At 33.1% G+C, this 72,089-nt stretch overlaps 1 protein-coding gene across 1 annotated transcript; it reads right to left on the bottom strand.

The window, feature by feature from the left end:
* Window positions 1-18,848: 18,848 nt before the first annotated feature.
* LOC132557357 (homeobox protein Hox-A7-like) lies at window positions 18,849-43,357 on the bottom strand. The gene is made up of 2 exons (XM_060221848.1): window positions 42,721-43,357; window positions 18,849-19,405 (listed from the first exon to the last, which is right to left on the bottom strand). The coding sequence occupies exons 1-2, from the start codon at window positions 43,355-43,357 to the stop codon at window positions 19,095-19,097; spliced, it is 948 nt and encodes a 315-aa protein (XP_060077831.1). The 3' UTR covers window positions 18,849-19,094.
* Window positions 43,358-72,089: the final 28,732 nt, after the last annotated feature.

Below are 72,089 nucleotides of genomic sequence, written 5' to 3'. Positions count from 1 at the left end.
GCTGGGGCCGATATTGTCCAAAAATATGTACTAGAAGCCACTTTTATTTGGTTTTCAAAATGCAGTTGTGAGAACACGTATGAGCACATATTCTCGAATTTACTAATTGTGTAAAAGCACGTTAATTAGGCAATGATTTAATAAGAACTGATAACATCACAAGAAAGATGTATTTTATTTACAAACGTTAAATGTAGGATTCTATTTATACACAGTCATAACGCCCAATCTGTCTTTGTTTGCCTCAGGCAGCAAGCAGAGTTACTTGGCACCCAATAAATAAAGCGAAGCCAAGAACTATGATGAGGTATTCAGAGAGAGAAAGAGTGAGAGAGAGGGAAGTATGTCTGATCGTAGGTATATCACACACTGGTATCTGTGTCATAACGTTACATAATAATTATAAACGAGATGCACAGAAGTATAATTAACCTCGCGTTCAGCAGTTGTAACTTGCAATTTGCTCGTGAAGCAAGTATAGACAATTTGGCTGTAGGTCTATATCACCTCAATTTCGTATATTTAACTTAGTTACATGGCAGACAGTATTTTGGCTATGGCCTTGTTAGGAGGGTAGTGTTACACAAAGAAAGACGCTACATGTGGGCTATATGATAGGTATCCGGGTGAACACGCGCTGTGTTCCACGGAATTCATTTACTGACGCCTATCAGATAGAATACAGCCCTCTATTTGGCCCCTTGGTCCGATTCCGGCCCTGCGTGACAAAGGTTCTGACATATCCTATCAGGTCACGTTTTTACTGGCGCTTGAGTCTGTTAAACTTGTGTCATTGATACAGGCGAGTGTCCAAACGCAAACCCAACCTCGTGACACAGACCACGATTTTATACCCCGAATTAGAAAACAACAAAATAACCTTTTATGCCAGCAGTTTTTCTGGGTCATTTATCGTCGTAATTAGCAGGTTCAAGTCCACTGGGTATGTTATGTGATCTTTCAGACATTGTGTTGATGGCATTTCTCAAGCCGGACAATTGGTTGAAGCCTACTTCCGGTTCAGGACATGCACGGACTACAGTTTCCTGTTTATATTGACCACCGCCCCCACACGTTATGTATAGGCGTGATTTGGAATATTAATAATCTCTGCTGTCAAAAGACGAAAGGTGCTACAGTTCAATGTCGTCAACATAGGTACAATTCTGGGCTTGGCTCGCATCACGGGGGCAAGAAAATGACAATTCTTTATAGAAAAATTCAATCTATACTTTAAAGTTGACATTCCAATAATATTTATCTTACCAAAATGATACACATAAAATCTTAGGGTTTGTGTGGATTTATGAAATGATAACCCCGCGTATCGAGGCGTGAATTACAGTTGGATCAAATCATTATGAAACGGACTAGTTAGTATTTCCCTCTTAGTGACGATCAATCTCAGCATATATACAATTTGAATTCTAACTTCATAAGTATCTTTCCTTTAGATCACCACTATATCGGTTTCAGTTAAAAAGTATAACTTTTTCTTTTAGAGTAATTCGTCATCAGGATTGATATTAAACCACAAAGCATGTTGTTAACATAAATAAAGAATCCTATTAAACACAGAATATGTACAGGCCTTATAGATATTGATCTATCAAAACATTTAATAAGCTATAAAATATTTATCATTGCGAAAATTGACACCGATTCTTGCATCAAGCCCCTTTCAGTTACTAGCGATAGTCTTAGAAGAATAATCTCCCTTGAAGAGTGATTCTTGCCTACCTGTTGAGGGTTGCCAGGAGATAACATCTCACTAGTCATTAAAGACTCTAATGAGGTCGGGTATAAACTTTCTTTGAAGGCCGGATAAAAAAGTAGACCGACACGCGATAGTCTTCGACTCCGTGTGATATTTTCCCTATGTCGAGTAGTCCAGACTTAAACTGTCGGGAGGGGCGCTTGAGTCATTGACGCTGAAAATTCATTCTGTGTATTTACACATAATCGTCGGCGGTAATCTGTCCCTTTTTTCTCCATCCGATGTATTAAGAGCTCTTTAGAACTGGAGATAGCATTGTGTTAGCCGTCTTTGCAGTTGACAATGTTGTAAGCGATCTTGGTAACAAATGGCTACCAAGAATGGCTTAACCACTCTGGATTTTCTTTGAACTTCTGAAAAATATGTTAGGTGGTCTAAAATATTTGTGGTTGGATTACGACGTATCCGCCGTTCGGCCCACAATACAAATCCAATAGGTGTTATTTGTACGCGGAAGACAGCTTTTGAATAAGGTACATGTAGACCATGGGAGATCAATCGACAATTGTCCTGGAAACGACTACGAGCTATATCTCTCCTCAAGGTTTCTTTGTATGTTCGAGACGGGAGGAATTTGATAAAAAAATATCACCCATCATGTATCATGATGTGTATTAAATTTACAGAAGAACCGGATGTTTCATTCTTTCAGTTAGAATCTCCAACAGTCATATTTGGATTTTTTCATGATGATTTATATTTTAACATTTTTGTATACATATCTTTGTATACATAGTGCATGTAATCACGGATTATCATTTTCCCCGGGTTTTGTTTTAAATAGTTTAAATAACAAATATATTATCGACTCATCAAAATATGCTAGATGACCAAGTTTATCTGCATCTCATACCATCTGCTGGCGGATTAATTAGATATGTCTAATAAAATCCACATTATCGGACAATAAACTGCCATGTTTTGAATAAATATTACCTTCAAATCGCATCACAGCGTTATACAATAGTGCATACGCTTTGCTTTTCTAAAAAAAAATTAATTTTTTTTTAAACTGATTACCTGTTCATGCTAAGTATACACAGGTGAAGACGACGTGTTTGATGTTGGATGTTTCACCAGTGTATAATTTGTTAGATACTGAAAACTCCAGACAGAAATATCAGAGGGAGGTATCGCCTCAATAAGATCAAATTTTATACACGTGTTTTATATTCCTAAACATTATACATCAAACCCCTAAAAATATGTTGCAGACATTCCTAACTTCCTCTAACGAAGAGGTAAAGTTGTACATCTGATGTAACTATCCGGTAAGAAATGTTAATTATCATTGTAACGTACGCTGTTTTGGTAGAAGACGCGACTAAATGCTGTATTTTATGTAGATGAACACAATAGTATCGTGCTTTCCAAACCTCAAGAACAATCTTCAATGTTTACCAGGAAAGTGATTAATCTTGGTATCTTCTAGATGAATAGCATTTGCAGATTCGGAAGTTTAGGGAAACTATCAAGAGAATTGTGATGCATTACGATAAGGATAACTTGATAATGTATTAGTATTTATCTACTTAAGCTAACTAATTACCAGTGTGGTGTAAGACTGGCGTGCACTTGTGTATGTTTAACACGTCCGCCGTGTACCACACCCAGTGTTAGACTCCGGCGACTGTCATACTTGACTTGGATGACGTCACCATGCACACATTTTTGTACCTGATGTATTAATCTTACTTGAACAAAATCCTGTCTCATTACCCTTGTGAGATATTAAGCTAAGGGCCATGTTTATCTTTTAGTCCCCAATATGAATTCACTTTCCAAAAAGTTGACCCAATACACCTTTCAACAATCAGCATATGAGATAACAATACGAGTTTTACACATTGTATAAACCATAGTGTTTGTGGATTCGGCAAATTTCCCCAATTTTTTGTCCACTTGCGCATTCGCAACTACCAGCTCTTCGGTAAGTTTTCAAAACTACTCCGATCTTAATTTTAAAAACAGGATATTGTTTCAATGAATATAATTTACGACATCCTCGCTCGCTATCGCGAATACTTGTTGGCCCTGATTGCATTGCATAGTTATCGAGTGTGTCACTTATACCACTTCTTGTGAGAGTCTTTGTTTTCTTAGGCTTGGCTCGTTGCATTTATTCTGAAAAAGAGAAATTAAAATCTATCAGCATCATTTCTGATGATGTTTATTGTTATTCGGCTACATACAATCGCTCTGATACACAAACATAGATAGGTAAGATATATTTTACAGTGTCTTCGTTCACCTTATACACCTTTGTGAAATTGCCAACAAGCATCTTATACTTACTTACAACAGCTTTTGTGTGAGTCCTCACATCAGTAACGTGGTGGAGTAAATCTCATTTACAATTGAATGACTTTTCGTTTCTACAATTTAATGTTTTCTATGATTATCAACACTGAACACCGTATTTGATGCAGTTTGGAAGATTTTGACAAAATATTGCTGCTTAATTTAGCAATTATTTTTGAAAGAAAAAATCATGTTGATAAGAACAAAGACATTAAAACAAATAATAAAATGATCGTAAATATTGTCTATTTACTTTACACACCACTCATCATTGAAGCTTCTGATTTGCCTATGGGGTTTTATGTATTTTTTTGTTGAAGTTGAAATGACATTATTAATAAATGTATTAGGCGAATATGTATACATATGTTAAATATCAAACATCAGACAATTAATTGTGATGAAATGCAATAAGTTAAACAAAACAGATTGTTTGAAGCTTTTGCACGTGTGTCGTACTGAACCATATATAGCAAGTCTAGAATTCTTGGATTTACAAACTATCTGTAAGGTAATGTTGTTCATTAACTAGCTAAATGTTTAATTGTTATTCCTGATGAAGCATTCACTACAATATATCACTTCGACACACTGAAATATGATTTAGATGTTTCGTTAGGCAGTTATCCCATAATAAAAACTGTACAAAATTGTTGTAGATATTTGCTCATTGTTATGAAATGACTATATTAGATATAAAATATGATGTAATATGAAAAAAAACGCATACAAGCACGTGTCAAACAAAACAGTTGTCGCTAACAGTGTTCATTAACCCCCAAAACAGCAAACTCATAGTACATATACATGTTTAAGATCTAGCGATATTCCGGGAGTGGGTCACTATGTCGATGTTCTGTCTGCAAAAAGGTAAATTGCTATCCATCACAAACTGTGCACTTAACATTAAAGTGCAGTGTCTATTATGGAAGGACCAAAATGAAACAGACTAGCTTTGTTTTGTTGCTATTTCGTGTCTGTTCAGGTCTTTTTAGTTAAGTACGACTAACAGTGACGGCGTAGCAAATGTTTTTAGGATTGTGTGCTTTCAAGAGAGGGTCCAGGGGCAAATCCCCTTTGAGGAGTGTGTGTGTGTGTGGGGGGGGGGTATTTTTGTGAACAATAACCGCTGTTTCGACCGTATGCTTAAGGATACAAACATACATTAATGCTACGTCGCTGACTAGTACATGAAACACTTTATAATAATAATAATATACAATAGTTTCTGTCAGAAATATTCTGAACATACATTTCCCTGTCGTGAGTGATTTTATCAACGTAAACTTCAGTTAAATGGTTCTTTTGGTTGTCGGATGTCGTTAACAGCAAAGAAGCATTTTTTAATATTACCACACAAATAATCGAATTAAGTTGTCATTTGACGTCGTCATTCGAATGGGCAAATTGTTATCATTTGATTGCATTATTTGAATGGAAAGTTGAATTCCTGTCAAAGACTACATTAATCTATAATACACGTCTCTAATGTTGACAATGCTTCAGCAACCTATCCGTATTTGTCGGATCTAAAAGTTATTTTGACGTCATCGGAAACATTTCTAATGTCAGAATGTTTGGAAAGATATTTTGCGAATCAATGAAATATCGTCTATTTTATCTCGTATTTCATTGTTTTACTTTGGCTTTTAACTCGATGTACAACTGAAATATTATCTCGACAACATTTAATTTATCTGATACTTTGAAACTCGCTGAGCAATTATGTGCTTTCTGAAACACGTATTTATACTATAAATGATAAATGCTTTCGGAACACGTATGAAAAGGGAAAAATAGTAAAATTCATGTCCGCTCATAACTTTTTTGCTGATAGAATCTGTTTCGAGGAAGGCAGAAAAGCATATGTGTGCATCAATTTACTTTGCAATAGAGACTTCTAAATGAAAACAGAAATACAAGTGCATTTATTAATTTCAGAAAAGAAATTTGAACAGCGAATGATATCTTACTCAAACTCCCGAAGACAAGCTCCAACAGTACAAAACGAAGCGGTTGCCCATCACTTTGTTTAAAACACATTTATAACATTCACCCAGACGTACGAAAGAACTAGAGTATAATCAGACATCTGAGCAGTTGGCATACTTCCTGAGGAAAGTTTCCCAGTTATACACTTACATCGCATGTGCATATCTTAGTAGGTTTGCTTTTCTTTGATTAAATTTACATATTATGCGCTATCGTTGTACATGAAACCATACCCTTTATATTATATACGCATTATACATCAAACGCAAAAACCCGCGCAAGAAAACTGCATATGATTGTTATCATTTGTAATGTTTAATAAATATCATCTTCATTCATACTAGCCTAGGGCTCTTTCCGATTAAACGAAAGAGTGATAAATTTTAGTGAGATACAATTGTAGTCATGATGCTTAAAAATGCATCGAACTAAAAAATCTTCTGTAGCCTAAACGAGTCTGAAATATTCGTACATAATGACGCGCCAAGCTAAAACATCGTCACACTAATGGTAGAGGGACTAGCAAAACACGTTCATTTGTAGCTCTTTGGAAATAAATGTCTTTTATAAATGGAACGTCCTTCTTTGACTCCGTGTGCCAGGTTCTGGCGAGACAGTCCAATTTCATGCAGTTTTGCCAATGATATGTGAGATATATGGGAACGGCGTTCTACCGTACTTCGGAGAGCACTGAGGGCAATGTTTATAGCTTTCCTTGTTGTATTTGTCACAAAATGCGTGTCAGCTCTATGGCTACGATCTGTCCAATATAGCGCTAAGAAACTGTCTGTTTCACGTAGCATTAGTATAAATCTTCCTACCGGCACCGTGGTCAAAGAAATAGTTAGATGTTTCTTATATAGGCAGACCATGTCGGGCAATTCAGTCTATCGCAATTCCAAAGTTGGTAGCTTCAGGTCATGAGCGTCTCGTATAAACTTGAATGTCTCAAGGATTTTCTTAGGGTGTTAAGTATCAAAATTAATGATTATATTCATCTTGATATACAATAAAGTGTTAGAACTTGTACAAAAGGCACGTGACCTCGACACGTCGCAATTTGTTTGCTTCGGGTTATTTAGCGCCCTCTAGCGGTGAAACGGCATTATACGACTATTGTGTCGCAACCGGTAGTGAATTATGGGATTCGGATCACCATTAATAGATATTGTATCAAGTAATATGCTAATCGTTGACATTGTTGATTGAATTTCGCCCAAGTAAATCATCAGTCTTATTGGCAATAAAATGGGCAGTTATGATTCTTATTTGAAGCTGTGTATATAAATATATACGCCTCGGGAAGCAAGTGCAAACGAGGTATCTAAAAACAGAACAAATCACAATTGTATTCGGACGTATGGCACACGTTTGCTGACAAATATTGATAAAATGATGTCATGCAATTCTGAATATTGCCGCGTCATCAGTTGCACATGTTACTGAAGAGGAAATATTTATACATGCATCAAAGAAAAAAAACTTCCCTTTGACTAGTAATTGTATAGTTAGAAACTCAGTCAAATTGGAGATTGAAATGATTACTTCTTCTTCCGGGTGTGATCCATTTAGTGATAGTATCGTACAGTTTCAAAGTCAAAATATGATTTTGAATATACTGTATCTGATAAGAAAATTCGATTCAAATGTCCGTACATTAGAAATGAAATGTAGCTAGTCTCCCAATTAGGTGGAATTGAATGACGATATGTTAATATGGAAGTATGCATAAGTATATATCAGTTTAATGTTGGTTACTACAAACGTCATGACAGATAGACATCGTGTGTAATCTACTTATCACATCTAGAAAAGACCTTTAAACAACAACTAATGAGTAAAGAGTAGGAGACGGGTTCAGTGCTAAGGGTACACATGACACCACTATACAACAGGTGCATGCACACTTAAAGGGAAAAAACATGTGAACACTTTGTTTCACGTATTCGCTGGTTTTATGCACGTGCTTTACATGTTATCGTCCTACTAACATAACTTGTGTAGATTAATGGCACAGGAATAATGTTCTTATGTTAATGACGACAATTATGATTAATTGGTGTTCGTTTGTCGCTGACGTCATATCTGTAATTATTATATGATATCTATTCGGACTGTGCATATCTGTTCTGTAATTACTTGCAACTGCAAGTAGGTATTTTGCATCATTTTTCTCGTGTATGTCTCACAATGATTGTGAGATGCATATTTTTGTCATATTGGTTGATATGAATTGGTGGAACATGTGGCATTATGATGTCAGAGCGACGACAATAGACTTCAAAAGAACGCTTTCTAAACATGGCAACTTTGATCAATCGATATGGTTATTATGGTGAGGATGTATCCATATCTTATTGTGTTACCAAAAATAATTCAATTTCGCCTTCATATATATACATATATAAAACGAATTTCATTACTTCCTTATTAGATCTGACAAGCTTTGATTTATCATATATATATATATATTTGTTTTCTTAAATGAATCGAACATTCGGTAGCATCAGTCTAGAACGATATTATCGATAAATTCATGTTTAATATCAATGTATTTTTTCAAATGAATAATGCTGATCAATTTTCTCTGGTAACCGTCATTCTAAGATACACTAATGCTTAAAAAATGGATAGATTTTTGTTACATTCTTTAAACGAAGTGAATCGATTGAATTAGGATTTTCGGAATGTGAAAATAAAATACGAAAAAAAAATTCCTGAAAAAATAATATATCGTAAAAGTACAATTAAATATATATGTGTATATATATATATATATTGGGTTAAGGAATGAACAAGAAGATGAACAGATAGGTTAAAAACTTTTTGAAAAATATCTGAAATGTCTGCCAGAAAGATAAAAAAACTGTATGCTACAGATCATCGTAATGGAGATAATTCCTTTACTTAAAAGTGAGCGACTTTTCACTAGCGGCATATCATGTTGTACTTCAGTCTTGGTGCATGGAAAAGTTCCTCGGGTGTAAACAGATCAAGATTAACCATAAAAAATATTTGTTTGCTTCACACCTTCAATATCACGAGTCCAGAGTTATCTCCATTTTATGAAGACACCATCCTACATAGATGCGGTGCACGCATCCCACGAAGCACGGCCTTCATTGAAAGAAAAAAGGACATACAAACTGCGAATATTCGGTCTGAAGAATTTTCTGAATCTCCTTCAAGATTTTTGTAAAAAGATAAAATTAGTTTTGAATTCGAAAAGAAAAGACGTTCTAAGCTTCAATGTGTTTGGGAACCCTCCTTTTTTTTTTTTTTTTTTTTGATGTATAGCAGCTCCCCGCGGTGAACACTCCAGACGCTGTACCCCACGAAAGATCAGGGGAGGTAACTGTAATACATTTAACGTCGAGGGCACGAACATTAGTCCTTAGTCTCCTGTTGTGTTGGAGCTCTGAAAATACAACAAAGGGGCGAGTCATGGGTAAGGATAGATTTGGATCATATAATGAATTTACTTGGAAACTGCTAGATACCATAGCTAGAGTGTTATGTATATAACATCTTGCAAATTTGTATTTAATTGGGCAGGATCCATTTATACACTTGATACTGAAATAATTTCTTTTCCAATGAACACATATTGACTTTCTATGTCAAACATGTGTAATTGATATCTGAACCCCTGAGTGCATGTTTCTTAAAAAACCTGCAAGCGTTGTTACCCTACAGAGCACTGTACATTTCTACATTTCTCTGTCTTAGCAGAAAGCCAAATGCACACATCGGAAAAAAATAAATTCAACGTTCTCAGCAAGACTTATTTTAAAATTAAAATACGCAAAAGAAATTATTCTTTGGGCATCTTTTAAATTCATTCAAGTGCATGTAGGTATTTTTATCATTTATCGCACGGTACCTGGAAAGGAAATATATTTACCTCCGATTCTGTGGAGTGTATATGCACTCTTCTCATGGGTTGAATTGCATGCTATATTTACATATTTCATTTATTTTCAGTTTGATGTAGGTCGAATGGATACACAACAAAATTACACAGAAACAACAGTACCGGAGTTTACTACAATCCGTTCCTACATAAAGTCGCTAGTACAGAAACGCGAGCTCACGTGACTGGCGGACATCAACCATTTCCTAGAATAAAATGCCACAGGTTGTATTGGTCGTCAGAGCTAGCGGTTGATATCAATATTTGATATAAATTTGACTTTTTTCTACAGGCATGGATCATAACATAATTAGACCATGTTGGTGACTGAAATCATTCATGTCAATATATATCCAAAGCTTACAAGAGCCTATGAGACCTAGACGATGTCCTTGATCAACATCCGATAGGCCCACGCAACGTCTAGTAAACAGTGTAGATGTTGTACGTAATCAAACACACATACAAGGCGCATACAATCACAGAATAAAGTTCACCATTGCAGATTCTGAACAAATTAAGGACGACGTCAGGACGATTTGCAGGAGTCTTCTTGGTTGTTTGTTTGTTTATTTATACTGCGTGGTCTCGTCTTTGAAGACAATCTTTACCGTTTAAACATTTTGTTTATATAGTGTTTATAAATAAAGATATCTATGCGATTAGGTAGTATTTGGGCGTTAACATAATAATGCATAGCTGCAAGACAACGTAATTGATCAAGCACCGCTGGAATTTAATTGTAAATTATATGACAATCGTTGAACACAGCTAACTCAAGTCTGCAAAATCACTTAATCATACTCATGTTTCTTCATCCTCATCACACTAACTTGTTGATGGACCAGCGCGCCTTCTACGTATCTGTGGGTAAGTAGTACAGCTGTTCATCACTGTTTTCCTCTGAAAATGAGATACCTCTTTGGTAAGGATAATGAGTGGATACTAGCAGTTAGATTACAAAAGACATATAATTTACGAAATGACTGATTATTAGACACGTGGAGTGTTAAGAAACCACTCATATTTGATTTTTGGTTTGTTTGTTTGTTTATTTTGAATTTTACGTCCTCTTAACAACTAAGGTGATATGATGATGGCGCTTACGGACGGATTTCAGGAACTCAGCTGTCATCGCTATATCATACAAGAAGAGATATGCATAGATAAAAATGTTCTCTTTAAATTTCTAAGTGTTCCTGCAGTTGTACATTGCCGCTCCATTGAGATAATATGCAAATTGCATTATGATAAGTGCGGAGAAAATGGGAAAAAAACAAAAAACAAAAACAAAACACAGCTTTTAAATAAAAGACACTGATTTTTTTACCAATGGTGTTTTAGACGTTGCTTGTTTCTCGTACATCTCAGTCACACTACAAAATGTACGTACATATATTTAAAGACTAAAAAAGTATTAAGTGGTGTAAATTTTGGGGGAGACGTGTGTTTCGGGGCGGGGTGGGTGGTAGGGGGGATTAATGTTTGATCTTTACATGAAAAGGGTGTTAGTATTCTTCACATTTTAGTGGGAATAGTAAATATAATTGAAACAGAACTAAGCTTTTGTCTGTTTACCATTGAGAAAAAAAGTTTTTTTCAGTCGATAGTCTTGCGATCAATCGTATGTATGTGTACTTTTTGAAGTTTCAAAAATCCATATATATATATTAGCTTAAAGTAGAACATTCTACAAAACATAATATACTTTTTATGCTAAAGGCAAAAACGTAGCTTGTACATTATCAAATTACACACTTTGTACCCCTAGTCAATTTCTTTGATGAGAATCACAAAATAGAACAAGGCCATTAGGCATAACATTTCTCTATTGAAAAATCAGTTATCAAATACGTATATGTTATAGCAGGGTGTTTACATGATAGACGAGGTGCATCATTATGATTTGATTGATGTTAAAAATCAACAATGGATCAAAACATCTGTTTACAATTTATTTATATACTGTTTACACGTAAATTATCGTTAATCACAATAACATGATGACAATGAAATAGAAAGATATTATAAAGATCGAACATCGATAGTCAGATTACATGATTGACAACCTATTAATACTTGTTTATCAACTAACAACAGAAAATGATGACTACAATCTTGATAAATTATATAATATGTATAAGATAAAGAGATATATACATGTTGACCGGGTATTTCGTCTAAGGTGCCTGCCCTGCAGCTGTCGGCCGGCCAGTCATGATAAACTAATGTCCTTATAGTATTGATAACATTCACTACATTTAAATTCACCACAATACCATCAAACGATTTAAAATACAATAGTAGAGCGCTGACTTTTCAACTATAAGCTATTACCCTGTGTTAATGGCTATTTACACTGTTTGTATACCAATCGTTGGAAATGAGAGTTTCTGTATCCGATGCTCTATTAAGACACGTAAACGTTCCGCCCGTCTCAAAACCTGCAGAATACATTGAATAATTGTTTTGATTTGAAAGGTGTGAACATGACAGTGAATTTGTCAACATAAAACAGACGACTCGTGTTAGATTCAAGCTGAAGGACCCGGCGGTCAGAGCTAACAACACATTTAAGACAGTGAGGCCGGTTACTCGTATATTTGATATGTGTAAAAACACGAAACTCGCGGCTGGGAACTAGAATTTTATGTATTTCGTTGCTGTTTTTAGTCAGTGTTAAGTGTAGAGTAATATTAATGAGAGCACGTCGACAGCTGACAGTTTAAACAATAAAATACGTATTTAGATTCCATTGTACAAATGACATACGTAAATTTACAAGCACATTTACATATATTATGTAATACTTTAGGTCTGTAAAGAAATGGAGCAGCGGTTCACCATCAGAAAAAAATAATCCCACTTATATTATAAAATGATGAATGCAGTTTTGTGTGTCCAAAATGACAGAGTATCGTATGACATGTGCTCGGTAAACCGGATGCTTTGATATAGCCTTTGGTTTAAAGACGTGGAAGTGTTGAATTACTAACCTGGCTGTGCAAGTGCGGACGATACACGTGTATGCAGCGTATATCCTGAAGCGAAATTTGGCTCAAACCCTGTATATATACAACGAAATGTTACAAAACTGGCAAAGACGATATCATGTTTAATGATACAGATCTAAAGTACATTGCAAGCTAAGTCGCCTTAAACTACGTGTTTTAAAGGAATGTTGAAGAATATGATGATTTAACATTTAATAGACATGAGTGTTTAAATTTCATTATGAAATGCACATCTTTTTAAGTTTTCATTGTCCCGCTTACTCTGTCGTTAGATGAGTTCATATTGATAAACATAGGCAATGACACTTGCATTTTAAATGTACGCGTATAACTTTGCGATACATAACCACTCGATTTGCTTTTTAAACAATGACATAGTTAAAAGTTTCAACCAACCAGTTTGTAGGAAATCAATACCTGTATTATTACTAAAGCGTGCTTGACAACGAGTATACAGTATTATGGAGCCATGATACAAAAGGTCATATTTGGAATCATTAACTTAAAAAATAAAACACCCACGTGCCCATCCTTGAGACAACGGATCATATTGGATATTAAATATCGAATGAGATCGTCAGTGTGTATACATTTTTTCATGGAACCGTCATTAGTCTGCTTTATTTTAGAATACTTCTTCGGAGCTAATGTCCCATGGTTATGGAAAGGCGCCTTTCTTCTTTTCGATAATCTGTAACGAACTGGTAAAAATCTATTAAAGAAAGACCACAAGAGAGTATAAGACAACCCAGGTGACATAGATACCCAGAAGCGAGCGGTAAGGACCTCTTACGATGAAGTTATTTAATTACCAGGCTGTGTGAAATTCCCTGAGGTTTTTATGGGTTATATGAATCATATAGCGTAGATTAACCCAAGAAGAACATGCCTCTTTCAATAAAATAGAGCTTAACACAATTAAAATACCGTTACCTCTTCTAGGAGATTAGTCTAATGGTCCCTGTCACAGACAACTTGGATGTTTCCTGGCCCTCGAATCGGTCCATATGCTGGCTGGCTCTTTCCAGAGACCCGTTTCGTCGGAGATGTAATTTAGTATCATTCCGACAGGAAAATTAAACACAGAATGAGGAATGAAATTTGTATCGCTGGGAGCGTTATTGCAGGTGTATCAATCAAAGGAACAATGTCGCCCATAATACTGCATGAAAAATGCATTATAGAATAGATGTTTAAGTCAACTCGTCCCTTACTGCATGGTAATTGTTTATGTATAATTGATATGGAGCATTCATTGATGATATGTATGCTAAAGGAAAATTTCAAGGTTTATCGAGCGTGCGTTTTAATACCTACTAAAAATAACAGTATTTACATATAGCGCCAATTCACTTCAAGGGATAGATTTTTTTCCCTATTGATATTCGTGTTAACCTTTAATGCATTTGAGCCAATGTTATGCATTGTTATGTAATTATAACGTGAAATGGCCTATGGCATTTGTAACGGAAATGAATATCTTCTGATGTTATATATGTATTAGCAACATAGTGACAAATGTCTTTATTAGAAGAATAAACAAAGTTTCTCTTTTTTTCTTTTTCAGTGTAGAATGACATTTTCTGTAGTACTTGTGTCAGGTCAGTTTATTGTGGTGTAAAAATAAAGTCTTGTTACTAATACTGTTGATGTTTTTTATGTGACAATGTCATACATTTCATCTATACAAGCGACATGTAGATTTGCCTAAGCTAGGTTACGCGGATTTATCACATAATGGAGTTCTATGAAAAAAAAGAGATGGTGACGACATGTTACCTTGGCCTGCCTACATAACTGATAAAGTTTTGTTCTTTAACGCTGTAATCTTTAAGAATGTCTCAGAGGTAGAAGGATAGGCACGTTGATTCCAATGTTATGGTACAACCAGGTATGAAAACGTCGGATCGCATTAATCTCAAATCGATATATGTACTTACTACGCCATAGGGATTTTTCTCCGGAGTGTGTGAATTTATTGATAAACCACAGTATTAATACATCTCTTTTATAATAAAAACAGTTATAAATGTTTGAAACCCGTTTTTTTCTTATACATGTTTTACCTTTATCATTCATGTATTACAACTAACAACCAGCATGGAGTATCTATGTATATGGAAACAGTTCCATAAGTATATATGAAAGTGAGCTTTGGAGGTGAGGCTACATCCGCCAGCATCCGAACAAATACGAACAAAACACTAAATTAACAAACTGTAAACGAAACCTTTATACCCAAAATCGCTGAAATACTGACAAAATATGAACAAAGCTTGGTGTACACAGACACCCTTGCAAAAGCACAAGAAGAATATACCCAGGTGTTCTGGAAGCATCAACATTCTTCGGCATCCCCTGCTTCAATGATGTCATCTGCTCCGTTAATCTTGGTCAATTCATATAAGTAATGTCATGTTCTCAAATGATGTGAACAGCAATAATAATTGTATGGAACAAAGAATATTTCCATTTTCCCAGCAATAATCATGGGTTGCTCTACGGAGCTAACATCTAGCTGTTTATGCCATTGAAGTAACTTTTCATGTGAATGACTTCAAAACATGTTGATACAGATTTCGATAGAGTATTTTTGATTTTCTAAAAAAACATTTCCTTTCTTGTTTGCCAGAAATTTTTTTTTTAAGTTTTTAACTAACCGATCACTGACATTTTACCACAATAAGGTTGACACCAAAGTAACGCAGATGTTTTCAGACGCTACTATTGCTGAACTCGGATCGCAGAGCTCGCAGTACTCCTCCTATACAAGCTGAAATTGAACAAAAGGACTGTGAATTGACCCAGTTTGTAAAATATCAATTAACAATTCTACTGTACTACGTAGCATCTCTACCTTTTGTTTTAATCTATTTTCCTGTTTCTATACCCGAAAAGGTCCATATCAATGGTGTAACCAAAATAAAGGGATTTCTACTTTTTAAAAAACAAATGTTATCATAAAATAAGTTTGAGTAACAAAGTTTGTTTGATGTAAGCGTTTCCCAAACACAGCAAAATGCAAGTTAATCATATCTCAAGCGTAAAGTACAAGGACAGATTTTCTTTTCCTTTCTATCAATTACATAATTGCGCTATATAAGTGATACCCTTAAGTCTATGTGATCAATTCCATCAGAGATAGTCGGTAAAAGACAGGTCCATAATAATCTGTCAGTAAATGTCGAAATCTTTTTACTTTAAGTAGTAGTAATATGGATTTGTTGAATTACCTTCAACAACAATGGTCCATGTTTTGTTTGTGCTGCAAGACAATACTGTATTTTATGTTTTCATACATGTTTATTTGACATGGAAATAATAATAAAACTCATCATAGGAAGTATTTGTCATTTTATTTCATACAGCAAATTATAGTCAACAAGGAAAATAGATTCTAATTAAATCGTTTCTCTTTTAAATGCACCTATCAATACGGCAGTTGATCTTTAAATATCTTTAAACTTGTTTCTTGTATTTCAACAAACAAAATACACGTGTACTATATCTCGTTTTTGGTATTCATGTAACTGAGGATTCATTCATAGTGTTATGAACATGTAACTTCATTCGAAATGGTATCGATGACATCATATATGACGTCACTACAATATTACAAATCTATAAGACAATATGACACCGTGACGTACACTCAACAACCACAGCCAAAGCGAAAAGGAGGAAGACAAACCATGAAATACAACTTGTCATGAGACAAAAAGGGGAGATTGCTAGATTTGAATATTCAGAATTCAATATTACACAAAAAGTGATTTTATTTTCTCTAACGACAAACTAATTACATAGATTACTTATATATTTATATATGTATATATAGTACATATCATGGATAATTTCGACTTTATAAACATACCTTCCACTAGTAATATCTATGGTTTATTTAATATTTTGTACTCACTCAAATATCACTCACACACAATACGTAACTAATACACATTTCAGCACTTACGAGACGTATATAAACGTGTATTCTAGGAATACACAAAGCTTATAATCAATAAGTAGAAAATAAAATTTCTCATATACATAGATGATATTTGAGTTTTATAAAACAAGAAAGATTTGAATGCAAAATCACTATAAAATCCACAGAGAAGGAGATATACGTAGATCCAGTCTTTGCTATCATTGGAGCACAGAATGCATGTGTAATTGTGAAATGGCAGTTTTAATAGAGTAGGGATTATGCTATAGGAATGTCAAAGGTGTTTTTTTTTCTCATGGATCATTTGAAATGGTAAAACATGATGAAATCCGAAAAAAAGCTACATAACTGTCAATCTATCTACCTTATTTCCATTGTGAAATAACAAAAAATCAAAATATGTCATGTTGTTTTAACTGAAGTAAGACCTATTTATTCATTAATTGAAAAAAGCAAGGTAGAAGGTAAGGTGATAATATCAATTATGCTCACAATGCCAGTAAGTGATAACAATAGAAAGTATGTAAAATTATATTTTTAAAACATAGTAACAAATTTATATAGCATTTACAGATGATGAAACATGAATTTAAAAACCTGTCAAAATGCTATCATTACCCTTCATTCGTTATAATACACATAATATATATATACATACATATTATCTATGGCCGATTTACAAATAGAAAAAAGAAACATACACAGTTTACCCTTTATATCGAGAACTCAACACGATTGACGAACGACACCATCAGAAAAAAAAAAAAAAAAAAGAAAGAAAAAACACTCGTGTGTAGCAAAAGGGCATTTCAGGGTCAAATTCTATTCTAGATTGTCTCGGTTTGCATGTTCAAAATGGATCTTACATTAGAAGATCCCTGTGAATAATACTTACATCTTCATCGCGTTATTTTTATAACCACGTCGATATGATATTAATATAGATTCATTAATAGAAGCGATAAATATATTCAATGCTCTAAAAACCACATTATGCTTTTTTTCAGTTTTCATCTCCAAAAGAATATTTTTTCAAATTATTAACATATATACAAGATGAACTTTATTGTGATAAACTTTTTTTTCATTTAATTTCAAATTGTTTTGCACGTAAGTTTTTTCTGTGTTATTATGTAAGAAAGGAATAAACCTCTATTTGATGACCTCTTCCATTTTTACTACTCATTTTCACAAAACCTTTATGAATCCTTCCTGCAACGAGGTACAGCAAAATCTGCTGAATACAATGTCGGATGCACAAAGTGTCATCGAAGTCATTTTGAAGCAAATTTTACAGTTATCTTTGCCGAGGAATTTGACATATTTATAGCCACTGCCATGAGTTCGTGGACCAATTATCCAAGACACACCCTAAGATTCCGCACGGTTGCTAGGTTTCAGCAGTTCCCAACCTTGGAGCAATAAGTACCAGGGACAGACAGAATATGTACAGACCAAAGAAGGCGCACCCATCTAATGGTGTCCTAAGGAACATTTAACAGCAATCACCAGCATTGCACATATCTGAGCGTTTACCCATGTTGATTTTTTATATTTACAATTCATAATTAATATTTTAATGTATTAAAATTTGTATAACGGTTTTGATTTATAAGTGTATTTTTGAAATCTGTCAGCAGAATATAGCAGACTATTAAATTTCAATATCCATTAAAAATAGTACACAGTACTTAATGACCCCCAATAAAACACAAATACATTCTTATCATGATGGAAACTCGCGAAGCATTACATTACACTTGTCCGAACCTGCGAGTGTAGGTCATTCTCATGACCGAAAATGTTCAACAGTAGTACATACATTTATCAAATAATATGCATGTCTCTGATAGAAAAGGATGAAATTTACGATTTAATGTTTCAAATGGTTACAATATGGCACATTCTCATTTATGTCGAGTCAAATCATTCGCCGTATTCTTATAGACATGATGCACACTCGTACGTTCTTCTTTGAATAAATTAAACAACACACAACATGTTCATGACGAAAAGAATGCAGATCATGTAATCGGCAAGAGTTGACGATGATTCAAAACCCGTGTTTCACGCTCCTGGCGCAAAGGAAATATGTTAAACAGTATTTTGTATTATTCTCGTTGCCGAAGATTCTCGCTTTAGTTAAAAGGATTATGGGGAATCGTCACTACCTATTCCATCGCTTTTTTCTTCTGTCTCCTTAAAGTCTGATTTTTTCGTGTCCAAATCGCACGGGATGCCTTCATTTAGTTCTTTTATGGCCATTTTTTCCTTTTTTAATTTCATGCGTCTGTTTTGAAACCAGATCTTGATTTGTCTTTCTGTAAGACATAATGAATGGGCGACCTCTATACGCCTTTTTCGTGTTAGATAGTGGTTGAATTGGAATTCTTTTTCCAGTTCAAGTGTTTGGTATCGGCTGTATGTCTGACGTCCTCTTCTTCTATGTGCTGAGTTAGGACCTGCAATGAGATAAATAAACAGTTTTATTCTTTTGAACAAAAGTATGACAAACAACGACACAACACCAACGGTATAACGTTTATCATACATACTAGCTCCAACAGGATTTAATCTCATTATGCTCATCTTGTATGCATGTATTGAATAATTTTGTTTGCGAATCGTTAGTAAATGTAGAGGGGTATTATCTTTTTATATTTTAATTTGATATCAGTCTGCTAGCAATCAATATACATTGCAAATGGCCTGAAATGTGTTTCCTTAGTTATATGTAGTTGATAAAGCGTTATTTTAATTAAAACTAGTCTACAGCAAATGTTAATTAGAGCATTATCAACATTACAAATATATAGATCAGTATATATATTACTGAGTTAAAGGTTTGTATTGTATCTTTAATACCTAGTGTATTAAGGACACATTCTTGTTACAATGTTATCAGCTTTTTAATTACGCTGTCATTTATATGATGCAACTAGATACAGTTATCACATGAAAGACGTATATACATTAAACCACTAATTTGATTAAGCTTTATACACACTGTAAGTATCACCCATATAATCTATATTAGTGGCTTTATACAAATACCCTTAAGCCAACCACAGTGGAGCTACATTTGTAACACAAAAATACATCAATCATTTCCGGATGGCCTGTAACTTTGTGGGTATATCTTTCCTCTAACATTTTTTTTTCATAAGTAATTTTATTCCTAACCTCGGCAACCCCGGATGATTTGTATACAATACAAGTTGACTATTAAGCTGACCCATGTTAATGTGGTATGACCTCGGTAACAGTCTAACACAAACCTTCCTTGCCCTTTACCTGGGGTAATTACAATACAAATGAGTCAAGAGTCTTGTTTTTTACAGACGATTTAGCAAAGGTGTTTAGTTCAATGAATGTCAATGGTTCACAGTGTTACGCAAGGTAGTGCAAGCACGGAAATGTCGTGATTAGTTTAAAAACGCATTTGTCAAAGTGTGGAATCTAACAATTTCAAAGTTTCGGACGCAATCAGATATGGAAGGTGTGTGGAAAGGTGAACACGTTGTATATTATCATGAGTTAGTTCCTGTATCAAGTCGTTTGCACTTGAGCACCCGGGCAGGTGATAGATTGTTTACAAGTATAAAAAATAAATCAATTAATCTTTAAAAAAACAGACTATAGAGAATATAGTTAATTGATCAACAGTCCTATGTTAATTTACCATGCATTTTTACTCTATGATCACTGTTACCTAAGTGGAAATGCAGGGTACCAACTGAACAGTTACATCTACAACAGTTAACCAATTTTAACATCACGACAGGATACATATGATCCTGTATGCGTGTACATAGTATATGAGATTGATGACATATATCTAAGACGTTGCTGTTTTAGAGAGGACCTTCCAAGTTATTACGAGGAAAACTCTGATACAAATATTTGAAACGAATCGCAGATTCTCTTTATCAAATACTTTTCAGTTGTATGTTTGAGAACTCCGTTTCATGAATGCGTGACGTCAGTCCATTTATTCATCCTGATATATCTATAGAGCATATCACATGATTTTTTATACGTGAAATATAACGGAAATATTATCAAAGAATAACACGGTAGACATATTAGGCATAAAATTAAACGTCTTGATTACCGAAGAACACCTTTTTTGTCAATTCATACGATGAATTATACCCATATGTATTTTCAAGAAAATTTACCATTTGATTTGTTTATATATAAAAATATCCATTCATATCGACATTGCATTTTTACGCCTCAGTACAGCTCGAACGGAAAAGGTGTCATTTTTATTTCTGTTTAAAATTCCAATAAATCAATAGACATCGGATCGGCATCAATTGCAAAATAGTTGAAATGTATTTCCTGAAACGAAATTTATAATTGTACAAACTCAGGTACCTTATATCTCATTAGGTTGAAGGATAAAACCGTCTAATGGTGCATAGCTGTATTAAGTACCATTTGCATGTATGATCAAACGGTGATGACAGATGAAAAAAGAGAATAGTTATATATAAGCTAAACCAGTGGAACGCAATGTAGGTTATACCTTACACATGACTAGGTATCAGATCACAACGTTTATTCATTGACATTTTAGGAAATAAAGTGTTAATTTATCCAATCATAGAGGTAAATAAAAAAGGTAGATGTAAATGCCTGTATTTATCATATACTAGAAAAATCTGTATTATGTGTAGCCGTGAACCTATGCCAAAACAACCGTTAGGAAAATCTACCAAAATGGATGACGCTCTCATGAACATATTTGTGTTACTAAATATACAGAAAGACAATACAGGAGTAGAATATTTCCATTGACTTTCTTTTTGTGTGAAATTTCAGAGGGTTGAACCTGTACTTTTGATGTCGGAGTCGATACTTCCCAGTGCTTCAACCTTCAGGACAAACACCAGTTGTACAGGCAGACAACCCATTAAACAGAGAAGCGTGGAATGGTTGGGTCAGCCCTTTAGCAATGGCCAGGTGTTACAAGCATTAAAGAGTATACAATATATTATGTTTACCTAAAACCAAATATACAAAAAATGAGGGTAAGTGTCGCCTGATCTATATTAAGAATTCCTTTATCAAATGCATTTTTACTTTATGTAGTTGACAGAAATAAACAGTAAACAAAAGTGCTAGAGTGGCCAGTTTACACCATAATATGTACAAGGTAACCATGACGTGCTTAATTGAAATGTTAATCAACCAGATATCATATGCTTTATGATAGGTACCGCATCAATGTAATCGTTCACGTGCAGGAGTCGAAAGGTTGTGTTTCTCAGTTATGATCCCTTCACGTACAGTGTAACATTGAAGGGGACAGAGAATTGATGAGTATTGAAGATACATCGCCTTAATACGATTGTACCTGGAGGTTTTACCTGGTGACAGTGATCGACTACATTTTCTATTGTGACACTATTTATCAAACCGGTGTAATACTTAGCTGGGTTTGCATAGGTGTTATGTAGACTTTTAGTTATATACAAACACGTACACAAAGGACAGTGAGTGACTTTATAAAGAAAGGTATGATATTTTCACCTTACCATCATCCCATCCCACACCCACCCAGCCGCCGAAAAATGTAAACAAACAATTAGAAAATAAATAAACAAAAAATATAAACTACTCTATATACATACATACATATCTAATGAGTTACACAATTAACAAAAAATGATAGGTCAATTTGCAATATCTACATGTTTATGCGATTGCAACAACCTCGTCGCTGGATCTTGTATTCATAACGCACGGAATTCGATCATGCAAACCTCATTATTGTGAACTTTTTTCCCATGCCAGCTAGAGGTAATAGACTCCAGTACCTTCACACTTTGCCTCGCTGTGGCTGGACATTCCTGCGGTCATACACTAGAGCTCTGCAGGTGTCTTGTCACGGTTATTGATAAATGGCTAAGCGCACGTGTAAATATACATATTTTGGACATATCTGTTGTGATATAATTTATATGAGATATATTATGGCCTCTTTTGACATCGTAAAAGGTTTGTCATGATAATTTAAACATAGATGTTCTTTAAAGGGTTTGCTCAACATTGTCTATAAAACTATGATACTAGATTCTGAAAACAACTGGGACAGATCGTGTTCGTGTTGTTATACTCATTTATGAAATTTTAATATTGACTTCATTATAATATGATGCTAACACCTGTGACATATCTTTGTTACCCTTCCCTATAACTTCCACATAAAAAGGCAACAGAGCACCGGCTCTTTACGACTTATTATATGATACTGATAGTTAAATTACCTGGTCCACTAACCTTGTTCATATTTGTAAAATTACAACTAAAATAACGCTTTTAAAATTGTATTTTTTATTGCCGAAATACCGACGTGATTTAAAATAATACCTAACCAAAAGATTATTTATTTATCATTGATGCACTAGTCATTAAAAAAGGGAAATGATAATAATAAATAAAGATAAACCAATAACACATTCGTCCAGTGGTATAACTATATGGAATTATAACATACAAGTAAACTGTTTCTGGAACAATTAATGATTTCAGTAACAATGCATGAATGAGGAGACATGACAAGTCTTTATGTGTGGTTTTACATTATGTATATCCTATTCAATTGTACCCGATTCATAGTTACGTCTATTCAATGAATTACTAATTCATTTCCCAAAAGGGTTTAACAAAACATTGTTTGCAAAACATACGAAGCACATTTCCATTAATATTGCATAGGAGAATGCATTATGCTCATTGTCAATCGAGATGCTATCGAATTCGTCATATGGGGTCTTGTTGAGAACAGTTTTATAATACGAGTCTACCATTTGTTTGATTTTTTCAGAGATTGTGATTTCGATTTACCTGAAACTTGTAACGATTAATTTATTTAATATATCAAAGAAAGCCTCTGAAGAGATGAAATGAACATGACAGTGGACCCGAAAGAATGAACATGTCATGAGGTTAAACCGTGCTAGTTGTCACACTGAAACACATACGGAAAATCTCTGTAATTAAGAGTTGCCGAAGGCTGCTTATGCGTAAAAAGCAACCGCCAACAACTTTGTTCACAAATCTATTGGGCGTTTGCTGAACATTTCATTCATTGTATCAAACAAAAACAAATGTTTTCTCCACAAAGCTCCAAATTAATCATTCATTCACCATTCAATTCATAATACAAATAAAATGATCGCGTTTGAATCTAAACAATAGCAACGGAACGTACTGGATCCATCTTGATAAATAATAACGTCGGAATGCAAAAACGTAAACATAATCCATAATGCATCAGCGTTGGCAAAACGTTACCATGGTAATTATTGCAACATATCAAACACGTATCACTGAGCTAGATAATGATCATAGGAAATTGAAGATAACTAGGATATAGAAATAATAGTTTTTTTTACATCACTGAGTAAATAGGTCAGCGGTTTGTCTACACCATATGGTCCATGCACCATAATTGTTTAAGGAGCGGTTATTAGTAGTAATGGTCGGGATCTGTTTGTGGTGCTCCTCGGAACGAGACCATGCAAACCATAAAGTGATGCTACATGAATACGCAGGAACGTTAGAATTATTTTAAGATTTTCCTCCATGAAAGTATTATATATATATATATATATATATATATATATATATATATAAGTATAAAGATGCAGGGTCATAGATATCTGTTGTGTATTGTTATGTATTGTTTTAGCCAGATAAAGGATACTCATGCCGAGAACCTAATGATTTCATAGTAATCGATAATGGTGATTATATTTAATGAATGAGTAGTGCGTATATCAGTCACGATCTACTGAAATCTCCCGAAAGGTCTAAAACAGCACTCTATCTAATTACTACCAAGAAACGAAAACAAACATTTAGCCGATTGTGAATAATGATGTTCTATTGTATATTTATAATCTTTATTCCGTAAGTACGATGTCAATATACGTTACATCTCTTTAATTCCGAAATCAACATTATTTTCTAGTAAATAAATCAATAAAATGTGATAGAAGCTAAAAATGCTGTTAAACAAGTCGACGCACCTGTTCTTGACGTATTTACACATTACCAACAGCTATACACACATAGCTTTCATTATGCAATTTACCTAAACAATGCATTGATAAAATATGGCATACCAATGCATATGTATTCTTTGTAGCTACATATTATTTACATCAGTTTTTTAAAGCTGTTGTATTTGATGATTCGTCCACTAACGATAAGGTACAGGAACCCAGGGACATTATCAACAGGATCAAGTAAATGTTTGCTGAAAATGTGAAATGTCACACTGTAAAGAATGTATGTACACAATTGTCCACACGTGTTCACGTTATTAAGGATAACTAATGGTAAAAAACAGCTATCTTCACCGTCAGTAAAATTATATTCAAATGTATCATGAGGGTATCACATACCGCTTGAGAGATAACACCGCAGTAGATGTTTGCGGAGACATGTTTCGCTCACAGCTAAAACAAACAGATGTGTATTTAATTTGGTAGCGTCCATAAACATACGTCTAACACATGTGAGTAAAAACATAACTGACTCAGTTGCGCAAAAAAATAGAATAAACATATCAATATCACTTTCCTTTCTACGGTTATCGCATTTAATAATGTACTTGTTCGTCAACACGCTGACGTAAACTATTGGTATCAGCAACCATGTACAAGGATTATGGGATGGATGGATACACCGATTCATTACGCGATAGACAGACAAAATAGAGGGAGATGTATTAGTGTAAACATAACCTAACTGCTAGGGGTATTTTTATACTTATCATAGAGCTTATATAACAGCCTTTCTCGCTGTTTATCTGACACGAAATTACCCTATTATACATTCTCAACTTATGCAAATCTCACAAAATAGCTAATTAATTCTACGTAATTACTACTAATCTATGGGCTATTTTATGCCATGACATTTTATGAAATATTTACATGTCGACGTATCAGTAATTTATATCCCTGTTCGCGTGGAGTGAAATGGTTAACATCAGTATATGTAGTTAGGATGCAAGTTTCGAATTTCTCAATGACTTTTAATTTACGAGTATTATATCATAGCGGACCATTACTCACGTGCAAATCATGATAAATGATTCTGAGTTATGAAATAAGATAATACATGAAAGGATGTGTTTGAACTTATCACACAATGATAACTGACGTTGATTTTATCAGCATCACGTGGATATTGTCATCCAGCACATAGTGAATAACATATATCCTTATACAGACGAGAAACAAATCCCCTGAAGTTGATGATAATCGCAAATAGATCACTGCAATCTTCTGTGCAAGATAGTGTAACTTTCCTTGCAAATAATATTCATTATACGATTTCGTAAGGTTTCCAACAAACATGGTGGTGGTTAAGCATGTTTGAAAACAACTTTGTTCAGTCTTTTGAATAATAATTCTGAAACAGGTTCCAATGTAGAGACCAGTTATAATTTAATCGAAAGTAATATAATTTCACAATTATTTCCTAACGTTCATTAACACATTCACATATTATAATAAAGTATGTATACAAACTTAGCAGGCAAATAAAAATTCTATTACAACATACCGACTATTTATTCTTTAATTCTGTTTTTTGCTCACATTCTATGGTTTGCCCCCATTTGTTTTACCTATACTTGAATTCGGATCGGAATGCATTGTCGTTACCAGTCTGGTGGCAAGTAGTTGATATTCTGTCTCTGGAGGAAGACAATAAACACCTGCATGACTACCAGCTATTATAAACGTCATTATGTCATAAACGCCACATTCAATACCTACGCGGACGTCAGATTATCGGGTTTTTTTGTCAGATATTCCAAAAGAAGCGTAATTTTAGGAACGGAATATAGTTTGCAATCGACATAAGATTGTTTAATGATATCAAGGTACATAAATCGTTTAGTTTATCGTGTCTTAGTTTCTCAAATTCCACGATATTGTCAATAATGTTGTCTTTGATAATGAATTTTCATGAGCACCATATGTCCTTATTGAGTTAAGTATAATATGGTATAGAATTAACAGTATACTATTTTGTCTTTTTATCCTGCCCTGTTGAATAGTAAAATCCTCGTTGTACGAATATAGGTTTATGTATCGGTTGTACGACTTTTATCATGAATTAATATCAAAGTATAAACGCATTGAAAAGAATTTAACATTCTTTTAGTTTCTTATTCTATGTATTCTGTTGTTTTTATCTTTCTTTAAAGTTTTTCTGACGAAATAAATTTGCGTGATTTTGCTACTTGTAAAACTCAACAATAAAAACGTAGAACATTTAAGAGCATGAAGATATGTTCCTTTCCAGCAGCCATGCTAACAACTTAAATTCTCGTTTCTGTCAAACATACCTTACATACGGCACGCACGATACACTCCATGGCATGGTCTAAAGTAAAAGCAAACCTGATCAGGGTGATCGAGTCCTTTAGGAATCAACAAGTCATTTTCATTATTTTCTTTCATAATTGATTAGCGTTCTATACTTTAATAGTTTATAATGAAGTTGGCAAACTATCAGGTTTCTATCGAAATCCATTCCTGTTTACAATACGTAAACCATTAATCACGGAATGCACACCTGACCAAAGGAGAAATTTCCGATCAGGCATAAAGGCAACATTGATGCGTCTGTCTTTATATACTCATATATAGTGCCAATCGGATAAGCACATTTTGCATACTCTTGATTTCTGGAATTCCTGATAATATGTAAATAATTATCATCTAAGTGAAATAGAGTTTAATACTGAGAAGCGTGAAACTTTGTTTTCAATAGTTTCAAAAGTTTAATATCAAACATGAATGTAATGCTTGAAACACCATTGGAAATTCCGTTTTACTTTTAATAGTTCTAATGTTCTAGCATTGACTTCATGTATACATAAATACTGGCTTGTAACACTTAATCTTCAGTTTCCGCTCTACAGGAAGAGAAAGTTGTTTCATGATATAAAGTTTAAAACATACTATTTCGATGGAGGTTGAAGATAAACAATTTCATTTTACAGAAGCAATGAAAGGTAAGATAATTAATTCAAATACTTAAAAGATTGTACATAAGACACACAAGTGAATAGCACTTTTTATTACAAATAAAGAGTTAAAGCTTCAGGTTTTAATATTCTTTATTTCGAAGACGGAATTAAATTGCAAAAAAAGAAAAGAATATTGCTTGAAAATAGAATTAGAAACAAACAAACAAACGAACATGGTCCTTTGCGTGACGTCTGTGCAAATTACTTACATTATGTTCAATCTTGTTATATAATCGCGAACATTTGATCCAGTAAAAATAGTTTTTACAACAATAATCAACGGTTTCGGGACTTGCAAAGATGCCGCTAGAACCAGAGACTTTGTTTTAAATGATGCCATATTGAAATTATTTGAGGAAACCTATTTATTGCACCTCATACGCGGGGAGGGGTAGTGACTAGTCATAAAATCAAAATTCACATACAACCGAGATTCAGTAGTCATTCTGTCAAACCATATCTTAAGTTCGGATCTTCGAAATGCCTGCTTTTATTGCCAGCTCATATTTCTAGTATATGCCTTGTGTTTTATCGTTTAACAGATCCGCTTGGCTTTTTTGTATATATTAGCCTTAAGTTAGCGTGACCTTGATTAATTATACATCTGTATTACGAGACCACGAGAACCGCTAAATAAGCATATCAGCGTGTAAGAATGACATCATCATATAATGTGTTTATATTGGAACATATAAATGAAAGATGTAAATCCAATTAAAAATGAATGGCTTGTTTAAAACAGTGTTTCAAAGAATGTTTTATTATTTTCATGTTTATTGTTTAGGATTAATTTCCCGGTACGTTTTATAGCTAGAAACAACTATTGGTGAAATATTCATAAAACATTTGAAATATAAGCCAATGTCAATTCGCGTTCAATCAAACCAAGTCTATTTTTAGAGAAAAATACAGGTGCACTATATATGTACTTGGAACATATTATGGTCAACATCTGAGGAATTCTTCAACACTTAGTGTTGTAACAGTGCAGCTGATGTTGTGTGTTAGAAATCCTTTGATTATTCAAATAATCGATTTTGGTGACCTTGTCTTAGAATTAATTGGTTTGTGGCAGGTGTAATGGGATTAGGTGTATCGATCGCTATGTCGCACCCGACGTATGTAGGTTACAAATGACATCAGGATACAGATGCTGATTGTAATGCTTATTGACACAATGAACATCATCGGCAACAACAATAAGGTAATCATTTACATACAGTCCGCTTAATACTACAATCTATCGCCAAACACGGTTTGCGTTCCTAAATTAATCAATACACGCCAAAATATCGCTACTAACTAATCTCTATATGTAAGGTAACTAAGTTTAAAACCAATTCTATATTACCAAATATATATGCATTTATTAATCTGCCGAGTTAATGGATTTCCCTCCACAGCCCCTACCCCCACCCCAACACTTCAGCACACAAACACACATGTTTTTACACCTCTTATATTTCTACGTTTTGAACTCTCTTCTGGATTTCCGCATCTCTGCTTAGGAATCATCATTTATATGGTTTTCATGAAAATACATGATTCAGTATTCAGCTGTATTATATAAATGGCTGATTACGTCTAGAAAAGTGCCTCTCACTTATCTCCCTTTTATTTCAATCCCTGACACCGTTTTACTGCGCTACCTGACAAAGTTAATCTTTACTTCATGTCTGCACCTTTGTCGAAAATATTGATACGATCTTGATTTTTTTTTATTGCTTCCCTTTTCCGGTTATATATTCTGTATTGTAAATAAATGGGTATTGAAATCCACATATTTATACTTGGAGAGAACACTTTTCAAACATAACCAATGCTTTATTAAATTTGTAGTTTTACTTTCGCGGTATTTTTAATTATAATTTTGAATATTCATTTGATGGTTTCCTCTCATGTACAACCGATGGGAATGCCATGTTAAGTAATAAACAGACATCATATTTTATTGAATTGAAAATCTCGTTGATGGCCATAACTATATTGCTTGCGGAAAGTGATTTTAAGTTAGTTTGTGGTTGACTGTTAATATCACATAAAAGAAAAACAGCGCAGGATGATGTAAAAAAACTTTTATACTTTTACTTCATTTTATACCAATCCCACAGTCAGTCATGATTTTAGTCAAAATGTTGTAACTATTTCAAAATTATAGTTACCACTTTCTTCCATAAAGAATTAAGGATATGCGTTTGAAGTAGACTGCTTTCCGCAGGATTTTTTTCTGTTACTACATTAGACTTTCATTCAAGACAAAATAGCATGATTGACTGCAATATTGTAAATACAGCAACAGTGTTATTGCATCTTTGCTGATGTAGGTCTTTGTTGTGTTTTTCTAACTTCAACTACGCGATTTCGGATATTGTGCAGAAGACCAATTTCTGCTTGTAACTGATGTGTAAACTTAACTACAAGAATCTAATTAAAACTAAAAATGAAAAAAGTATAAAAGAATTATTTTGACATCCGATGGCAATAGATTAGATGCAATCAATGTATAGTTGATAACATTGATTTTAAGTTATAATTATATCTTTGAATTAACTTCAAAATTGTTTACAGTCCATTATTGGAATGTAAAATACCTTTTTCTTTCATCTAGGATATTGTGGATTGCGTGTTTATATGGACTTTTGATGGATATAATACGTTGTAGAGTTTGAGAGGTGGAGGCCACCTATGATGATGTAGCATAACGATTTGATTATTACAGCTGTTGCATTGTGGATGTTCGATTTCATGCCACGACATCGCCCTTAATGTTTTAGATATTCTTCATATGCCCTACGACGTCGTAGTCAGGCCCTACAATCTGATTTTGATGATTTGGGTTCGACCTTGACCTTTGCATGTGCTGTTTATGAAGACGCATTCCCTTCTTGAACATCTTGTTTGGATTCATATGTTTTAAGAAGCTCCAGGTTGTTTTTTTTCCTTCTCGTCTTCTTCGTTTTATATTCTGGTACAGTTTTGTGTATTTTGAGTTCTAATTAATTTAACTGCTCATATTTTCTCTGGCAGTCTTGTAAATCCTAATTTGCAAGAACTCTGACACGAGAACCAAACATGCACAGTAAGATAAACAGACATCATTTAGACCAATAACGATTGGCTAAATATAATTTCTAACTGCGAAACTAGCAATGCTTAATAATCCTATTTTACATTTGAATACACCCAATTTTGTTTTCCCCCGCTAATCGATTGACATTGTCAAAGCTGTTTGCAATATTTGCTGTGATATACAAACTATATAGGTATGTAGCGAACTAACCTAAGCATGTTTACGAACCAGTTCGATCTTAGTAGGTCTGCAATGGAATGGCTAGGGTTTTTTTGCGAGAGGTCTGGTGTGATGACAGATTACTGGCTCTCTACCTGTCCAAAGTATATGCGGGGGGTACACACATCCTGTCATACCTAAATCATACACACGTGTATATTTCATGACTATTTACGACTTGTGTGTAGACCGATCTGTCACACGTCTTTATAAACGTAGCCCTACTGCGAAGAATTAACCACAATACCATCACTATACCCAAGAGCTGATATATTTCCAATTCGCTCCTATTCTTCACCACATATATCATATGGTTCCGTATATTTGCAGTCCTAGCAAATATTCGAGAAAAAAATGGAAGCATTTTTGTTTTGTAATTAAATCATACATTTTATTCACTGTACCTTTTATTTCGATGATTGTACCAAATACATAGAAGTGAAAAGTATTTTAGTAAATTGTGGAGAAAAAAAAAACACATTTCTGTGAAACAAAAATATTAACTGTAGTCAACGAATACGTATTGAAATATGTTCATTTTTGAACAGCTGTTTTGTTTACTACAAATAAATTGTTTCCATTTTATATTATTTTTATTTGAATCTGCCGTCTATATGCTCGTCACTTAGTCTAGGAAAATTTCTAGCTCGTATTGGAATATACTATTCGCATTTTAATTTAACAATATGCAACAAAGAATGATTCAAAATATTCTGTTCTGGATTTCTTGTTCCAATTCAGAATACGTAGTTAAGGCATGTTAGCATTTCGTTATTTAGTTCTATGTTTAATCAGCCTTCCAAAACAAAGAGTTAAGACAAGTATTTCTTTTTCTATATTTCCTCCACCGGATGGACTACTCTACTCATTTTACGACATATCCGTGTTATATAATTGCTCTTCTCATCTTTTAAAAGAAACATTGTGCATTTTGAATTGATTTCCAGTTCAGACGTGCATTTGGGGATTACAGTATGGCAGAGTAAAACATTTCTTATCTCGAAGCTTTTTACGGGATTGATTTCAGGTCTAAACAAACTGTTACAGACTGACGAGCCTCTTACCATGCAGTTTTAGTCTGCGTTCTCCAAAGTTGTGGAAACATACAGAAAATGTGATAGCTCCTGCCCGACGGTTCTATAAGCCATAAACATGATATGGAAGGGTAAATAAGATTAATATACAATATAAAAGCATTAATGTTTGTCGTGGTATTTTTATTTTTTGTTTAGTTTTGTTTATTTCTTGCGCACCTTTAATTAATGAAATATAATAAGCGGGTCATATCTAATGTTAGCAAATAAGATCATGGTGTATGTTATTAATATCAATGACTAACATCAGTATCTAAACACATGTTATGTTATTGGACAACATCGTTTCAAACTACTACTAGTAATGTTAACAAACGGTTATGAAATTTTGAAAAATGGCATCATGACAATATTATAGAATGTTCAATGATATTATTTTATGTATTGTTATCATATTTTACGTATAGTTTTATATAAATTTTAACATAGCAACAACATTAACATCATTTGAATTGAACTGTTTCATATCACTAGTAAAATAGCATTAGGTTTACGTCATTCTTTAGGAAAAATATCGACATGTTCACAGAATCTTAATTCCAACACATATTCGATGAAACAATGGCAAAATATGAATAACCGAAAGATTCCCATGGAGACTCACGAAACCATAAAAAGAAAATAAGACCAGGTGTTTAAACAGAAATTATTTCCTCCTAGCCGCGGTTACATTTTACCTGTTTAATAGCATCATGTTTAGTAATATCATGCACCTGCATCTCACGCGTCCGTGATGAAGTAAAGAACGGTTACACATCTGAAATATTGTTTTTTTTTTTTTTTTTATTTTCTTCGCCATACAATGTACAATATAAAAGTATTGTCTTTGTTTCTAATTAGTCGCAGTGTCATTGGTTTTGGGTAAAGATAACGATCTGCGTACATGTTGGCTTTCGAAGATATATAACAGCTACATAGTTTATTATTTCAAAAGTTTCATATTCAATATTACTTCAATGGATAATTGATACATTGGACCAACTTTAATCATCAATATATAACCGAAGTAATGCGACACATTGAAATAAATTATTGGTTCTTTTGCGAGATTTGTATTAACAAAATATTATTAATATCATGAAACATTGTATACCTCATATTTACCTAAATTTATGATTCAGGGGTCGTACATGATCTTTGCATGGTATATGCTTGAATTATGTAAGATGTGTACATGAAGATGTGCAGCAATTTTTGACGATAGAAGACTGTTGCCAACTCCATAAGGATGTAAACATACGGTGATAAATAAGATGTACTGAAGGTGTTAGTTGTTTCACGCACAAAACCAGTGTACGATAATTGCCTACTAGGTGTGATTTGTTTTTGGCTATGATAGGTTGCCTGTAGCGCTACATATAAATATATGTATAATCAATGTAAATTGGGGGTATTTCCATTGACAAATAAATTACATAGAAAACTAAATGCCATTTGATGCTTGAATAATGCATGATGTGCTATCAGCATCAGGCCTAGTCCGTTGATAAACTTATACTAATTAAAGCATATATCACTCTGGTAATATAACTTAATCTTGAAAAGAACATTAAACGTTTATTTATATTCAAAAGATTTGCACATTTTTAGAACCTAATCGAAATTTTCTTTTCGGAATTTTTAATTATTTGAATTATGACTTTAGCAATTAATGACGTGTTCTTTGAAAACGGATGTTATTCAAGTATCTAATATGCTGAGTATTCATATTTAAAAGTATACTTTCAGATCACAAAAAGTAATAATTTCGAAACGCCATGTTGAACATTATTTATCTTGCTGCAATTCTACGAAATAAAATTAACTTAATATTATCTGTTTATTTCCTACTTTTTTACTGTTCGTTATACATATTCAAGTCTTTGAGTATTGATTATGACTTTCATGATGACCTATATTTCAAATAGCATTTAGTCATTCTGGTATATCAATATCTAGTTTGACGGTGTTCCGTTATTTTTCAACATGTTGTTCAACAACATATTACAAGCAAGCCTACAGACTAATTTGACTCGTCGGTTCCTATGTTGTTAAAAAATTGTCAATTTGTCAGCAATTTTCAAAACGAAATAGAAAAATGTGTGTTTCGATAATACTCTTCATAACACTTTTTAATGAGCAAACAGGCAAAAGATAATTTTGAAATGAAGGGGTCCTCTTTCCAGCATGATGGATTCTGAACCAATTAACAAATCTTCCAGTTCTATTGTTATCATAGAATCCGGTCAATAACAAGAATCTGTGTGTAAAATACAGGTTGCTAAATTCTCATGAATAGCTGAGCAATGACAGAAAAGAAATATAACATTATTAGCAAACTGTAAGATAATTAATTATCTATAATTTGATCCAATACGTTATTGCTTTCTTCCCAATAAAAAAGCCAACACTAAACACTTCTTGTATCGATATATCGCGTTTCCGGAGTCATCTAACATCTCCAACCAGTGACATCCACAGACCAGTTTTTTATTTAGTGTTCGGTGTCTTCTTAACGAATCTGAGATACAGAATTTCTTCAACAACTATATCTTATTCCAACTGTGCTATATCAGTGACGCTGCTCACTTTATTGCCCGGGAAAGAAGTCGTAAAACTCAAATAGGGTGTATACCTAGGTATATTGCTCTAGTACTGAATGTAACATACAGGTTATTTTAGTGTTTTTTCTTCTGCCTAACGATTCTCTACCTCTCGAGTTTACGGCTTCATAGTTAATGGTCGTCTTTTTTCTCAATCATGATTTGTTAATGTTTGATCATGTGCAACTTTTAACTCCACTAGTGGTCATACTAAGCGAAATATCGTGTACATAACTGACACTTTGGGTAGACACATAAATTTACTGAAGTGAATAATTCATACATTTTCGGTTCAAAGGAGTATAACTTCTATTTCACTCCAATTTTATACATCATGTCAGTCATTACTAGTTTTACAACAGACCTAATCAAGTACAGATACGGCTAAGTTATCCGTATTTTTTGTTTTTCTATCATCAAAAAATAATGGGGAGATAACTCACACATTGATTGCATGAAAATGCACAGTTTTGAAGTGAAAATCCTGCCAAATCAATTCGCTGATCCCTTTTATACACATGCGTTTTCATCTATACTAACCATACTCTATAAAGATCAGCAACAAGCTTGAAACACTTTCTATGTGGGTCATATGAAACAATTTCATACGGTATTTGTCATTGTTTTTCTTTGTTGTTTCGTATCCTGAAAACTCTTCTACATTGTTTTCATTACGAAGTCAGAAACTTAATCGGTTTAACACCTGAATTTATATGGTTTGAAACTGACACTAACTGTAATAGAAAGATCTGCTTATTAGTATAACCGTGATATATTCGCAGCATATTTGTGAATATTTATATTTGGAATAGCTGACTAGTTGTCGCTTAGATTAGATCACAGTGTCAGACCCGGTGATGTGTTCTAATGAATGGGCTGATAGTATTAAGACGGTTGCGTCACGTGATACATCAAACTGAACTCTCATTTTTTGCAGTCGTTATTCAAAACCTATTTTATTCAGATTGGGAACGACCTAGTATGCAAATAAATGTCAGCCAACTGTGAAAGTCATGCTTGGTTGAGAATGCCTCGAGTGATGTACATACTAGGCTATGGTGGAATTCACACAGCCATTACGTATACAAGACCATTAATTACTTGCTATGTGTTTCCTATGTCTTCCATAGTATGTTTCCACAAGTAAGACGGTAGTGAGGCGAAACGAATAAAATGTGAGTCCCCATTGGTTTATCCATCCATTTTTTTGCTCCAATGACATGGCTGAGTCATACTTATTCTGATATTTACCTCTACTTGAATAATAACGATGTTTCGATTTCCTAAAAATATTAATTATTTGTCCCGAAAGATTTTAAATCAACTTATATTCAATATAAATATTGTTATGGTATGTCATCATATGGTATCTAGGTACGCATAATACCGATGGCTATTTTTTCTCTCAATAAATAGGTTTTTTCTCAAGTAATCTCCTTAAATGAACACTGCATGGAAGAAATATTTAGATGATACATGTATGTTTTTTCTGGGATGTTAATATCTAATTTGTTATTGGATAATTGAATATTACCGAAAAAAAAATGTTTTAATACTTTGATATAATTTACGATATTTATTTAGATATAACTATACGTTAAATATTCAAAAGTTTCAAATAAACAGATAACATGATTCTACACCACGAATATGTATCATACATATATATAGAAATTATAAGATATGTGTGTAAATTGAATGGTTAGTTTCTTTTCACATCTCAATACATATAAATTGCATTTGAGTCAAGTCAAGAGACTATCATTTGTAGTAATTCACATCATAACACCGTTAAACAATTATCTATATATGAATATATATATATTAGAAATGTATTATTTGCAAATATTTAGATAAAATAACGTATTTAAGATATGAAATGATATTCAATCACAATACCATATTATATTACAAACGTAGAATGGATCTGTTATGATTTTATAACCGTGTGGATTGTCAATTACAATCCTGTCTTTGTATGTCATTATCGTACAGGTTATCTATAGAACCCTTTAAGATTTTATATAATTTGTCATGATTCACAAAATAATTTTGAAATGAAAAGTTTAAAAGAGAAAATATGAAATTTCATTGATATCGCGTACACAAATCAACGCAGATCATTCATATTTTTTTAAAGTTGATTTATTTTTATTTTCAATTTTCATGAAATTATATTGCATAACATTAATCATTTAATTAAATTTTGTAAATTGGAGAACGATGTATTATCAATTAGAGAAAATTTAATGTAAAAATAAATCATTTTGGTATGATCTATAGTTACACCCTTAAATCCAAGGCATTCTAGTTTACTGATCATTTAGTTTACTTAAATCCTTTCATTGACGTCAAACCATAGCAGAGTAAATTACAAATCAAAACAAATGCATATCAAATGAACAAATAAAAAAATATCGAAAAAATGTAGATTCCTATGCAGTTCATAACATAGTTGTGCTGTTTCAAACTTTATGTTTGACATCAGGCAAACAACATAAGTCACCTAAGAAACAAAATATGTATAACGCGTCTAGAAAAGACAATGATTATTGAAATTGTATTGTAAATTGTTGAAGTTCCTTTATGTTTATAAAAATCAAAGTATACATTTGATATTTTTAGATGACTATTATCGTGTTTGCAATTAATGGGATTCAACAATAATTTTCTATTTATTTTCAGAAGTTATTTTTAATTATTTTCATACATCTAAAACGTATTTATTATTTGCCTTTTTGTGTAACACAACACTGACTGCGGTTTCCTTATTCTTAGCTGCTATATGAAAAGGACATTTTCACGTGCAAAGGGTCTTTCACTATTGGTTATCATATGTATTTATCGCTAACTCAAACCTGAGAATAATTTGTCAGTATTGTCGTAAAAATAATTCAAAACAAAATAAATAAATCATGGTTTAGTATTTGAAAAAGTATTATAAAAGACAGGAATTATCACTACAAATCCCATCTTCTTTGGTTGTAAGGGTTCTAAAACCGAAATAAAACCGCCCATAAAATATTATTGATTACTTGTAGGAGAGAAACTCTCTTGTCTGGCTAAAGACTCTTCAATGTGTACACAAGAAGCGGGCGTATTTGAGCCGACCCATCAATTTTGCGGAGGGATCTACTGAATAACCGATATGGGAAGTTCTAGTTTATTTATTTCACATTCCATTTTAATAATTTTGTATTTGTTTGATAATTTTGAGCCTACTTTTTAGGTACCGATTTTTTTACATGAAATCATATATCATTTTACAGTAGATATCCATTGTAGAGGAACAGCATACGTACAAACGTTATCAAGGAAGCATTGATATTTTACAATTGCCCTGAGCTGATCATTTGGGAATCCATCCATGTGCTTTGTGTGGTATATGGTACTGATAATGGAGGAAAGCCTGCATATTACTCTGCAAAACTCTATGTGATTATACCTGATGCAGAAGGCAGTGATTTAACCCTCCAACATCTCAGTCAATGTTTCAAGCTCTCTGTAACCAACACCACTTTATTGATTTACTTAAAGTGTACATAATTAAAATGTCAATTTCTTTCCAAAGAACATTTATCATTTCCTGAGTTTATCGATAATATGGACAACCATCACTTTACCATTCAAACATTATCTGGGTAACTCAATGTAGAAGCTGGTTAAAAAAGCATTACGTCACCGCCGTTTAGAAAATTGTCTTTTACATGTCCAAGGTGGTTCACTAAAAGGAATCATCATAATTGACCACACACCAGAAATACTCTACATGAATTGTGTTCAAACGACGATTAGATTGAACCCTATTTCTATATCAAATATAGATTTGCTATATTTGATTTCAGGCAAATGTAATAGAGTATCTTAAAACATTTGTATTTGGTGTCACTTGTAGATAGATTTTTGTATCTATAAATTGTTTTGAGATACAAAACTCTAATCGCCAATGTGATTAAACAAGTTTGTTGTACGCTAGATAAGCTAGATTAGGTTTATTTAAAGCAGTATTACTACACACTACAGAACAAAGAAAATCAGGCACATGGCAAAACTGGACGACAATCGATATTTTGCTAATATAATAATATTGTTTCATGTCTGAGTAGATATATTATACCATTGTCAATTTTCTGCGGCAAAAGTTTTAGTATATACATATATATTCAATTTATTCCATTAAAGAGAATAGTATTCATAATGTCCTGCAGCGGTTAACATGATATCGGATTCATTTATATGTGTGACAAATTCAGCAGAATAACAAAGGAGCACAGTATGTTGAAGCTTCATGTCGATCGATTTCGGTTATGTTGGGAGTCGAAATAAACAAAGTTACATAAAATTCAATTTTTGTTTTGTTTTAAAACAAACAGGATGCATTATTTACATGTTATTGAAACAACACTGACATAATTGTCTATGTGTATTTCAACACGAAATGAATTGACTATTAAGTATTGTGAGATTAATGATCGTGGGTGAAATTCACGAATATGTTTATCGATCACATCAGGATTAGCCATTAATCAGGGAAACATATTAACTCCCAGTTGTTAGATGTACATTTCTTTGATGTAAATTTACATTTTGATATGAGAATGAAATATACGAAAAAGAAATCTTTTCGATTAATTTTAAACTATACGTTCAAAGGAAGCTATGTAGGATTCGGTAAACAAAAATATAAAAGATTTGTAGAGGTTTGCCTGATAAGACCCCCATATAAATGTCAGACAGGGCTATAGCCGATAATACTGTGTGTTTATTACTACATCGACAGCATTGAGTAGTTACAAGGGGTAACATAGTGTCCTTCACTACTGCCGCGTGTATCATGGCCAGGACAGAATCGGCTTAACAAATACATAAATGCGATAGTTATAACAGTAATTTTAGAGCTAAGAGTTCAATCCCGTATTTTGAACATATTACACCCAGACATAGAGCATTTACTTTCCGTTTTTCTCAAATAAGATAATATGTTTTTTTTTTAAATCGATGATACATAGACATCTCGACGTAACTTGTAATGCAATGCATATTACTATATATATCACGTGACCTGTTAAGAAACTATATGTTTATTTCCAATTATATTTCATTTAGTTTTATACCAAAATAAAAAAAAATTCTGACTCTTTGAATGAATCATTAATTCAATGTTCATGTTTATGTGTATTTATTTATATTCCTACACTTTTCAGTGTGATAAATGTTTTAGTTTTCTATATAACACGTCTACACATACTACAAATGAAATATTTCTTCAGAAAATCCATTGGTGGAAGTAAACAATTGAACAACTTTTTGTATTTTCGTAACATATAATAAATCGAGTGTGTAGACGAAATTTTAATCTTCTAAGCAGTATCATAGACTGATTTTGAAATGGAAAAAAAACTTGAATTGCTTCAACAGTATATCTTTCCACACCAAAACATATGTTTGGTATGAAAATATGCAATGACGATGCATTTCAACTGAAAGCAGTGTTACTGTAAAAAGTACTTTTAAATATAGTAGATATTGTAGTAAAAATTTTAGAAATACATAAATTAATGTATACAGATTTTGCGTGATTAATTTTACGAATAATTATGATTAAACGTGTGTTGAGATGTATCAAATATTTAGATTTCAAACAAAATGAAAATATATATGTAAGTGATTGAAAGGTATTATCATGAGTGAGTGACATTGTGATCCTGTTTGGGAGCTGATTAATCGGCGTGTTTTAATAAGGAAGTATATATCTTCATTGTTAAGCTGTCTGACACATTTCATAGACATGAATTTGGATAGTTGATAAAGTATAGCTTAATTTTTTGAATAGTTAATGTGCTAAGTTGATATGGAGTAGGTATCAGATATTATTTGAAACTTAATAGAAACTTAATACATTTACCATATTTCAACCTTATATAATTTTTTATTGATAAAACTTACTGCGTATTCTACATTAAGATACATTATTTTTAAAATGTTCAAATTCGATAAAATGATTCATCAACATTTTTTTGAACGCAGTTCCATCACAAACCGATCTGGCAAATTTCCATCGTACTAACATACATACTCATCAATGCGCAAATAGTAATAATTGCCATGTGTATCGACTAATTATAGAAAATGACACGGTGTACCCTTACAAGTGGAATATTACTTTCAAGTAGATCTACCGATATATAATTTAAATTGCAACTCCTAAAGAGATGTTCATTTTATATGTACAAAGTATAAACGAGGTATAAAATTCTACTTTACACATGTTTGTGTGTACATTTCCAAACGTACATACTATACTTAGACTGATATTGGCCGTGACAAATACATTATACATCAACGTTATGCCTCACTTGGTAGTGTATGTGTAAGTGGAGTAGGTTTTAATTTTTCCTGGGATATGTTACGTAGCTGTGTTTAATTTTACGACTTTACGTTTGACCGTGCCCTGCATACGAACTATTCGACAGAACCACTCGATCACAGTTCTACATATGGTGCAGACATGTCTTATGTAGTATTCTAAGCTCAAGTTGGCAATAACACTCAAGCTTGAATGTATCCTTTCTACAACTGCCTTGGGAAAATATGTTAAGGAAAGCCAACAAGCCATACTGAATAATACATAATGTATATTTTTATCGAGATCCCTGGCCCTCGCAATGGTTTTCTCTAGGTTATGCATTAAAATTCCTTTCTCTTTGTGCAATAATGCATAGTACATTTTGACGTTATACATGACCTGTTACTATTATTGTTGCAGAAAATTGCTTTAAGCCCTTTCTTTAACTCACTTTAAACTGTATCCTTCTACATCTTATTAATGTTCTGATATCTTTTACTATTGTTATCACAGCGTCTAGTTTCCCTGATACATAATACAGCTCTTAGATGTATGTACACATATTCTCCGTGTTCGGCACATCTGTAAACAGGGGAAATGACGTTGGCAGTTCAAATATACAAACATGTTATTTTTCATTTTCACTATTAAGATGAGATTATCAATATTTTTTTTCTTTTTGTTTAAAATGCTTATTTAAATCTTACCTGGTGTATGTTGAAATTAACATCAACACTGTTATTGTAATCTAAACATGTATTTAATTTTTTTATTATATTTTTTGTAAATATTTATTACTTGTTTTCTACGTGCATAATTATTACTTTGGTTTTAATCCTCAAGTCTTCCGAAGTTCTTTAGCCCCATTTGTGATATGTTATATCCTCATAAAGCATTTTTACTACTTTCCCCTGGCAACTTTAGAAGGGAGGTCGACGATGGAAACATAAATCTATCATAGGGTTTGGTGCATCATAGAACAGCGATTTACTAACAGCGTAAAATGCAAAGAAGACGTTGTTGGGTTTACACCAGTAGCTGTTTATATACGCCTATAATTCGCCAATTATACTGACGTTCCCGTGGACCGCGAGTGTTTGAGTGCGTTAGGTTATACTGACTTTCTATTAAAGTGTTTTATGGTGGTTTTACACACACGTGTGTAATAGTCTTTCTAGTACCTATTTATGTATTTATTCAAACGGCCTGGCACGAGTTTAGTGTATACATTTTAGTGAAATATATATCTATTCAATTAGTTATTATGGCAATCTAATACTAGTATATGTATCTCCTTAATCAGAATATTTTTAATATGTATTATCGCTGGTATATGTTTTGATGTTATAATTATTCCGAGGATTATTAAACACTAAAGTGACAATCATTCTGACTTACCAACAATCCCCATCCAGGGATAAAAAGGCGTTGAGGGGCTTGCTTCAGATCCCGAATTTAGGCCTTGGTCCGACTTCATGTGTTTTTGTAGCAACATAGACTGACAGTTTGCTGAAGCGTCCAGGCCAGAGTAGGGACTATGTGTCTGACTATTATGTACGGAGTCCGGAGAGCTGCTCTGTATCCCCCCGTGCGGAGGGGGACTCCAATTGTCTGTACTACACGAACTGTACGACCTATGCAAACTTGAGTCCTCCGAGCCCTGGTGTGCTGGGGCTGGTTGAGGGTAAGGCGGTATCCGACCCCCGCCCGGGGGTGTTGTTCCGTGTCCGTGTCCTACCCCATGCCCGGGCTGTTCCGACGCTCCCCCTCCTCCTCCACCTGACCCTGTTCCCCCGCCCGATCCGTCCCGGGAGGGGTAATGGGAACCGTCCGCGGATTGGTGGTGAGGTGAGTATCCATTTGGTAGAGTGGCACGATGGGGATCAAAACTGCTATTGTGATATGCCGAAATTTGATCGGCAAAACGTGATGCTAGTAATCCAAAATTGTTTGACGAGTAACCAACATTGTGAGGAATATGTGAATTTTCCGAAGAGTACTGTGCAAAAAACGATGCTGGATAGTACGAATTCATTTTTGAGAATATATTGCCGTTTTTGCTATTTTCTCACAACATGACCTATACACTGTACCGTACCTAGTGATTTGTGGACATCCATCGCTTACGTCGGCCCAAATAAATCATTTGCATGGAAATCAGAGCGAACATATTCCAACCAATCAGCAGCGCCGTTAGAAAATGGGCTCGACTAGTGACTGCGCTGACCGAATCACACCTTTACATAGATAGTGGCTTACTAGCGAGGTAGCTACGACTGTTCTCAACAGTTATTTTCTCAATCCCGTGATGGCGTTTAATTCCATTATCTTGCAAAAGGTATCTAGATTTGTGGAAACTATCAGTTTTATAGCATAATTAATAGAATTAACTGTTCACTTTTTCTTCAGCTTCAGTCTTAATCGCTTGACAAAATGGCTGTCGTGGTGTAAACAGGCTGGCATTACGGGCAAAATTTTCCTCGGGAGAGTCATACAGAATCTTAAACTATCAGCCAAAATAATAGCTAAAGATAAATGCAAACTAGTGCTTTTTAAAGGACTATTCAGGGGATGAGTAAATCCGTGGTGGGAAATACGACACCGTCCGTTGGCAAAGTGTATATACAGTTATGACTTATTCATCGAACAATTCAGGATTATTTGTTACGTTTTTTTCTTTTGTTTATCTACTTTCAAATGTTTGTCTGGGTTTCTTCTAACGCCAGTACTCATAACTGGTTTTTTTCTCTCTCTTTCTTTGTTTCTGTCTTTTTTTTTAAAAAAAAAATGTTTTCCCTTTTTACTTGCCAAACCATAATAAATGCCGTTATTATGGTATATATATATATATACATATACATACATTTGTATAGATATATACATAGCTATGATATTCAAATATTAATCAAATGATTTATGATACGATAAATATATCACAATTATAACTATGAGAATTATAAAGATATCATGAGTTCGGGGTAAACAGAAAATTTTGTGTTTTTAAACATTGGACTTACTATCATGTTACAATTAATTGGTTTGTTGATATACGATACTAATTTGTTTATCCGTGTTTTTAATTTATAAGAAAATTTTGCAAAATATGAAATCCACGTAGAAAGATAAAACATTTGATGAAATATGTATGAAATTATATAGTCATTTGTAATAGAAGCATGATGCACGGGAAGTGATAGATTGCTATTTCGAAAATAATTAAAGGGAGGACAGATAAATCATAGTTCACGCTGAATATTAGCAAAATGAAAGATGTGGATATTCGAAAATATTAGAGATTTTTTTCTGAATCTTCGTATTATTTCTCAATATATAAATCATAGTCAGTGTTCAATAATAGAAGAAATGAAAAATGACAAAGATTGAAAAACCATTTTGGAATTTATTTTTTGCACGTGTATCTATGATTACTTGACTGTCATGTGTTATATTTTGTCTTATTGCTAAAGTTTTAGACAGCCAATCGATATGTCAGAATATGTGTCATCTTTATGACTTTGGCTAGTTTATGGTGAACCCTCTGATAGAAAGGACGTTGATGTCTTTTTTCACAGCCTAGGGTGAAGGGAAGATTCCACGTGAAATCAAGCGACGATATCACTCGTATAAGGTCAAGCCGGGGGGGCTATTTCATAAATCATAAGCCTAATCTAGTTCGGTAAAAACCAATGAACCGAAATAAAAATATTGACGATATTTGTTCTGTTTTGGCACCTGCAAGAATGTTACCATGGTTACAGTTTCCAAGCTTGGCGTTAATGTGTTAGGTAATTGAAAGGCTTTGAAGTACAATAAGAGACTCGGGTGTTCTCAATATGCCTTCTCGTCTGAAGGCATTGATAACGTATTGTTTTGAGGAGAAATAATTCACTGTCGTCTTATCTCTAATAATAACTATTACCATTCTAGCATAAATCACTTCTTCTCTAAATTAATAAAAAAAACTATATGATAAATGCATTTTCTAAAATGTTATGGAAGCAGAACAAATTATAGTCAATGTTATAAAATATGTATCATATAACTATTCTATGTTTATATAACCAAATGTGTATTCAATTATTAGCATATATTAAATGAAGAGACACCAAATTACAGTTCACATTGGATTAAATTATGAAAATAATTTTTCATTTTTTTTTTAACAAAATGCATGTGAATAAATAATGAATAAAGTAGGACATTTAAGTTGATTTGACAATTCCAAGTCATATAATACAACATATTTACAAATGCATTGAATTTTATTACAGTTATTGACGTTAGAGAATATGTTTGATTTCATTAAAATACAGTCGTAAAATCAAACCAAGGAGTATTTTTAACGAAGCATTTTCCCCAAGTGTACAAGATATGATGACGTATACTGTTACAACCTATCTTTGCAATCCATCTCAACGAGAGTTTACAGAGACCTTGAAGAAAACACAGAACCCGAGTTATCACTGCTATCGTTAAAAAAAACAAAATGTATCACAATAAATTATCAAAACTTTTGAAATATCTAGAATTTTCATTTTCAATCAATATATTCTTTTTTATCTCAGTTGCATGTTATTTTATTTTCATCATCAAATTTTACCATGCATAACACACCTTTGCGCTACACGAGGCAATAAAACCAATGTTCAAAGTCACCATTCCAGTTTTACCAGTTCCTATTGCTTGTTTGAGTACAGGGAAACATAAAATTCAACGTGAGGTTTGAAACAGTACACAAACCACACCCTTGTAGTAGTTTTAACTGTAGTTGTAAAACGAGCAGTATATATTAATTTCATATAGGTACATCTTTCTTAAGTAAACGTGTATTTTATTTCATATCTTTCATCGTATGTATACAAATTACCAGTTTGTTAAAATTTCATTAAATTATATTTACATTCAAACTGCGATTCATTTTCATAATAAAATTTCACACGTGACCTCATTAACATAATTGGTTAGTTTTATTTTAAGTTTATTAACTATTTTATTACTATTATTTTACGTATGTATGTATATATATATATAAATATCCGATAAACTCGTTACTTTATTTTCTAACTCCTCTATAATGTACTCTCCCTACAATGAATATCAATATTGATATGGATTATGTGCTTATGAAATGGAACATCCTCGTCAGAATGATTAGTCAGCGAGGTATGTAATTCTCTGAACAAATTGTGTGGTTTCTGTAAGAAAAATAATTATAGCAAGACCTGTCTTGCATCTAATGAGAATGTTATTTCAGTTGTATAGATCAGGTAAGTAATAACAAGACAAAAATACATCAAGCTTTACAATTTTATCAAGTAGACACATATAATCTATATTTATAACATCAAATGAGAAAAAAAATCCGTATTTCTACTAGTTATAGTTATTTTATATCAAATTTTACTAAACCTTCAAATACACTTGCTGTTCAAAATAAAGAGAAAAAATGTTACATTATGCTAATGATTAAAATACTGCTCATTCATGAATATTCAATACAATATGCATGAAGAAGATTACAACATTTCGATATTTAATTTTTTCATTCTTGGTGAATCATGACTGTGAGATCAGCATTACCATCATGTATATGCATTCACCATAACAGATAGTATTGTTTGTTGTAGGTCTTATTGGTAAGTAATACTTCTTGCACGAATGATTTCATAATAAACAATATTAGTAGCACTTGTTTTTTCTCTCCTCTGTGTAATGATATCTTCCTGTTCAGGGCGGTTGGTCGCCCACCCTTGCGACGTCATCAATTACTTTATTGACAACACCTACTGATGACAGGTCGAAAATGGACACAAGATCTCAGTTATATACGTTAGTAAATATCTATAAACAAATGTACACAATTTTTTTTACATGAAATGATGATCTGTCTTATCTAATTCAACTACCTATTGACCCTTGTTTCACACTTTCAACGTGATAAACTGACCGGTCCATCAATCGAGATTTATTCTGATGTTTTCCTGTAAATCATATTTATTAGTATGGGTGTCCAATAACAACAACCTTACAGTTAAACAACGTATACCAGAAACACTACTGACCACACAAAGTCTTAGCACAGTCAGATTTATTGTACTTTGATGACATAAACCATGAATATATATGTGATAGTATATTTATGATATGAATTACATTACTATCATGATACCAACTAACTTGGTGATAGAAATCAACACAGAGTTATTGGTTTATATACAATTAATATTCTTAACTTAATGTAGAAATCATCTTCATGTACACTAAATGTAATAAATATGTCTATATAAATATATACCCCGAGCTCCTGGTCACATTAAACGGTCTGTACATAGGGAAAACATATAGTCGTATGTGTAACACACAGAAAATATACAAATAGAAATATTAAACTATTAAGTGTTTATAACAGCATTCTAATAAAAACAGATTAATACACAAAATTTTCAATTATTGTCTAAACATTATGCTTGATTAAGTTGCTCTTTAAAAATATTAACATTAGTTGACAAATAATCTAATGTCAATTTTTTTCTTCATTTAAAAGTTAGTAAGTGTTTAAACCAAATGTTGTTTTTTCTTGTTTTCGGCTCGGCCTCACTGTGCATTGCAAAAAAATAATGAAAATAAAAAAATACATTTGTCATCTGTTTTCCTGACTGCCCACACCAGACGATACGGTAAAGTGATCACTTCAGGGCCAGTAAAGACGTGTTAGAATGGCACACGAAGATACGGTCAAGTGGTCGGACTCAGGCCATCCCTCTGACCAGTGTCCATCGCCCAATCAATAACGAACTTTCTCGGGGTCATTAGTTCGACGCCATAAATAAAGAAATCACATATCGCATAGCTTTATCAGCCATGGAGATTGTCTTATTAGTTGTCTGTACCCCATAGTGTAGAGCGAGTAGTGACCGCTGGACTTCCTAGCTAAAATGAACTGCTGGATTAGCCAGAGATTGACCGCAGTTCATTATTTCAAGCCAAAATCAATGTCCAGTCTTCTAAGCTTGGTCGACACCGAGAGGTCCCTTGAGTAAAAACTATCATTTTGTGTGTCTATTTCCATTGCCCACACATCTTCCCAGGGCAAATTACATTCTGTTTCTGTTGAAAAGACCATAAGTATATTTTTCTCTATACGCAAGCATTTCTCGTTTCATTAAAAATACACCTATCTGGTATAGTTGCAGCTTACTCCATTTTATTCACGTTTATTTAGAATTATTTAGAAAATGAGATTCAAACAATAATTGTTAGTGGTGTTTCAGATTCTTGTAGAAAACAAACCAGGAAAACTAAAAGAATGGTAGAAACAACTTTAAGTAAACTAAATTATTGATTTAAAACAAATATGTTATAGTTACTCTTGTTTCTGACTTACGGGTTAATTCGTGTATAGGTACTATTTAATCAATAATCACGTCGGTGTTATTTTCATTTTCATTATTCGTTTATAAAATTTCTTTAAAATGTATTTCTCTTCTTCAAAGAAAATAAAAGAATAAATACACGCAGTAAAAGTCTAGATTATTAAAAGAAATTATCCAAGCTTAACTTAAACAATTACTAGCACAGAGGCCTTAATTTAAAGCACTCTCTCATGTTTCTAAATTCCATTCCCAAAGAAAGCTAGATAACACATCTTGTTCAATATGTTGGTATTTACAATTTCATTGTACCTATGCTATAGATTTATTGAAAATAACTTCTAAAGCGATATTTACATTCATAATATTCAATTTTCTGTTACCTATACAAGAAATGATTATCATGATAACAAGCCCATTAAGACATAAAGATAAAAAAAACAAGTAACAATTTAACTTACTGAACATATAATGCATGAAACTGATCGTTTGTAAAGGAAATTGACACCTTCTTACATTATTTCTATACATTAATACCAACAATTTGAATGCTATCTTCAGCAGAGTATCAGCCATTACATATTTTGTAGTAGCTAGTTTATTACTGTTTTCTGTATCTATCTTTATATTTCGATGAAAAAAATGATCTTTTAATTCAAATTCTGTCAAATTCATATAAAAAGATGAAAAGAACATAATTATATCTATATCAATTTTATATGTATATATATATATAGATAGATATTTTTGTTTCATAATAACTACATGATGTTTCAGGCCACAAAACTTTGCGTTTAAGTATAAAAAATGAGATATGAATGATGATTCCTTGTTAAACGTGTAAATAATGCGAAGTCACATTTAACATTCGCTTGTAAAGCATTGACATGCATGATATATACAAAGATTTACATAAGGGAGCAGAGACAGTATTGTTGTTTCTTTTCGTATTTAGTGCTTGTAGGCAGAAGAAGATCCTTGAAAATAGGAAACAATATTACATAAATGTGATTTTACATCCCAACACACACACATACACACATGTATATAAATACATATGTATTTCTTACTATTCCAGCTATATATAATTTTGATGTGTAGGTAGAATGCACTTTTACAAGGCGATTTCTTTAAAATTTGACGTTAATTGTTAAGATTCTGTTACAGGGAGGATATTAAACTATTGTTTCGTGAAATAAGCTAGACAGTTTTACTATATATTCAAAACAAAAAAAGTCTTCTTCTTTGCATAAGATACATCAATGCTGTCAGAACTTATGAGTCTGAGGACAAGAAGACTTCAAATTGACAGATCAGTGAAACGTCTCTCGTAACACTTACATAAGCGAGTTTAAATAGATATTGTATATTATAACAAGTATAATTAGGTATCTTTAGACAATGGGACAGGAATGTTAATGGTAGCACAATCATTGGTACCGTCAGCTATTAACGTTGACGTATGGGTTACACAAGTATATTGATATCTAATAGGTTTTGATACAATAATATGTATATCAGTTTAAAATCAGCCAGATACCAGAGGCGTACATCAGAACGTCTCAGTACTTGTTTTTTTCTTTCGTTATTTGAAAGAAAACATATAAATTCGGGAGCACTAGAAAACTAAACATGGCGTACAAAGAACAAAGAAAACATAAAAAGCTAGAAATACACTAAGGGATGTCTAATATTCTTCTTGTTATTTAAAGTACGTAATCACATAAGAAATTCCTTTATTCCAATTTAGTAATATAACCTTTACTTGGATAACGCATTTAAAAAAAAAAAAAAAAAAATACAAACATATATTTTTCAAGGCTCACTCCATATTCTGTATGCTAATATATACCACAAAGTATGAATTTCGTGCATTCTTCATGTAATGATAAGATATTAACGACCTGTTCCAAATTATCCAAAAACTCATACTTATTTACGACTTCGAACAGCTATAAATTATCATGAATAGAACACACTTAATTGAACCAACAGACGTTTTTTGTGTTCGGAGTTGTAGATTCATTGAGTGTATGCATTCTTGTATTATCATCTCATAAAATAGATATAAAATTTATACCAATATATTATCTTTTAATTACGTGTTTATGTTATAAGATAGAGATATACGTACATAGGTATATTTCATTTTACAAAAACATTTACGTACACAACACATACCGATACACCCAGGAAGCAGTATTGGAAACATATTTCCATTGCCTTAGTTTTCAATTACAACTTTTTACTACAATGCTATCTTATACTTCAATAATGATAGAGAAATTGATACACAGTGAAAAAACAAACAAAAGTCCTATCTAATGTAGCTAGGTAAACTGACTCTGCGATAATGCCCTACTTCATTACAAGGTATTGGCAAGAAAGTGCAAGCAAGTGCACTACACCTTGGGGTACACCCAGGTAGAATATAAATCTCAAGTTATGGTATCTAAATAGATCAAATGCCTTGACCTTTTCATGTAAATAAATACCGTATTTATCATTAAGCAATGTGATACTAGATTTTGTATTTTTTTATATAAAGTTAGTTCTGTATCATGTGAATCTTGTATACCTTACGTCGTCAAGCCCCAGTATGACAGCTTTGTCCGGTCGGTAAACAGTTCACCCCATTATATACCTATACAGGCATACCGAAAAAAACATCACGCTGGGCTGACGACAGTCACGACTAAAATACAATAATAATTTGTTTTAAATTGTCACAATTTGTATTAACACTTACAAAACTGTGATGATATGCTACTGTTTTCATATGCATCATTCCGACAGGTATCATAGCCAGGATTCGTGTTCACCGCCTCAATGTCTAGCTTAGCTTTCTCGATAGAGATGGAACTTCCTATCATACTAAACAAAACACATATATAATGTTACTAAATGACTTCAACAGACATGTATCGTTTTTAGGATTATTTAAAAATATTTGATATATAAGACAGACAAATTAATCTAAAGAAAATGTATACTGAATTATGATAAAGTGAGTTGGTTCAGCTTGGTAAGGTTTGACTAGACTCTGAATACGGGTAGGGAAATCACACCATTCATTGATTCGAGAGGACCACGATGGAAATATGTATGAAACAATTAACCCATACAGAGATGACTGATTGCATTCCAGGACATCAGTGGTTGTACCAATTCACATAGCTTAAAAACATTAAATCCTGGGTATGGGATGATTCAGTGTTAGTGTCCTGATAAAATAATGTCTTTTTTCTATATCTCTACTTTTGAATTAGTTAGAGTAAAAACTACGTCTTGTACAATTACTTTTCCTAATAGGAGAATGCAATATACATCTACCAGGGCAAAGATTGAAATGACAAACGAATTACAACATGCATACCTATTTACTTTTAGTAATAAAGAATAGCCAAGAATTTCAACATATGCGTTGATTCTTTCCTATAACAGTTACAAAATAGAACTTAATATTCTGACATGTGCAAGATCCCTTCCTGTAAAAATTAAAGAAACGTTTGAATAATAGTTTAATTTCATAGATGTTATGCAGACAAAAATTGATCACTGAAAACCAAAACGTGAATCTTTTTATAAATCAAACCATAATAACTGTATCAAAATCGCTAATGGTTCGTTCCACACAAAGTTTGCGTTTACATATTGCGTTGAAAATCGAAATTCGTAAGATATAGCACCCAAGACAAGGCTTTCATTGTACATTTATAATACAAAAATCCATCATGCTTTACCATCAAAATCACAAAGTTTTTGGGGCATCCTAAGTGGAAACACAGCCATGCGAAATAAAACATGTGAAAAGATTTTTTCTTCTTTTTTTTTTTTTTTTTTACTCTTAGGATTTTAGAAATTTACAAGCTTGAATTGAATAACAAATTCATACTGGCCTCTTAAAGCTCATAATTTCTCAAAGCGCGATAATGGTGTCTTTTTTATATAATCTCTCAACTACCTAAATAATCCCATTACTGTTTAAATGAGTAAACAATGAATTCAAGAGCACTACATGTTATGACTACTGAGTGAAACAATAGAGGATAGAAATTATCAGTGTTTCTGTGCATCAATAATGCAAGGATATTGATTTGCAAGGTCGGTAACTCTAACTGCAAAAACACTCGCAAGCGTTTTTGTGAAAAGGATAATTTAATTCCCCGACACTGATAGGGATGCAGGCGGCCATATTTGTATGATCTACGATAATTCAGAAAAATGAGCGGTATCATTTACATTGATGTGTGAATGCTGATATAGAAAATGTGCATTTATGTTTCAAAAATAATACACGATAACAACCGTAAAACATATAAGGCAGATTAAAGCCGTTGGTATTAATCACAGTTAACTGGTGAATTTAGACAGTATACATTTTATAGCTGTGATATTTAATAAAACTGATATACATGTAACTGCATCTTGCTTCTTTGATAAAGAATATATTCAAGCATCCCGTATGTAGCCTCATCTGGTCACGTGATAGGTACCCTACCTTATTAACCCCGAGAAACGAACGGTGTTTGTTGGTTTCACTCGCTCGGTTCTACAGGGTAAATACGACAGAGCCAAAAACTTTGAGGCTCTCCACGGGGAGTCCACGAGCTCGCAAAATAACAACAGAGGTAGTAGTCTACAATTGCGAACATTGATAATCCACGTACGGTATCTCTATTTCAGCCCTCAAAGAAAATCTATATATTATACTGTACTTGAAAAGTGAATTGAGCATCGACAGAATTACTTATATGCATTACAGAATAATTTCTATCCTGATTTCTTACACGATTCAGACAAAGTTCAGCACTAGCATTAATTAACATACCTTTCTAGCAATAGTACAACTTCACTGCTACAGAAATACTGGACTTGGTGAAATTAAAGTTATTCATGTACATAAAAATATACACAAAAAGCTCATATCATTGGAATGTGAATTCTGGCATTATGGTGATATTTCTGGAAAGAATAGATAAATATTTTTTAACAAATAGCCATAGCATATGAGTTAATTTATTAACGGTCCTAAATTAAGGTTAAGAAATTGTATCAAATTTCATTTTAAATAAATACTATTAATTTATCTATGATTTGTCCGTTGTTTGTTTGTTTATGATTATTATGATTATCTTTTTATTATTATCATTTTTAAAATTTATTTTCTTTTTTCTAAATCAATGTTTCCACCATTAACAAAAAATTGCAAGGACAAACATTGTGTTAGGATATAGGATCATAGGTATTTAAAACCTAGCAACATTCCACTAATAATACACATAGAATGTGTAATCCCAGGACCCGAACATCAAGTTAATGGTTAATCATTTTCTACACTCTCTCTGCCCTAACCACAATGCAGAAATAGCAGAGCTCAGCAAGCCTCAAACTACTACCGTAAATCACTATTGTATATACACATGCAATATTAATTTAAAAATATAATGAGTATGGTATTAATTCAGTACTCATCTACAAAGTTATAGCCCATATGCTAAATTATATTTTATGTCATTAAATGATTTACGTGAATGTCGCACAATTAATAATAGATGCATCCCAGTTTTACAGTATCATAATACTTGTATGCACTTAAACACATGTATTGTATAATAGGTCTATTGGATATGGTTTAGTCCATAGCTTAATCGTGATCGTAGTGTCAAATTATCTATGTGGAACTCAGCACATGTACTATACAATAAAGTCTAAAATTAAAACCAAGGTCGGTTCACAATACGGTTCGGAACGCCTTGTTGAATTTGAAGAAGAGAACATACTGGTTGTCGTCATCTGATATGGATTTGGGGTCATGAGATGTATCTTTTTGTCAAGAACTTCTATCATCGACTTATGTTCCGCGGTGTTTCCACTGGCGGGGTTTTAAATGTTTTTAATTAACGATGTCTAATTAACCCAGTTTACATAATGAATACATGTTCAGCTCTCAACACGATAACTAACTAAACCGGAAAATTATATTTTCATTTTGGCAACATGATGAATTAGTGGGTCAGAAATGGTTATGTATGGTGTATTCCGCAAAATATATGATTGATTGACTTAATTAGCATGTACCCTGGAAATATTTCTCAACGTTCCAGACTGTCAGCGTTAGATAATTCTTTCAGTTATATTTTTGTATGTTATGCTAATAATGTGCCTTGCTTTTAATATTTTCTCTTAGCTAGATGTAGTGTAGGCATACACACACATATATGTATATATAGTTATATATTTGTGTGTGGTGAAAAGAAACTTCGTTAATGTTTAAATAAATAAAAGCATAAAAAACAAACAAACAAATAAATAAACAGATAAATAAAGTTCACAATGATTCACGTTTATCCTATAAAAAGAATGATAATAAACAAGAATATTTCATGAAATTTACAAACGTTGAAATTCTTCACCGTAACAACTTACAAGTATAATTTGAGGTGTATTCTAGTACAAACGTAACTCTGATTTGAAAACATATTCCGAACAAACAGAAGATTCTGAACATAAAAATCGGTGAAAAAATTACCATTTAATACAATGATAATTTTTTTTATAATGACCCCTGTTATAGGTACATAAATTGTTGTAAACTATCTATATGCATTGTATAAATCTATGGTATTTTCATGGCATATGGTTATGATAGGTTCGTGATCTGTTTTGTCCTGTGGGAAGCTTTAAACTAAACTGTACTTCTGTGAACACTCTCCCCTGGCCTCCATTGGTTTGTTATTTAGGTCAGTCCTATTTCGATATGCAACGTTTGGACAGAGAATGAAAGAAAAACACTAAATGACATTTCCCTTCTCGTCTCCCGTGTCGGGCCGATGTATCCCGTTGTCAGTTAAGTGCCCGAAATGGAAGTAAATATATTAGAGCGAATCCAATAGGGCAAGCTTGTCATAAACGATTAATTACAATAAAAACAACAACATTAATAATAATTTTTCTAGCACTTTGTCAGAAACAACATATTGTTTTGTACCGTGGTGTAGTTGTCACAAAACACACACTGCATACAACTCGACCGGGCCACACTACAGCCACACGAAAATAGCTCAATGTATGTAAAACAGGTCGAGTTTATCAACAAATCATCACGTGGGACTACTTAGTTTTCTTTTTTAAAACTCCTACAAAATGTATCCTGCACAATTTAAACTGACCTGGTTTAGAAGTAGGCGGGAGAAACAGTAAATCTTCACATATGATTCGTGAGTTTCGATTTGTGTTGTCAAATCATAATCTAGCAAAAAGATTTTTTTCCTTCAGAAAGAAAGTAGTGCGGCAAGCTTCCAAATATACAGGTGGGCCCTAACGTGCCCCGAGGCGCGGTAATGGTTGTTTCTATCTCAAGTGAACCCGAGTGGTGTAAATGGTGCTTATCTGTACTGTTGATCTCGGCATCGCCTGTCTAATGGCCTTGTCCTACGCATGCAGATTTTCTCTCATTTTTCTCGCAAAATACTCACATTAAAATGATAATAGGAACAACTGTAGGTATTTGATCTGTAAGGGTATACACCGACAGCCTTGTCTTCTTTCTGCCTTAGGTACCCGTCGTTATCCCAAAGGGCACCTCCGGCTGGTTGGTAGAATTAAAGGCGATCAAAGCGTCATTTATACTTACCGGTTTGACAAACATACGCCACTGACATTTATATATTGGGGAAAATCTTTATTACATACTGAAATCAGCTTTCGGTTATTCTAGTCAATTTTTATTTACTGAAATACTATAAAAGATTTATTTTATATCTACATTCAGGCGAATTTCTTTAACAATCTCCGACAGTTCTTAGTATCAACTAATTTTGTTTACACTTTTTATTGTCCTTTCACGATCATTTTATCACCATCTACACCAATTGCAGCACAAAAGGTACATAAACACTATTGGACATTTTTGAAGCCGTCGATAAAACAGCTGAATGAGACAATGAGGACAAACCGATAAAAGGATAAATACGTATAAAGCTCCATGTAATAAATTCAAGCTATAAATAAATCTTAAAGAATGAAAATATCTAAAAATGAAATGGATGTTAACATAACTTAATCGAGATAAAAACAATAAAAAGTAAAAAAAAAAAAAAAAGTTTTAAGATAGGAAAAATGACAAGGTGAAATTTGCCTGACACGCCACAAATCCGTGAATGTTCCCTTTGTATATAGGGAATTCGTTTAAATTTGACAATAATTCTGACAGTTATTGTATTTGAAACACAAAACAGAATAGATTAATATTTTAAGATGAATTATGAATGTAAATATACACTATGTGTATAATAAATGATTTTGGAGTAAATACATACTCGTTTATTTTTATTTTGCTTTTTCCACATATGATGTAATACTTAAATTCGTTCTATTTCATAATCTACTATTTTTCAACAAGCCTTTATATTTTTGTTTTTCATTTAATGCAAATCCGAAATAATTTTGTCATCTATTTTATACTCTAATAATTGACTGTAATTAATTCTAAAATAGAATATATTTATTTCAAAAGCATAATGTTTGTTCTTTGAAATATTTGAATAAACCCGAATAACACAGCATACATAAATGGTTGAAATGCAAAGAAACTTCATTAATTGCACTTGTCGTTTTAAGGTAAATATGCCATCTGCTGATGTGGAACAAGCAGTCAACTCAGCATGGCTTGTTCAGCTTTCCTCTAATATACATACCGTTTATAATTATAAGTCACCTATTTTGTGATAAAAAGATACCGTTTGACACATACATCTGTATTTGATATAAATTATATTGCCAACATAGGTAGTTAAACTAAACGAACCTGATCAGTATCATCATTTTCAATATTTCGTCACATATTATTTATGGAATAAAAAAAAGTTTTCAAGTATATATCTCCACAAATTTGTTGGTTCGTGAGGAAAATTAACACACTAAAAGTTCACTCTCTATCTTTGTGTAAATAATATATTTTGAGGAAATATCTAAATTTCGAAAAAGCTTCAGAGTAGGTCATTTTAACATCTTCCATTAAATGATTTTTAATGACATCATGTGTTTAATGATTTTTTAATGGCATTTCCTATCTATCTGTTTTCTAATCAGAAAAGTGATCAGTAGATTCCTTCTTTAGTTTCCCGAGAGTGTAATATATAGTCCAATGACTTGTTAGATATTCAGATCTTTTATTTATTTATTCGATGTTGAAGAAATATTTTTCTTCAAAAGAAAAAAAAGTGAATCTCGATGGGTCGATATTTTCAGCACTTTATAATTAAGATAGGCTATTAATTCTCTAAAATTATATAATCGTTATCTGTATACAATTATCTCGACATAATTATTTTTCTCACATGGTTAAAGCTATTAGCGTTGTAACTTAAGCCAACTGTGCTCCGTTCTCACTACAAAAAGCCTAACCATTCAGCTACTCAGCCCGATTTGTAAACTACACAACGCTATTCACAGAAGCAGAAATATACTCTATGTCAATTATCAGTAATAATAACAGGAAGATCGTTAGCTTTAGATAAGAACAGCCAAGTCGCCTCACTGTTTCCTCTTGCAGACACGAGTCTATGTTGCGAACATCTTTTTCACACCAGTTAAAATAAATAAAACGTCTCCGACACCGAACTAGCGTTATTAATGCGATTTCGTTGCTAACCATCTGTTCTTAGAACATATACAGTTTCTTACCCCTTTGATCTTTGCTGTTTGTGTATGAATTTAGCAGAAAAACAGATACAAACAATTTAAAACGTGCGAGGTTGGAAGCAAATATGTATACAAAATTGATAACTTTCTTTTTCTTTTGGCGATATCTCGTTCTAGGAACGCCAAAAATTCCTTCAAAGTTACCGGTCTCTTACAATTCAGAGAACGGTTTAATTTATGTCTCATCTCACGTCTGGTAAACGGAACGTAGGCTTATATCTCTCTCATTTATTTGTTATTGAAAACCAATTTTGGGTGTGTATTTTTACATTAATCTTCGAGTGTTGAAAACTAATCCTATATATAAAAAAAAAATATCCGATCGGTGGTGAAATTTAACTCGGAGCTGAATCGCGAGATAGTATAATTAATTTTCCTTTACATACAACCCTTTTTGCAACATGAGCGAGGTGTAATGTAACTGTCACTTTTCTGTACAAAAAAGTAATATATATATTCCACATACCTGAGATATCAAACGCGATACTGCTATATATTATTATAACAATGCAATTCTCTAAAACACTTATCAGCTGGCCGCACCGTTGTTCTCAAGTCAAGTCACACCTAAGACCCATTCACAACATCTACCAGTTTACTCATTGAGAAAAAAAATCCAAATCTCCAGAAATGTAACTATAGAACTGGCAATCCTATTGATAATTTCAAAGGGAACTATACTAAACACTTAGTGCACAAAAACACTTAGCCTGTTACGCTGTTCAATTCAATTTCTGGTACGATACCGCCAATACGCTCGTGCTTGGCTCGAGATATTTTTATGGTTTTCGCTGTAGGAAGAGTTCTAACATTACCAAGAGTATGGCCGCTTGGAATCGCGACATGACAGGTTGATATGGCTGGCTTTATTTATTAGGTTCTAGCTGTTTTAGGAGGCTTTGTACGGCTGCCCAATTTTCTCACGCGGTGAATTTAGATTCCTGGCTTTTTTGCTTTATCCTAGGTACATTTGTTTTAGAACCTCATCTCTCCCACGTGCGTACCAAATTGTGTGAATTCATTTATCCAAATCAGTTATTTCCTCCCTTTTACACATTTATCTAAATTATATAAAAATTAAAAAAGAAGGAAATCGATCTCATCTGCATCATTGTTACTATAGTAGTGTTGTTTTAACAAGGACATGTTTAGATATAGATTTTACATGTTGTGCACTTTTACTAGAATATTTTGCAATGTTTTATTTGAAACGCGAGTGTTTAGAAACAAATTTTCAAAGAATAAACAAATGTTAAGGCTTATCTGAAAAGCGATATAAACATATAAAACCAATTTCGTTTAAATATATTTCAATAAAACATCATTTCAGTTATAATGGCAAATTGACCCGGTCTTTTGAAATCATTACATCTTGGTTTGATTATGCATAGGTGCTTACAATTAATGTCATATCGTGTATGTGTCATAACGGAGTGTTATCAATGATTAACTAGACATGATATATAAATGAAATACAGTATAATTAAGCAATCAATTTCCATTTCGAATCCATTTTTCAAGGTATTTTTTCACTCTAAAATTCACCAACGAATACAATTTAAAGTATTCGACAATTGGACTGTATTGATGAATTATTTTGAACAGAAATTATTAGTACAACAAAAATGTATGAATAATGAATATGTAAATATTTTCCATTATTTAATAATATTTTATTTAGTATCTGCGATAATAACAAAATTTAAATGAAAACGAAATGTGGTATTATCATATATTTACGATTTCTATCATGGAATTCTTTTTATCATTTTTTCTAAATTTTTATTTTCGTCTTTTAAATGTGTGGAAGGCACTTTATATAGTATCTTTTTTATCAAACAATTTTAAGTTATCATGCACTATCGTAGTGAATTAAACACAAAACTCATTAATATTGTATGAGAAAAAATAATCAGAAAAAAGTTACTGAAATTTAGAGCGAATTGATTGCAAGGAAAGCAAAATTTCATTCAGTAATATCGTGTTAAGCTGATTGGTTGATTATCAAAACCTAAGAAAAAAATGTAAACAATCACATTTGATTATCATGATCACGGTAGTATCTCTCTTAACTGACAGCGCGTGCGATTCCGAAAAGAACCGATCTTTTACGGAGATGAATGATCTGAGAGCTGCATTCAGCGACAATTAATAGTCTTACATAACACTTATTGATTTATCGGTGAACTTTCACCTGTGACTCAACGTCTAAAAACATTCAACATCACCTTCCGGCTTTACGATGGCGAAAACAACGTAATTGTTTTAATCATAAACTAATTATAGTGATACACAGCGTAAATTTAACCTACATATGTAGCAACATCATTAGCAGCAGCAGCAGTGGTTTTTTTTCATAAGTACGGCAATTTTTCGAGATTATTTTCCATCAATTTTATAGGTAGCATATATGCATCATGTTTTATTTTCGTCGCAATCTAATTATTCATCAAACAGAAATATTATTTCATCATATTTCTACGTGCCCCTTTTATACCCGTACTAATGCAAAGTGTTGATGTTATGCCGTATCGAGTGGCAGGGTGCGCTTGTTCTCCTTGTGAGAATCGCAGGCACTTATGCCTTGCGGTGTTTCGTTTAGAGAATAAAGAGCTATTTTGAGAGGTCTCAGATTTCAGTAAGTAATCAAAGCCCAACGCGATCTCAATGGACTATATAACAACCATCCACACGTAGTCTCTACTTCAATGAGCACGAACTACTTTCACAACAGGCCGCGTAGTAAAATATCGAGCCAATCATAACACAGCTTGTAACAGTTCGGCAAATAGCTGTCATGGTATGGCCGCAGATTGATCATGGTCGCTTTTTATGTTTATATTCTGCTATGTTTATCTCAACACTGTGAAAGGCCAATTCTACGGTAAAACACTGTCGCGATAAAACTACCATAAAGTGAGATAATTGGTTATAAATGCCAGTTTAACTTTCAAAACGAATAAACTGACTTGAAGGAATTATTTTTATTCAAGATAACTCGATATAAACAGAGTACCACGATTTGAAAATGCAGTGAAATTATATTAAAACATAGTAAAACTGATACATGCTGTCTTTTGTCTTCCCGTTATAACGCTAGGTATTCTAAACGGCCCGCAGAGTCCGTTATTGATCAGGAAGTCTCTATCTTTACAGTCGACCCGCATATGTGTGTTATATCTACATATCTATGTAGATATATATCCCCTATCTCTGATCAGGCAAAAAGGTCGAGATATCATTGTTTATTTAAACAATAAGCAAATCAATTAATAAAAGAGAATAACTGATAAACCAAAAATTTTCATACTTCTAAAATGAAATTAATTTTCCAGGGGAAAAAATGAAATATTTCGATATCTTGGAACATTTTATAAATACATTTTGGATAGCGGTTCAGAAGAAACACTCTTGTGTAGGCCGAAGAAAATTTACCATTATAAGTGAATGCTGTGTGTGTTTTCGTGCTCGCAGGCTGTCCGGTAATGTAAAGCTATATGTCAATACCCGTTTTTCATTGTTCCCAGTAATTTTTTCTTTTCAGAATTAATATTAGTTAGTTAAGGCACGCCAAGCCCAACGAAACAGAACCGTACAGATAGGGGCTGATTTCGTTCTCATTAGGTCATGATTACAGAATAATCATAGATAGCTATTTGTAAAGTCCCAAGGGATCTGCTGTCAGAACGGCAACTAAAGTAATATATAGAAATGGTCGTAGCGGAAAATGTTTTCACAAAGTGAGGGTCCCTTTTCAATTCTAAACAAAAAATAAGCCGTGTTCAATAATCCGCCTCAAATGACAATTCGTTAACGGTATTGCTACCAAAGTGTCGATGCAGTATTGCCTGGAAACGCTGTGCACTATTCAATTATTAAACACAAACAATATTTTTTTTCGATCTCTGTCCGTTGTCGATGGTGGGAACATCTGCATATGACGGCTACTTTTCCAAATCCGATATCATAAAACGACTTGGTACGACCTTGTACATATAATTTCTTTTCCCATGTGGAATTGTAATATTAGATATTTGAAAGAAAACGTAAACAGTATAAAAACTGATTCGTTAATAAAACATGGCGTAGAACAATATTTCTTTATATAACTTAAGATAGATAAAAATATCGATCTTGGAGTAGAACTGATACCCAATCATTAAAAAATATGTCTAATATACAGCGAAATAACTCAGAGCAAGAAAAATATTTTCTGTTTTTTTTTTTTTAATTTCACCTCACAAAAGCAAACAGTTATTTCACTGTATGTATGAATTTTATCATTATTATTTATTTATAAATTGTAAAATTTCGAAAGAAATATACATTATAGAATATGATAGTATACTTATAAAAATTGGCCTCCGTCTTTGTTCGTGCTGTTAGGTCGTTATGCATTGCCCGTGGTCAGTCTAGAAGATTTATACTACTGCCAGTGTGGTCCGTGGAGTTTGGTCTGGCCGTAACACAGCTATAGATAAAACACACCTACTTCTCATCGCTAGGAGTGTTGCTAGAGATATTAAAAACTGGCATTCATCTAAAATATGGATGCCACACATTATCACACAAGGAGATAAGTACGAAAGGTAAACAATGAAATCGACTTCATGTAGGATGGAAAACAGGCCAAAATATCACATTTATAAAAAGCTTCAAAGTACAGCTGTGATCTTAATTTCAGCTACGAAATGACAATAATGTGAATGTTAAAATAAATTAACATGTGTTTCAATATTTTATGTTGTATTTTTTGTTATATTATTTCGACATGTTTTTGATATGAAAAGAAAACAAAATATGATAAATCCTCGCACATCAATGCCTGTTTACATATTTATATCTATAAGCTATTTAGAATGATCCTTTTCTATACTGCTATGGTAAAGTTTGACAGCTTTATAATCAAATAAATTTATAATTCTGATAAAAATAAAATCACACTAGAAATATCGAATATATCAACAAAATTAATTTTATGTTAGTAAAATTACATACGCATTACAGAAGATAGATTTAATCATTTCGTAATTCTAAATATAGCCCATATATACCACAAAAAGGTATTTAAAGGGACTTAAGTTGTATTCACTGTGTTTTACTCTGCCATCCTCTTAAATCTAACAAGGATATTTCGTTCTGTCTCCCTGTGTCAGTTACTTAAATGAACAGATTTTCTGGAACTACAAAAATAATTCATCATTGCTTTGAAATCTTGTTTCACATATTGATTTTAATATTTTTTTGGCAAATTATTTGTACACATTAATAATCATATATGCGAATCATTTTTGGATTTTATCTTCAATCACAAAATTTAAGACAATATTTGTTTTTAATCACAAGCAGAAGTAATTTCACGGTAATCTTATTTTCTAATGTATGATATTGTTCTATTGGATAAGAGAAAATTGAAAAGTGACACAGCTAACTATAAAAACGAAAAAACAGATTTATATGATCTCTATATAAAGCACAGACATCATCACATCATATTGGGCAAAATGTATTTTATAATAAAGACTTAAAAAGACAGAGATAAATAAACAAAAGATAAACATGATAAACAGTCTCTGTCGAGATATAACGAATAAATTTCGTCTTATACATTAATAAATAAATTGATAATTTGCCATCAGACAATAGTTTTAAATAAAAGTTTGTTCTTGTTAAATATTTACTCAATTGATTGAGGCCGAATGAAATGAGACTTAAACACGATTGAAATACATTCGAATACAGTTTTTCTTTTAATTTTTGGCAAAAACTTTCTGATGTTTTCTTTTTATTTGAAGATACAATCTTTACTTTATTTCATAACATTTTAAAGCAATAAATAACAATATATAAATACGTCAACGATAATTTGTTGTTCAAGATAACAAACAAGAAAATCATTTTATTCACTCTAAATATTGACTTTAAGATATATATTCGAATTTTTCAATCAACAACCGATAAAAAAAAATCACGATTCATCTTATAGACGACTATAAACGTGTAATGTTGAACCGTTTTTATTAAACAAATTAAACGAAATATATATATAGATGCGGGTATATTCATCCGCGTAATGGATGTTTCAATTATAACATTAATTGCGAACAAATTAAAATAAACGTATTTTTGTTGAGGTAGAAAATCCTATGATTACATGAAAATTTTGTTGTTAAATAAATGATGTATGCAGTATAATTTTCTGTTTCAATTTGTGAAAAATGTTGCAGATTATTATTTTGATGTGTAGCATGATGCTAAATAGTCGACATAATCCATAATCTAGAAAATGTATATCATTTAGAAATTTGATTAATCAATCAATACATCATTTCAAAAATATTCTAAACCAAAATAATAAATAGGAATGCATACAATATAAGGATTTCCCTAATTAATCTTTTGAAGCCTAATATTTAAACCGATGAACTCCTCAGTTAGAAAGGATGTTCTTGGAAATTCGACAGACCTGGCTATTTACTGAAAGTTGACCGCTATATACCGAAATTTACACAGCGGTCTTACTTCTCTATATACCTATATATCTACAGAAACAACAATATCATATAGTATATGTATAACAGTCGTACCTGAGGGAGATCAAAGTCCCCGGATGACAGGTGGTATCAAAATGATTGATGAACTTCCTCAAGATATCGCACAGGTAGTCAAATCACAATTACCTCCCCTTGGTGACATGCCATTATTAGAAGTAACGGGCATTCTGATTGGCTTAGAACGAAACGTTAATTATTCAGGACATGTTCTTATTTTGATAGCTCACGACAGTGCTAAAATAAACATGTGCATTGTGTATGATTGAATTTGAGACCAACACCTGCATGAAATATTAGAAATCTATGATGAATATTTTGAAGAAAATCGTTGGAATTGATTTTGCTACTTCAATTAATGGATTACAGTCAGTTATGCAATAAGAAATTTGGGTACACATACTACAGGTATATTTTTTTCTCTTTACCAATAAATAATTTGAGTAAGCTCTCTTTTAAATTTACATATCATTATTTCTGTTTTTATAATTTCTGCTTCGTCATACAGTATGTAATATACATGATTTATGCAAATGAAATATGATACTATTAATGTAGCCAATTATACGCTATTGTTTAACCAAAAGATTCAGCAGATTATATATATATGACAATTTATTTCAATACACCATATCACCACTTTATCAAACCCCACTAGCGATTCTATGGACTATTACAAGATACGGGTAAAAATATTTTATGAAAAATGTTAACCTGAATCGAGATTTTAATGTTTAAATCGAATTTTAATGCTCTTTAATGTGCAAAATAGAAAAAAATAACAGCTTTCGGTCACTGTTCCTGTAACAGTTTTACTATGCGATGTAAAATGACTAGTGTAGTCAACGAATATCTTAAAAAAATAACATCATTATCTACTGAATGGTTTCACTGTACTCGTCACATTCACAATAATACAAAAAAGACCGGAATATTTAACATGTCCTTTACTGTATAAAGTGAATTATTTAGTTGAACTGATTAAATTCTATCTACCTATATGGATATAATATCATGAGCGTATCACTATTCACTTTACTTCCATGAATTCAGGGCCTCTCCGTAGATTTTCTTATGATAACTAAACTATCTTCCCGTGTTTTCGCTACATTTTCCAATAAAGTTAATTAGAATATGCATATAATCACTGGATGCTGAGTAACAAGCAAACGCCCTAAACAGACCACACCATATTTTAGCCTAGTCTGTCCACAATGTGATCAACACTCGAAGAAATAAAACTTGTCAAACCGGGAAATAAACCCAGACAAGTATGTCTGCCGCCAATTAAAATCCACCGGCGAAAATTTGGCCCTTGGAATGAGCAGGATTTATAACCTTTAATTAACATCTCTGGCGGGCCATCAAATCCAACTGACCAGGGCACTAGACTTGCTCGGTCGTATAATTGACCTGCTTGAAAATTCCTGACATGAAATTGACACCAACAGTTCATTAATTATCGTAGTGTATATGCCAGAATGTGTGTTTTCACGCTAAAATGTGTGACGTCATTGCTTCATGTGCACAACTACTGATCTATCATCTTTTAACTAAAGCTCAAACTTAATACGAATTATTTATATATACACAAGTATATCAAAGTGAATAGATAAATAAAAAAAATTACTTTTGACTGGAAAATAAAAAAAAACGAAGTATGTTTATGTAGAATTTAACAGATAGTGTACATGAAACAGAGTCGGATCTTTATGTAAATTTTAAACTGTGTTAAAGTCTGAGTTTTAAATTCAAGCTAAAAGTAAATTGCATTCCCTCAATGTCTAAAGGTACTCGAGTAGCACTATAAATCCTCAGTCGAGACATTTTAATTAAAATGTAAATTGAATTGATATCAGTGAATGACTTAAACCATGTCGTAAGTTACACAGTGTAAATACACCTAGCAGCGGTTTTGCCGAAGACAAAGTGTAATATTGTATACACTAAGAAATCGATTGCTTATATCGGTGATTAAATCTTTTAGGCGATATAGATGCTTTGAAATTATCATCATGTGATCGTGTGGAAAAAAAGTGATTTATGGCATCAACATTTTCACCCGAACGTGAGCGACATTGATAACGGCGGACGTGTGATCTTGCTGACGACACGTGAGGGACTCGAAGCCAAATTGTTCCACAATAACCGATGTTGGCTTGGGATTCATAAACTATCCTGCTCGACATTTCATATAAAGATATTTAATCGTTTGCCAATAAAATTTTCAGTGTCAAGTACGAGTCAGTATGTTGTCGCATCTCAAGCGGCTAGCACTACCTCAGAGAGTATAACATAATTCAAGTCAGTTTCCCATTTCTCTTCAGAATCAAATAAAATGTAAGTAGATAGGTGTGGAATAATGACAACGTCTCACTCAAATTGCAAGCAGAATCAGAATCGTTTTTACGTATCGTATGCAGAAAACGTGTGATATATTGTAAAGTAAGAGGAATCTATTATAGTCAGTGATAGGACCTGTATATATATCAAAAGGTACCAACAAGGAAATCATTTATGTGTTAATGTTTAAGATAAGCTGAGAATAAAGTCAAAATTTTGATTAATATGGAGAGCTAGTCGAAAAGCAAAATCAACGTTAATACGGATTGTACATGTATCAATGTTTATTATATTGCACAGATATGAAATGTTTTACTTAAAACACTCAGAAGTCCTTTAAAATTAGTCTCTCTCTCCCCACTACTCTCTCTCTCACTCCGAATTACATGATTGCCTGTTTTGGACCTTGTCCTTTCGAAAGCTATTTAATAGCTTAACCAGTATATATATCTCGCGAGATGTCACTCTCAGAAACCCATGTCACTTTATTGCTGTCATACTGACCGAGTACACTTATTACACATTATATATATAATTCAAGAGAACGACTGTTTTAAAAGAAACGTGAACATTCGTGCTGACTTATGAACGTACATTGAGACTAAAAGATCATTGTCTTTTCATAGCAATCCTTGAAAAAATGTCTTATAATTAGTAGACGCAGCATTACACTACTGTGAATGATCCGCTTTCAGTACCACAACTTGAAATCTAGTGAAGTTCATGGTATCTTGGCAGGTAGCGTTTGAAATGTCATTGCTAATCATTTTCAAATGTCCATCGTACTGGCTTCACTTTCAGACATTTCCTGTTTAGAAAATTGGTAATTAAATTAACTTATAAATTGACAACAAAAAAACTCCATAGGCCATCGACAGGAAAGCATACATAATGATAACTTCAGTCTCAAACAAACTGGTGACATCTCTCAAACCAAACCTCAAGTGCAAGCCTCCAGCCCTCCCTCTAGATCTCTAACATTCATCTGTGTCGTTCCATCCTGCAACAATCTCGAACTAGCCTCGATCGATCCCTCTTACGCTAAACTCGATCCCTCCAATAGTATCCCCTGACCCTCTAATACCGTACTAGCCCCTAGCCTTCTTGAGCTAAAGCTTCTAACCCTAATCTGCAATCTGACATTCATGCTTATTCCAGGCCTTACAGCTATTCTGCCAACTTTACCACTAGCCTAAATCTCTGCAACCATTTCTTTACTGTACAAGAAACCTCAAACCATTTCACACTTGCTTCTAACCGTTCATCTAGCCTTAAACCATAACTGTGGACGATCATGTCTGGAAACTGTACAGATCATATAGACACATAGTGTCTGGGCACATCACAACTGCAAAGCCTGTCAACTTCCACCAAATATATACGAGTTCTCGCTCATAAACATTTCCAAGCTCCAGCCAGCTTAGATTCTTTGGAAGTGTATAGACTCTCTCATGGCCATGACGTCAAATGTTAGCCTACAGTCATCTATGACGTTTGGTTCCAGAATTATTTACTGCGGAGCTGTCATTGTAAATCACGTGACGGTCAATGTTGGTTTGTTTACAAGATATTCGAACCACGCGTCAGTGGTGGACAGTAGTTGTAAATAAGTCAGAATTGTCAATGGACTTCAGATCAGTCTGGCCTAAGGATTACACGGTTTTGACATCTATGTATAGAACTGGTTCCATATTGATATTTATCTGACTGAATGGCAATATTTACTGTACCCTTAACACTGCCCTCTATCTCAATCCGGTGGCGGCTGTTCACGCCTCGGACCACCTCCCTGCACCAGGATGAAAACAAACTGCATTTGATTTCTCTGAAAACGAACACAAGAAAGACTTGCTGTATTGTGGAAAACATCAGAGTATTCAGTGCCTTTTTAAACAAATAAATTCGATATTTTATTTACCTTAGCCATAGCACATACTCCGTGACTCCACATTTCCATTGGCTATTCTTTCAAAATAATATGGACATTATGTTTACTAATGCGGAAATACAATCCGACAAAGCAGCTCCTCGCTTTGTCTATAATATGGTTCATTATAACGATAACTTATCTGGGGCTATCATATCTGTTAAAAATTGCAATATATAGATAGATTGCCATATTTGGCACTGATGTATACAGATATCTCGATAATGTTTTAGTTCGTTTCGATGTGACAGTCATTGGTTATATCCCGTTACTTTTATGATGTGAATTATACACGTGCGTGCCTTAGTTAGACATAGTAGCCTCGTCCCAAATCGTCGACGGACATTTCGCTTTATGTGATTTGCAATACGCGTTACCGTCGTTCAACATAACGATCTCGCCCCAAATCGCACACAAAATTTACTTGTTTTTTTATTAACAAAACGCCTGTAGCTTAGTTCAACATTGCAATCTCGCTCCATATCACCGACGACATCTCACTTCTTGGAAATTCATCGCATGTTTAGAGAGTACGCATGCTTCCCAAACTAGCTATTTTTTGTCATATATATCATTCTATTTGCCTTCCGAGTAACTGACTTCGGAACCATATTGGCATTCGTAGTGACTGACCCCCTTAACAAAAGAATTCCTTAGGGAGTATAATTAGACATCTGTATTTGAATACATATAAATTATCAAGCTTATATCCTCCGAAAGCAAGAGGTGATAACAGGTGTTACACAACTCAGGTCCGAGCATACAATACCGGGATGTAGCATAGTCAGAGAATCGTGTAGATTTGACAAGTGAATTAATGACAACTTCTCGGGTGGTCTCGTTACACAGAGTCATTCGACACAACTTTTGGTGAACCCTGTTTGGAAAGGGGTATGCTATACTGAGTCGATCTTTTTTGTATTTGGGAAATATATGGACAGTATTTTTTTTATTTATCTTTGTGGAAAATAATCATTATTCTTGTAAAATTCATGTGTCTATTGCTATAAAACACCACAGGAAAATTACCGTCATGTTAACAGAATCTTAAATAAAACTCCAAAATCGATGAAACCATAAAAAAGAAGCCTTTAGACAGACACTCTTTTAAACGTTACAGTGGAAAAGGACCAGCTGTTCCGGAAAGTTAGCGTTTTCTGCTTCTTGCTCAATCGAACGTTAACAAGAACCTATCCACCAGGCGTACATACGTAGAATATATATTATATCGATGACATTTTGTCATTGTTGTCGAAACCTGTCGACAGATTAGATATACGACTTGTGTTTTTAAGAATGCATAATTGATTTGAATGACTATTCTAAGAGATTTGACAAAAACGGTGAAAATTCTGGGCTTGTGGTTGTTAACTCTGAATCAGACGTAATGGAACAATAATTACTTAAGCGATGGCGTTCCTTACCTTTGTTCCCTTATGCCATCCAACGTCAATTTCGGACATTTAAGAACAATTTCCCCTAAAACAGTATCCCATGAAGGGGTAGATTGGAAATGTACACATCAAATACTGAATACATTGGCATCTAGTAAGATACAAATCTACTTTGTAAACATTTTCCGGCCTTTAATTTTGATCAAATTTACCGCATATCCGTACGTATGATACAGGTAATGTAAATTCAGAAAAAAATACTTCAAAATCTGTCTAGAAAAACACAGGCTTAAGCTGCATAAGAAAATGTCAACCTGTTCTGGTAACATTGGTGTGAAAGGTATGGCAAGTATATTTGTTGTGTACCTGTGACCCAGGTCTTCAGCCCAGTCAATGTGAACTATACCTTACAGTACTTTACTTACTCAAATATATACGGTATATCTAAATGTCTTGGTTCACTGACTTCCGACCGGTTCGGGATGCTAAAATTTGTTATCTTCATATTTGCGGTCAGACAGGTGTTCTAAGTTGGTAAGGTATAGTGTCATTGAGTACTAACTAATAACTCACAATTGCACTACACCAGTGGACAGATCAAAGAGACCGATGACCATGGTATGTCCAGCACACGGACCAGACTGGACTTATCTTGAGGTTATCGATGACCAATAAATCACCAGGCATCATATCGAATAGGGTTAATATTTACTCTGTCCGGAGATTCCCCGATCTACCTAGATAGGAAACGAAGGAGTGCGCTCGTGGTTGACTAGGCGTATAGACCTCTTATCTGACTATTTTGACCACTAAGTACCGATAACTGTGCATTATTAAGATTTACTGTACAAAGGGCTAAATATCTTGGCTTATAAGATTTTAACGGTATGTATTGAAGATTTTCATTCAGTCAACAACACGAAAGGCTTGTGACGAACAGGCACTTCCTCTAAATGTCTACACAAGTATCAGCATGGCCTTTGAGGTATTCCTTCCATGGCTGATACTAACTTTCAGATTAAAACATACAACTCCTTTTATATTGATAAAGAATCGGTAAAGGTACAGAAACATATAGGTATTTTTTTCAGAAGGAAATAAGAGCGATACAATTTCACAAATCAACTTCTGATTCTTGGTATTCGTAGCATCCAACCGGATGTTGGTAGGTCACAATCTACCATTACATAACTATTTAGAAAAAAAATCTAGTTTGATTCAATCAATAAAAGTAAGCTTATATATTGACCTTCTTATTCCACTGAAACCAAATGGTTCATGAGAAATCCAATACCAGACACATGGCGTACTCGTACGCTGTCTCTCAAATCACCTGGCATAATGTAAACATACAAACTGTGAGAAGTGCATATTTAACGAGAGAACAGCGAGGAAATCACACCTCAATCAATTGATGAGAGCACGAAAGCTCAGCAGATCGATGGCGAGGATTCTGACTGGTGGTCGTAATATATTA

Source organism: Ylistrum balloti, unplaced genomic scaffold (genome assembly GCF_031769215.1).
Source record: "Ylistrum balloti isolate Yb309-2 unplaced genomic scaffold, AGI_CSIRO_Ybal_v1 Utg370662, whole genome shotgun sequence".
NCBI classification, from domain to species: domain Eukaryota; kingdom Metazoa; phylum Mollusca; class Bivalvia; order Pectinida; family Pectinidae; genus Ylistrum; species Ylistrum balloti.
Note: the sequence above shows the minus strand (reverse complement) of the source record. Positions and strands in the feature narration are given on the sequence as shown.

What these genes read in the sequence shown, in the direction of transcription:
- LOC132557357 (XM_060221848.1), bottom strand. Translation starts at nt 43,357, where the DNA reads ATGAATTCGTACTATCCAGCATCGTTTTTTGCACAGTACTCTTCGGAA. An exon ending in TCCCTGGATGGGGATTGTTG is followed by an intron (nt 19,406 to 42,720) that starts GTAAGTCAGAAT and finishes ATCTCATTGCAG; the next exon opens with GTCCTAACTCAGCACATAGA.